Here is a 71,199-nt window from a genome sequence, read left to right on the forward strand (position 1 = left end):
TCTCTCCTCTGTAGCTGCTAAACCTGGCAGGGGTGGGAGGTCTGGGAAGGGCATGTGCTGGGGCAGAAAAGGTGCATGGGCTGCAGCCCCTGCAGAGCTCCAGCATATCCCCAGGCTGCAGGGGGGGCCTTGCTGAGGGGTAGGCAGCTGAGATGCTGGCAGTGGGGTGGGTCAGGTCAAGGTACTCCTTCGTTTCTTAGATTTTTGGCTTGCATCCATAATGTGGCATTCGGGTGCTTAAACTACTCTGTGGAGGCAGATACTGGAGCCTCTGCCTTTCTGTGTGTGATCAGCACAAGAACTTACCTGGGCTTTTTCCGTGTTGCTTCACTGGCACAGTGTGAAAGGGCTGCAGTGACCCTGGTTGCACCCTGGATGCAGAAGGAGCGTCTGGAGTAGGCTGAGGAGTCAAGAAATGTGCATGCTCCAGGGCTGGTTACAGGCTGGCTAGCTGTGCTTGCAGGCCTGCTAATGCCCAGCCATGGCTGAATGTGGGGCACGTGGTGAGGTCCTGTCCCACTCCTTGCACATATTACACACCTCTGCAGCTCTGTGCCGTGGCTACCTTCCTCACCTGTGACACCACAGGCTGCACGTGGCTGTCCAGCCTGCACTGTAGTACCTGGTCTAATGGGAGGTGTCCCTGCCCATGGCAGGGGGGTCGGAACTAAATTGTCTTTAAGGTCCCTTCCAACCCAACCCATTCTATGATTCTATCCCGTATGGTGCTGGGCATTGCTGCATGCCCAGTTCAGCCCCTGTGATGAGGCACTTGCTTCACTGACTGCTCACACTGCCAGAGCCACTGGGCCGTACACCTGGCCTCTGTTTTAGGGACCCAGATGCTGAGTGAGAGGTCTGTAGTAACCTGCAAAGGATGTTCAGCGGGCTGCTAAAAGAAAGGAAAGCTGGTGAGAAAAGGGGTGGAGTCCAGGGCTGTGTTGTCCATTTTGGCGCTGACTGTCCTTCACTCTGGTCCCCCATCCCCTTCTTCAGACAGCATCACGTGGAGATGGTGTGAAAGGCCCCATATCTGCAAAGACTAGGGAAAGCCTGGACGTGAATGAAAGGCATGGCTGAAAAGCTAACCAGCTTCAGGGGCACTGCACTGTTTCATGCCTCACTGAAGCAAGCAAGGGCACACCTCCATGGGGAGGGGGACAAAGTCCATCCCCTTGCCTGTGCTCTGAGCTGGCTGGATGTGACATAGCTCCAGTTCAGGGGAGACCTAGGTGCTTGAGAACCGTGACTGAGTTGTTATACACTGCTTTTCGGTGCCTGTGGTCTGCATGGTTTCCATTTCCATATGTTTACTGCTGGCATGAGCCATAAGTGAGCTTTCCTCTCTCCCTTTTGGTCTTCTATTTTTGAAATCAGCTGACCCAGAAAGCTGCAAGTACACATGGCAAAGTCCCCTCAGGTGCTTTCCCCACCAGGATTTCTTGAGAGTTCAGCTGACTGAGGATATGGTGGCAGGCTGATCGCTCTCAGGTCATTCTGGACTGGTTCACAGTGACCGTCTCGTCTCTTCTCCTGCCTCCCTGCTTGTCAGAGTCTCAGTCTAACCCTCGCAGAGAAACAGACACCCCTCTGTAACCAGACAGCCTGTCTTGCCTGCCTAGGATCAGGACCTTGCAACTCAGTACTTTGTGGACTTTCAGCATCTCCACTACTTCACGGGCAACAAACATGCAAGCAGTTCCCCAGGACATCATTCTGTAAAATATTCAGTGTCCCAGAAGGAGCCGGTTGTCTCCAGTATGTGTCATATCACTTAGGCTCAGCTTAGCCATATATCACTGCTTAGAGATGGATTTTGTCTGCTTACAAATGCAAGTGAATCTGGTTCATGGATAGAGCCAAGTTACAAAGAAAATACACAAATGTCATGCAGAATTAGGATTACCCTCAGCAGAAAGAAGTCCCTTCAGGTGCTCGGGATCTTGGCTAACTTGTGAGGCTGACTGGTCTGTGCCCTAAAGCAGAACTAAAATGCTGAGAGAGGTCCTAGAGCTTCATCTTTCCTCCCTTTGGTGTTAAAGGTGACGGAGGAGATACCAGGACTCTGGACACCGGCTCTGGGCAGCCAGCACTTTCTTTCTCCTAAAGGGCAATGGACAAGCCTTCTTGCCCCTTGCAAACCTTAGCTTCCTTGGCCGTTGTGATGGGAAAGCACAGAGAATTAAGTCGTTTTGTCTTCCTTCCTTCCTTCCCAAAGAGTCTTTATTTGTTGTTTCTACTTTACACCTTGCCTGGATGTTACTTCTGAATTCAGGTGTTAAAAGTGCAGCCTCCCTGTAACGGTACAAGCTACAGATTCAGAGATACGTATCATAGCAGGGGATCTGGCACAGCGTGCATCTTTCTTCCTCTGCTTGGAAAGAGCAGGTACAAATATTAGTCTGAGATGAAAGTGAATGTCTTCACTTCGTTAGGAACAGGGCACTGATAATGACTCTGCCTCACATGCTTGGCTAGCCTTGTGCCATGCCCTGGGAGGCTGCCAAACTTGCGTTCAGCTGATCCCTCGCTATCTGCAAGGGAAGGCAGAGCCAATGCCCACTCAACGGGACTTTGTCCTCCTGATGGCAGGCAGCTTATGAAACGTCAGCCTTTGCGTGTGCTGGCATGGCAGAAGGGATCTGGCCCTCACAATAGCGGCGTTCTCTGTGGACTCAGCTGGGAAAGGCAAGCGCAAAGTTAAACCTGCGCACAGGCAGGCTTAGACCGCTTTTCAGCAAGTTCTCATCAGTTATTGGCAGTACCTGAGGGTTGGATGAGCTTTCCACAGCATGAGTATATGAATGATGGTGCGTGCATGCACATATATATGTCTACACTTGCATGCATTTTCTGTATGAGGAGACTAAAAGCCACAGTCTTTAAGAGCTGTTAATAATCATCCACCACGTTTCTTATATTCTGTGTACGGGGGAGAGGGCAGCGGGGGAGGTCCAGTCCTGTCTTACAGAGGACCATACTATCTCGACACGGTGCCTCAGGCTGTTGCTATCACAGTACTCTGTGCGTTGCTGTCAGAGACCCTGTTTGCATGAAGAACATCTTTGGCAACGCAACTAAGACTTTCCTTTCCAGAGGTGCTTTCAAACTGTGAGAAAATCCTGCTCTGGCTTCTGTAGTCCTTTCAAAGGGCGGGTTTAGCTGTTGCGTTAGATGCCTTTGTGTTCGGATCTGCTGCTGGAAGCATCAGGTGCATTTTCTGAGCACGCGTTGGCCCTATGGCTGCTTATAAGTAAAGGTTAATGAGGAGGTGGGGCTTTAAAGAGTGTAGCCTTGTTCCTGCCAAGGTCTGAGCTGGGAGACTTACCTCTGAGCCTACTTTTCTGTAGTTGCTCTCAGAGGGAGCTCTGCCTGTGACCTGGGTGCTTGAGGCAGCGCTCTCTGGCTAGTAGGAAGGTAATTCACTGGCGTAGCTGTGGTTTCCAAAGCAATCTGCCCTTTTATTGGAAATCAAACTAGCTGACACAGGCAAGGGGAAATGTTTGTTCAGTTTGAGATCAGAGGCCCTTGTTTTGAAAGCTCAGTTTTATCCTCAGTCCTAACTTCTCTCCATACAGCATTAATCACTGGTCTGGGAACAGAGGATTTGAACTGTCTCCAGAGCTATACAAGCAGATTTTGGTGGCTCTCAGTAGGGCTCTGTAAATAAGTCCCAGCAGGCAACTGTGTAAGTAAACAGCTTCTTTGCGAGCACCAGTGCCTTTCTCCACAGGTTACTTAGTCTGGCGGAGGGTGCAACAGAAGGGCTGTGCTAGCTTTTTGCAGGGACAGCCTCAGCGCCACACACAACAGGCAGGGACAATCTGCAACCACCGACTGACAGTTTTACCAGCCGCTTTGCCGCAGCTTAGCAAGAGCAGGATTTGTATCAGGGAGCCAGGAAACCAGCTGTGTTGCAGAAACAGCTGTGCCATGACATCATCTTTGTCCCTTGGTGCGTTATGTGTTTCAACACAGGCTTTAATTACACAAGCGTGAACTCACCTTACCTACAGGGCCAGGTTTCTTACAAAGCACTTTGTGCCTGCTGGAGGAAAGGCATGGTTTTACGACAAATGGGTGAGGGATAAATTATTTTAATGCTTCATGATAGACTTCCAGAACAAGGCATTCTGGTGCAACTGAGAGTAATATATGCTCCGAGACCTTGTCAATGTTTTCTTGAATATTTCCCTTGGAAGAATGACCTTTTTTTTGACTATTTGCATAGAATATTTCAGAAATTCTTTGTGCGCATAGGCATGTGATTTAAAAATTAGAGAAAATGAATGCATTTGCCTTTTGAAGTGTTCATTTCCATTAAAAGGCTATTTTTCTATTAAGTAATACCTCTTGTGTTGTTTTTTTTTTTCCAGCTGGACAATATTGCCTAGGCTTTGAGAGCCTGATGCTATCAGGCAAGACTCAAATTACTGAGCCACCAAGGATATAAATAAATGCTGCTAAATGGTTTAGCTCAATGGCCTTTGCCCTTCCTGGGGGATGGAGCTCATCTTCCATCAATACGATTAGCAGAGGAGATTGTGTATTGATTAATTGTCCAGACTAATTTCTCATTAGCTGGCAGCAGCCTGTGATCCGTGACCTTTTCCACTGAAGTCAAAAAAGCACGTTTTACTCCCTAGGGGTTGGGTGCCCAAATCCCTCAAGCTCTGGAGGGTCTATGAAAACAGATTTGAAGGCTGTCTCACTGAGGGTAAACGACCCCCCCCAGCCTCCTCCAGGAGGCCTCTGGGGCAGAGCAGAAGCTGCCTGGCAGGCAGGTGGGAGGAGAATACCCTGCTACTCCCTTGTCTCTCTGGGGGAAAGCGTCCCTAACGCACAGACCTTTGCAGGAAAGGATGAAGTGCAGCTCGGCGTGCAGGTGTGCACTGCGGCGTGCACACAGCTCACGCGTTGGCTGGTGCATCGCTGAACAGGCTGCTTAATCACCCCGCCTGGGCATTGTCAGTAAATCGGCGTTTTCCTGCCGGGGCTGGAGCAGAGTCAGCTGGGCGTTGCTGCTTTCCCGAGGAGGAACTCAAAGTCCCATGGGCGAGAGAGTGCTGGCGCAGCTGGATGGGGCCCCAGCCTTTCCAGAGCACAACGTGTCCCCAGGCCTCTATCCTCCAGAGCTGCCTATTGTGTGTGCGGCTGGGGCTTCAGCACGAGTGTTAACCTGTTCTTGAGCTTCACAACAACACCCGGGCATTGCTGCCACACTTGGACGGATATTGCTTTATCCCAGCAGGGCTTGGCCCTGGGACAAGTGGGATAAGGAGGTGGCATTCGCAGGCTCTATTCCTGTTGCTGCCACGCCATGTGACCTTGAGCAAGGCCGATGGGAGGTGAGGGGAGATGGTCCCATGATGCTGCTGCCATCCTGTGCTATGGCAGTTTGCTTCTCAGCCCAGCAAGTGGGAGCATCTTGTCACTCATCCCGGACAATGCAGCTCTGTCTGGGATGGAAACTTAATGGAAGAAACACACGTGCTCCACCTGAGCAATGCTACCCAGCGGTGCTGTGCTGAACAGTGCGGTACACAGGAGAAAGAGGCAGGGGAGCTGTGGGAAGGACTGTGGTTCAGGGGTTAGCAGAGGGGAGCAGGAGGTATGACACTTGGACGAGGGTGCTGAAGATGTGTCCATCATTTCTGCTTCCACCTGAGTTAATTCATAGAATCATGGAATGGTTTAGGTTGAAAGGGACCTTAAAGATCATCTAGTTCCACCCCTCCTGCCATGGGCAGGGACACCTCCCACTACAACAGGTTGCTCAAAGCCCCATCCAGCCTGGCCTTGAACACCTCTAGGGATGGGGTATCTACAGCTTCTCTGGGCAACCTGTTCCAGTGCCTCACAGTGAAAAATTTCTTTCTCATATTTAATCTAAATCTTCCCTCTTCCAGTTTGAATCCATTCTCCCTCATCTTATCACTACATGCCCTTGCAAAAAGTCCCTGCCCAGCTTTCAAGATTGTCTAGGACCAGGAAGTCTAGGTAACATGGTCAGGTGGCGATACCTATAACAGAGACATATCATCCAAGTCCCCCATCCCTCTGGCAGCTCTTTCTGTCTCCATGATGTATGATGCATACAGTAGTAGCTGCCTACCTCCCGGGGATGTGAGATTCCCAGCTGAAACTTGTAACAGAAATTGCTGTCTTGAGGTAAAGGCAGTTACATATTCTGGCCTTCTACTGCTGCATCCCGCCCCTGCTGCTAGAAGTCAGCATGTCACTTTCGAGCTGGTGTCTGGGTAAGGCTAAATTAGGATTACAGTTTTTGTGCAGGTGAAATCTCACAGCCTTGTTTGGGAGTTCAGATTTTCAGTATAGAGACGGATGCACTCGGGTCATCCCTACTGTACCTTCTGAGCACACATCAGAGAGCTTATCAGGCACATTAGCAGGTTCTTCCCTGCTACTGCATCATTTGAAGTTCAAGAAAAAGTTTGTGGACTGGGAATAGGGAGGAAAAGCAACAAGGAGAAAGGAAATAGTAAACCCATGAAAAGAGGAGATAGGGATGGCTCATGGTCAAAGGCCAGGGAAGTGTGAGTCCAGGAATCTGCAAAGGAGGAGAGGCTGCAGGAAGAGCTGCAAATGGCAAGGGGAAGGGACAAAATGAAGCTGGACACCCCCAGGAGCATCAAGAAAGAGAGGTCTGTATGAATGGGGATACTTTAAGACAAATCATCACCCTGTTACAAAGGGGATCTGGTACTGAAAAGGAGCCTGATGGGAAGAGAGAATAATCCACTGATTCCTTCATGATGAGACAAATAAGGGAGCCAGATCCCCACTGAAATGGAAGAAGGGTGACTGCAGATACAGCTCAAGGCACTTTACATACCTCAGTGAAACATGTCCTAAGAGAAGAAGGACAAACGCATGGCCCAGACATTACACATGCTTTGGGAACTGCTGCCAGCAATGTGTTTTCTTTTGAAGGTGTCCACAGAAAGAGGGCTCTCCTTGTCAGCTTGAGTGTGCATGTGGAGGAACACAGCACGCTGGGAGTGAGACCCCCAGATGGGGTTTAGACTAAGACATGGGAAGGAGGACTTGGGATTTTGTGTGGGCTTTTTTGTTGGGACTTGTGTAGTTTCCATACAGGCTTTTGATGTGTAGTTGAAGGAAGAGCACAAATATTAAGATACAGCAGTGACTAAAGGAAGATATGAGAGCAGGAGTGTAATACTAATTTCAGTAGAAAGCTGATGCTCCATCCAAGATTATATAGCCAGTACATATGGGAAACTGGGAGAAACAATGGAAGTACCTGAATGCTAAGACAAGGAGCTCGTGAGCACTATACAGGTGAAGCCAGAACTAGGGTATGAAACTGTGTATGCCAGGGCAGGGTTTTTAGAGGCAGAATGGGCCACTGACATGGCTGGACCGCAGACACTGAAGGATTTATGCTGCTCAGAAGAGCAAAGAAAAGTGATGTGTGTGGTAATATTGTCTGTTCACGGTATTGTTGAGTGTGAAGAAACAAGAAGCAGCAGAGGCGATAATACGGAATCTGTTTGGGTTCAAATGACCTTGAAGAAAAACAACTGTAGTTCTACTGCAGTTATCCAAGGCTGCATCAGGATATTGAGGAAGGTCTCTAATATTTTTAGAAAGATATACAATACCCGGGCTTGTCATTACTACGGGTTTAACTTCTTATGTGGAGACTAATTGCTACTAGCATAGGCTGGGCCCAAGTATTCCTGGATGCACTGGCTGACATATTTCTTCACTAAAGGAGCAGCAAACTAATCAGAGCTGCTGTTGTGTTTGACCTGGTCTTGGTAACCAGTGAAACATTATAGAACAATGTGGCAGAAGATAACTTTTAACCTTGACTGGGCACAGACTGATTCTGTTTAAATTAAATGGAAGAGTAAATATCATGGGGCCACAGCTAAGACTTTCAGCCTCAAAACAGGAACGATCAGAGAAGCTATGGGACTGAAGTGATGAAGCAATTTGAGCTAAAAGTCACAAGTATTTGTATGTGGAAGACATTCATGCTCAGCACTGCAAAAGCCAACTTGCTTTACTGAGCAAGAGTGTGGAGGGAGACCATACAGAAAAGGTATAACTCCCTGGAGAAAAAATTTCCTCAGTGGAAGAAGGGAGTGGTCAGCAATGAAATCTACATTGCAGCGGTCACAAAGTTTAGGGAAAAAGACACGTCAGTCAGCAGAAATCAAGGTGAGATAGACCTGGCAGAGGAAGTCATGAGTTGCTGAAAGTTCTTTGTAAAGCTAAAAAGGACAAGGCAAGAGATCAGACCTCTATGAAGTGCAGCTAAGATCAAGGTATGCCTCAAAACCCAAAAGTTTTGCCTCACTTTGCAGGAAAGACAGTGTAGAAGAAGGGGATTACAAAATGATGGCCGAAAGTGCCTGGAAATAAAAACAATCTCATCAGAGGCCAAGGCAAAACTCGCAAAGTTTATTCAGATCAGAAGGTTCCCAGAGACACATCAAGTAGTAAATCCAATAGCATCGATGTTCAATCAACCTGTTCTACTGAAGGTTGAATGGGGACCACAAAGTTGCATAGTATCAACAATTTTACCTGAATTTAATTAAGGAACAAAAAAGGGCTGTGGTTACTTACAGACCCAGGGGCTTAGAATAACTTTTCTTTTTATCCTAGAACAAAGTAGGAATAATTAAAGAGTTTGGAGCGCATAGACAATGGGACAAAATTCAACATGGCTGTATGAAAGGTAAGGTGTTTTCAATTATTTTTATGTTTGGAGGGGAGAACAGATCACTTTAAAAACATCGGTTATGTGGTATATGAAATATATCCAGGTTTCACAGAAGGTGGTTGGAAAGTTGTGAAAGCAGGGGAGTACTGGGATATTCACACTTGAACTGAAAAGTGGGTAACAAATTGCTTAATGAAGAGACCCTGAAACACAAAGTAGTAGGGAATTTCTAATGAAATTCCTAAGGGACTAGTTTTGGCACCAGTTAATCTCGTATCTTCACTGATGACCTTGGAGAAAAAATATAGATGTTTGCTGAAGAGACAAAACAAGGAGGCATTGCTGGTACTGAGGAGGAGAAAAGTACCTTCCAGAAGAGCTGGAAAAGGAGAGAGAAAAACTTAACAAGTGCAAAGAATGGTACTAGAGTGATCTGGGTAAAAAGAGAGAGATGATGGTAGGAGTCTAGACAGTCTTTGCTTTTTTTAGCCTAGCAAAAGGAATGTTAAGAGGGCATATGATTGTGGCCTATTAATACATCAGATGGGTAAATCCCAGTGAAAGAGAACTGCTATTTCAGCTAAAAGACTGAAGAGTACTGGTATGAGAACATACATGCATCACCTACTTAAAATAGAGGCTAGATACTAAGAGGTCATTTTAGCCACAATAGCATAGAGGCTTCCTTCTAGCCACATGTCAACTGTTTTCGGATGTGTACCATAAAAAACAGCTCTGGAGACAAACTCTCTCTCTCCCTTGACTGATCTCAAATCAGTTTAAGCCCTTCCCCTTGCTCTGTTGTGGGAAACATTAGCTAAGCCATGCTGTAGGTAATTTGTAATTCCTGATGCAGAAGGTCAATCCCCACCAAATGTCATAGATTCAAGGGCACGTGGTTTTGCCCAGCTTCACATGAGTGTGAACTACAGTCCCTGGTCTCATTGCTCCTGGGATCTGGATGCATGGGTGGCTGCTATTAGCATAAAGCAGAAACTTCTTTGCTAACCTCCCCAAAATGCACACATTTGTCACAGCCTTTACCCTTGTGCACTCTCTGATAGAAATGGATATGTTACCACAGCTCCTCATGGGGATCAGGACAGTAGCCCACGAGGTAAGGGAAATAAAGACATATGGGTTAAGCAAGATGTCTTGCACCACAAAACGTCATTTATCTTCCCTGTTCATTTTTCTCCTGAACTTACCCTACGTTTATATGGAGTCATCTGGCCCATCCCTACCCTTAAAAATCAACAATCCAGGACCCAAACCCCAGAGGAGAGTCAGCTGTGTTCCTGGGCTGCCTATGGAGGCCTCAGGACAGAGGCAGGTCTGTCCTCATATGTGTACACCAGTGCCTGCTAGGCTTGCTGTAAATTGTGTTGCCTGGTATCAAACACAGCCTAAAGGGGAAAAAATTAGCTCCTGAGGAGCATAACGAGAGACAACACTAGTCATGAGCTCCTTCTTTTGACTAATGTGGTCAGTTCCACTTGTTTAACTTCCATTCAGAAATGATCATCTTTGGTCAAGGAAGGCCACTCCTTGTAGTTGCGCTGCCATGCACAAATGTGAACTGAAGACACAGCTTCCAAAGATAGATTTGGTATTGATTGACAGCAGGCATCTCCTAGTGGTGTGACCTGTGTGCAGACATGGTGACCAGCATGTGATGTCCCTGCTGAGGTCTTTTCATGCACCAAAAATATAGTGGGGGCTATGGCACCTATGTTGGCTCCTCCATATGCTGCTGTTTGCTGCTCACAGAGGTTAAAAAAATATTTCCCTGTTTTATGAAAGGGAGACACCGAGACACAAACTTCAAATCTAATGCACTATACTGCTTTTGTCAGATTCCCTTGGGAGACAACGGTACTTAGGATTTGTTGTAGAGCACTAGAAGATATCTGTCTCTGTCATTATCTCCATATACTGTTCTGCTTGTCCATGCAAGATCCTTATTTTGCAAGCAGTTTTCTGTGCACGTGCCTCCAAATGTGTGTTCTTGTATGTTAGGGCCTGTGTGCATCAGGGCATGGGCCCTATTTTGTGTCTCTGTGCAGGTTCATTCCTCTGTACCAAGAACGTGAGAAATGTAATGAAGGTGAAATCCTTATGCTGCCAAGTTAAAGGGCACTAGAAATGTGGCTGGAGTAATCCTGACACTCTGATAGCTCAGACTAGCGCTGTGCAGAGTGCGCAGCCTGGGAATACTGGGATGACATCAAATGGCCTTGCAGGTGCACTCTTCAGGTCTTCAGATAATTGCCCCACTGTGTGTGCTCTCCATTTACAACATGCAGATGCCGGGAGGGGAGACCTTCACTGCCTGGCAGTGGGGTGGCAGAGGTCCCACCAGTCAGAGGATGGCTGAATGTGGAAAACGTGTCTTCCAGCCAAGTCCCTTGTCTGTAAGAGCTCTGCCACCCACCACAATGCCCTGCAGGCTCTCTCTCTCTGCCAGACGCTGGGCACAGCCACTTGCCAAAGGTCACCAGCTACCTCTTCTTGGAAAAGCATGCACCACAGGCTGGGATTACACCAGCAGCAGTAACTTGCCCCTTCTCAGGTGCTGACAAAAGCTTCTGAAGTCTTTTCTTCCATGGGGGGGGGAGAAAGATGAATGCCAGCTAAGACTCACCAACACCACCTGCCTTTCCCCTGCACTCATCTGCCAGGAGAGGCGGGAGAGTGCCCAAGTGACAAGTGTAGGAGAGTGTAGGAGGCGCTGAGGGTAACCAGAGAGATGAACCAGAAAGCGATAGGAGCACCGTGCACACTCCTGGCATCCTGCGGACCTGTCGGCTCAGGCCTTGTGACCTGCCTGTGGTCGTGCTTAGTACCACCGGGCTCCCAGCAGCATGCAGCTCCACCAAGTGATAAGAAGATGAGCCTTTGCCTATGCCCTCCACAGAGGGCACCGGTGCACGAGAGGAGCACCTCCCAAGGGGTAGGGGTGGCAGAGGTCCTGGCGGGAGCTGGCCAAGGCATGCCACCCATAGCCAATACAGTCTTAAAACATGCACTGTGCCAACATGCCCATGAACAACTCGAGGGAGGTAAAGGAAAGAAGGGAGTCCTTTGTCACTTCTCCGGGAACAAAGGCCGATCTGTGAGACTGCGAGTAATACTGACCCAACCAGCATCAGCTGCCGTTGTTTCTTCCGTCACGCTGACAATGCACAGTTGCAGGGCTTCTTTCCGTGTGAGGAGAATGGGATTTAGTGATACCATAAGTTAGTCAAACAGCAGCCAAGATACCAATTCAAGTCCTGTTCAATGGATGCAGGGTTTGCTTTGTGTTGCTTTCCTCCCACTTCCTCTATTTTGCACTAAGACTCATTTCCTCTCTCTCTTTCTCTGTAGCACAAGCACCACAAACGTGCAACACGCTTTCACTCCTCTCGCTTCCATTTGCCTCCTATTTTGCAGGAAGCCGCTGTGCTTTTATACTGCTGGGGACATCAAATGTTTTTGCCAACACAGCCCTCAGGGAAGCAAATGATGTTAACCACTGAAATCAGCAGCGGTGTGCACCAGCACCATCATGTCCACCCAAACGTGTGGGACAGCGCACCTTGCTCTTTCAGGCTGCCTTTGCCGGGGTCTTGGGTAGACACTGGACCAGGGTCTTCCAGTAAGTTTCCTGTGGGCTTGGGACAGAGGCCACAGCTGGTTCCTGCTGGGGGCTGGTCTCTGGGCAGGGAACACAGGCAAAGAAGCAAGGCTGTGACATTGGATGCTGGATGTACGGACATTGAATGGGTCTTGAGCGACATAGCTTGGCTGACAGCTGACAAACCTGTGTTGTGGTTAGATAACCCCTGGAACAAGAGCCATCCTGGAGCCCCATGCGCAGCAGCTGGCCCAGGTGAGCTGTCCCTGCCCTCGCCACCCATCCGTCCTTGGCGAAAGGGTACCTTCCCCCATCTAATGGAAAAGGCAGTCCTGACCATGTGGCTCTTACTCGGCACTCACAGGGCACCACGCAGCTGGTGGGGTGAGGGAGAGGGGACCAGTTGCTGAGTCATCTGACTGCTGGTGTCCTTGCACCTTGTGGCACCTGTAACAGTGCAAACTTGGTGCCCAGGAGCAGCTACTGGGCTACGGCTTCCCTTTTCTCTTGAGCTGTGATCCAGGTGCAAAGACCACTCTCTGGTTTCCTTCTCCATCACAGATGTGCTTACCATCTGCATGGTCAGCAGGAAGGCATGCAGTCTGGCTAGATTTTGTCTCTGTCTGCAAGCCACTTGCTCAACTGCTCTCCGTTGCTACATATTCCTGTAAAATCAGGGCAGTTCTGGCTGACTATCTGAAGTGCTAGAGATTTGCCACAGATAGAGAGACCAGCTGGTATGTGTTCAGATTGAGCTGGGAAACCTCTCAAGGACCTCCCTGGTCCATCTTGTTCATGTATTCAAGGGTAAACCAGCATCCAGATCTAAGCCAGGAAAAAAATCTTTGTCTGGGTCAGATAGGGAAGAATTGTGGGGATATGATTTGCTCCTGTGGGATTTCACCTGGCAGATCTAGTCCTGCCATTGCAAGGAGCTGGGAACTGGCAGTCCTGTGGCTTCCAGGCTTTTGTATTGAAGTTTCCATCAGTTACAGGTGCTGGGAACCATTTCTTGGGACAAAAAAGGGAAAGAGTTTGCATGTAATAAAGAGAAAGGCACCTCCTTATTGACCACAGGCAGGCCCCTGTCCTGCAAATTGCTACCTGAATTATTGAGCAATCTCTGATGATCACACAGTGCCAGACACACAGAGAAAACATCAGTGCAGAAGGATGGGGCATTTAAAGCTCCACTGGAGTTCTGGGGCTGTAGGAAGCAGCAGAGCAAGGTCAAAGACTGTTTCACTCTGTGCCTGTACAAGGTGTGAGGAAATAAAAATGCCTCGAGAACTAGCGCTAGTTCTGACACTGGCTGGCTCTGATGCGCTTGATAGGTTTGGTAGTTTTAGGGGAGGAGAAAGGAAAAGAGTAGCACAGCCAACTCCATCAGAGGAGACCAGCCCATGGCTGGAAATGAAAACAAGGAGGACTGCTGGAGAGCCAGAGCTAACCCTGGCTATGCCAAGCAACACAGCGCATCCCCTCCGAAAGCGTGGCTACGGCTGGGCAAATAGAGTCCTGAAACTTTGTGGAGCTAAGAATCCACAGCACCACAAGTAAGGGAGTTAGGACCTGCAGAGCAAGGCGTGTGGGTCAGGGATGACTGCACACAGACCTGTGGGCCCTAGGCAAGCCATGCAAGCCAGGAAAGCATGATCATAGCTGGGTATAGCTGGTATCTGATGGGGTAATATGATAATGCTTGAGACTGGCTACAGCTCAGCGGGTCTGCGGTAGAGCAGCCTGCACAGGAGAGATTCAGACTGGTGGCTGCTGATACCTATTGTTACCAATATAATCGAGGAATGGACCAAATGGAAAATAATCATGCTTATTTTGAAAAAGACCCAAAGAAGGGCCTAAACTGGCTCAGAAACTTTCCACGGAGCTCATCTCCTGGATACCCTGCTATCACGTTTTCAAGAACACTTCTATTGGAAGGCACTGCGGAGCAAGTAGTAATGTGTGAGTATAGTGTCAGGTGTGTAAATATAGATACAGATGGTAGGGATATATGTATATCTGTGCATAAATGTGTATGTTTGTATATGTATGGATATATACACACACAGGCAACATACATATAATATACTTATTATATATATTATAATATATATTATATATGTTACAGCAGAACAATTAATGAAGAGCAGGTTTCTGCCTGCTGACATCGCCTGCAACAAAAACCTGAGGAGAAAGACCCTGCTGCCTGAGACATGGGGGATTTGAAGCAGTACAAAGAGACAAGGAAGATGAAACAACAAACACCCCCGAGGATCTGAAGTTAGGGAGCAGGAAAGTGCTACAGCAGAAAGAGATCCTCGAGCCCTGCAAGGGCTGTTAAATACCCAGCTGAGGAAAACATCTGCTCCTGGCGGCGATTGCTGATGTCCTGGAGGAACCCTGTAAGTCTGAACGATGGCAGTGGGTGCTGCAGCAGCTCTCAGGCATTGCTCTCCAGGCGAGTTGTTCTGGCTGTTTATAGTGATGGCCTGCACTAACCAACTCTGCTATTGTTCTCCCACATAGATCTGAAAGGAAGACATAGTACTGGGCATGATACCTGCCAGATATAGCCCTGACGACCCAGGCAGGCTGCGGTGTGAGTTGTGCTGCACAGAAAAAGGCAGATCTGCAAAATTCTTGCAAAGAGCCTGAGACCCTGAGCAGCCCCAGAGAGCTTAGCACCCCAGGGTGGGTAGCCCACTGCCCTCCCTCTGCCCAACCCCTGCAGGCTCCTTCCTCCCCCGAGGGCAGAGCAGTAGGTAGGTTGAAGGTGGCGCTGCCTGGCCAAAATTGACTTGCCCCTTGTTGCCTAATCTGTGACAACCCATTCCAGGGAGTCCTAAAAAAGCCTCAACCTGTCGTACGCACAGGTGGAGGGCAGAGCAGCACCTTGTTTGCGTTAACAGTACCATCACCTGTTACCCTAGGCAAGGGTGTGCTTTTGTCACCATTATCACTGGGGTGTGATCACTTACTGGAAAGCTTTCTTATCCCGGAGAACAGAATCTAAAGGGAAACAATTGGATTGCATTCCCCTGGCTTCAGCACACATAACTGAGCTCCCCAAATATTGCTTTAAGAGAGAACTGGACACAGAGCAGAACAAGGAGGGTGTCTCTCTTGCACGGCACGGTGACACCAAGCCCAGCTTCGGGTAGTTCAGCGTAAAGGAAGAGCAGCAGCAAAAGCATCCTTGAGATTCTGCCAAAATCCGCTCGGGAGGGAGCTTCAGGTGCCACTTCTGCTGGGAGGTCAGGCCAGTGTGTGCAAGGTCAGATTCCAGTCAGAGGCGGCTCCGTTGGCTGTGAGGTGATCCCTACATTAAATCTGAAATGGTGGGGGGCAGCTGGTGCACCTCCACCTTGGCCGGCACCACCAAGACTGCGGATACAGAGTCCTCATGGAAACTATAGGTCTGGGAGCATCCTCAAGCACAGGGATGGCTTTCCTCAGCAGGGAGGGTGGATGAGGGCATCCTCCTGTCATGGAGAGTCAGGGGGGTCTGGAGCAAGGCACAACCTCTCCCTGCTGCCATGCCAGTGCCTGATGGCAGCCCCCTGTTCCAGCTGTGCCCTCCTGCCCCAGCTCCGAGCCTGTGCGCTGGATGCACCGGCCCTGCAATTTAAAGTTGGCTTGACCAGTAAGAAACAGTTAAAGCGTGTGTCCAGTCTTAAAGAAAAGGGGGAGTGAGTCTGGGTTTTTTTTTCGTGGAAGAGGAGGCCAGAATGGACCAGGAGGGTGGAGGAAGGATCTGGTCTGAGGTTCCTCATCTTCGTGCAACTCAGAGTGGGTCAGAGTCATAAATGTCCAGGGCAGGAAAGAGGTTAAGTGAAGAAGGGTGGAAAAGGTAAAGCCACAAATACCCCCATATGAAGGCCAGGAAGGGAACATTCTGCTTAGCTGCCTAGGACAGAGGTTTATGATTTTTTTCCTATGCAGTTCAGCGGTGTTATCCACTGTGAAAAATCATTGGCCGTGAAGATATCTGATAAGAACTGAGCTGGCATCAGTTGGGAGAACAAAATGTCAAGAATGCATCAGGCTGCACCCCCACTTTTACCAGCAGGCAGGACATCGGGCTGGGAACAACGTGTTGCTAGCCCTTATCTCTAATTGTCCTGCCTGCCCAGCTTCTTTACTGCCTCCTAATGAGTGCAAATATGATGTTCTGAGATTTGATCTTCTCCTAAGAACCCCTTCTCCTCCTATATCTGACACCGTGTCCTGTGTTCCCCAATGCATAGCCTTGGCTGGTGGTGGGAAGTTTAAGGAGCTGGGAATGATGTGAGTACAGAGGAGTACCTCTTATTTGGATAGCTCTGCATTCCCAGGCCAAGGGTGACATAGTTTTCCCAACAGAGCAGCAAAAAGTTGCCATTTATAGCAAAATCTGTCTCCTCCCAAGCACTTTACAATGAAAGAAAGCAAAAATCCCCTTTCTCACTTTTTTGGCGAGAAAGGGGATGGGAGCAGTGGGGTGCTGAACAGCCTCAGCCACCACAGCTGTCCAGGGTGCACCAGGGATGTCCCACCGGCTGTCAGGAACAGCTTCAAGGGGAACCAGAGGCCCGAGGTACGACACAATGTACAGTTGCTTATGTGGCTGCTGGGGGGCTCAAGGGCTTTTTTTCTCCTGCCCATGCCACATCCCCTTCCATCAAATGTACCCCGCTGACCGTGCCCTCCCAGGAGCATGTGACTCCTGCTTCGCCTCTGAGGGACTGGAGTGTTGTGTTCCCACCATATTCAGTGAGTGCAGAGACTCATCCCATGGACACATGAAGAGCTGTTTGTCTAACAATAACACAAGACAGGGCATCTGAGGACGCTTTTGTCCCTCAGCAAGGTGCGACAAGCTTTGTTAGGGTTGGATCGCAGATGTTAGCCCAAAATTCAGAGAGGGACTGACCTCCCTTTTCATGCTCGAAGCTTGGTATGAGTGAAGCTGTGAAAGAAAAGGCTTTTCTGTACTCCTTCCTTTCCCTAGCTTGCCTCTAGCAGGGTGTCTTAACTCAATCCTGGTTCGGGAGTCTTTGTTCTCCCCATCCCTTGTGAGCCATCATACGGCCCCAAAAGGCAAATCCTCAGTGCTCCCTTGGACTGCTGGCAGTTCAGTTAATTTCCATGAAACCGTGGGCAAAATACCTACCTCTCCTCATGTTTCTGAGGATAGGGTGCAGTCCTTGTCCCTGGGGGCTACTGCTGGAGGGTATCCAGAGACAGCTCTCTGCTCTCCTTGAGGGCACGGCCAGGATGCTGAGCTACTGCCGGGGGCCGGGGCGGGGATGAATTTCCGCTGATACCCTGGGAGAAATAGCATTGCTGTGCTCTCCCTAGATACTGGGACAAGCCTATTCAAGCCTGAAAGGTGGTCAGGCAAAAGAGTATTTACGTAGCTGTATTTATACAGCTGTAGCTGTAAGACATCTGTGGTCATGTATTTAAACAACTAGATCTTGCCTGGGTGTTCAGGTGTTAATATTCCACTGATGTGTGATGAAGACAGGACCATTCTTAAGGATAATATGAACAGAAAAGTCCTCTTGTAGGTAGCATGGTTGTTACATACCATATGTGTGTGTTTCGGGGAGTTGGGTTCTGGTGTGTTGGCTGAGGGTCCAGCAACCATGTGCATGCAGCAGTGTGAGTGGAGAGCTTTGCGCGAGGGGCTAACTCAAGGATGAGGCACAGAGAGGAGGAAGAGATGCTTAGCGCTTCTTCCAAATTCGGTAGTAATTTGGGGTTTTCACACAACCTCGTTGATAAAATGAAACCATCTACATGATAAAGGCATGAAAAGAAACCCTGCTGACACCAGTGCAAGTTATTTGATGTCAGTAATGACACATGGGGGTTCAAAGACGTTGATGAGTTCAGACAGCTGATTACAAAAGCACACAAATCCATAATGTAAAAGAGGAAGGCTCAGACAAACTGTAGCTATCTGACTGCTTCCACAAGAGGTAGTGAGGATCCTGCCTTGATTGCTCTGTCTGTGACCAAAATAGATCTTCCTCAGCAGATCCTGAGGGTGCTCATCCCAGTATTAAGTTTTCTTTCCTGTCATACCTTCATATTTCCAGGTGATCACACTGTTTCCACCAGCTTGTGCTGGATGCCAGCAGTGCAGCTGAGCCGTTCCCGACCCCTGGTCTACAATAATGAGAAGATTTTGCTCAAAGCCTGCAAGTGGTATCTGTTGCTTTGGGAGCAATTCATCCAAGATGGTAATTTTTTCTCTGAGGAGGAGAAAGAAGGTCACTCAGAAATACTCTTCTCTCCAAGGAAAAACTCTCTTCATTTCTATTTTAATCTCTCTGAGGATGGATCGCCTCCTAAAAAAACTGGGAGAGAGCAGACAAGTAAGAGCGTGTGGGCAAGCATGTGTGAGAAAGAGGAGGCTGGGGACAACCATGTTTCAGACTGGCTGTCGTACTGATTTGCTTTTGGAAAGTATTTTTTTAAAGGGAAAAAAAATAGAAATGGGGAAAAAAAAATGCCTGGATGATTAGCTGTAGTTACAACTGAAGACAACAGGGGAAAACAGCCTAACCAGGAAAAAGAAAATCCAACCTCCTGCTGAGCCTCTTCGCCCCTCTTGTCTGCCCGTGGGCCCAGCCTGGGGCACTGGGACACCACCAAGCTGTGGGGAGACTCTTCCCAGCCAGTTCAGGTTGTAGCTTGACAATGCGGTAAACCTGACTGTAGGGCTCCTGACATCAGATCAAACACACCCCAGCCATGCCATACACAGGTCAGATGAGTATAAACTTGTTGGTTCAAAACATTTTGTAAATTTTTGAGACAATAATTCTTGTACAGCCAGGCTTCGTGCCTGTGCTACTCTGTCTTTTTTCTGGATCAGGTGCTGCCCGTCCTTCTGCACATGGGACGAAGCCATCATGAGCGCCATAGGGTGCTCTGGCTCTTTCGACAGAAATGCAGCCCTGTTATCCTGCCTCGGCCAGATCAGATTTATAGAGGTGCGTAATGCAGGCAGGCATCAGTTGGATGTAAATGATCAGATCTTCACCACCTAATACACATCACCAAATATATGCGTGGATAGACAGGTAGGTGTTGTACCAATGAAGGGTTTCGGGAGGTTATTTGAGAGCCAGCTTCACCAAGTGGCACCACAGCTTAGCTGGGTCAGTTTGTCTGCCCACAACCAGAAGTTCCTTTGGCCAGTGCTGTTGCTGAGAAGTTGCGTGGAGCTGCATCCTCCATAACAGTGCTTCTGTTGACTTCTTGGCCACTTCCCCATGGGACCCAGATATGTTTAGCTGTGAAACCTGAGAGTAGTATCCTATGTTGGCAGGTATGGAGACCAAGGTAAATAATCCTCAACAGAAACCACAGTTGTTAGCGAGAGAATGCGTGTTAGATTTCACAATTCACCTTGGGATTCATTCACCAAAGGCTGCTGAGCCCGTTAGCGCTGATGTCTATTTTTAACCCTGATTCCAGTCAGCTGTGGGTCCCAGTCCATGCACATGACACACTGTCAAAAATCCTTCTTTTATTCCCCCCCCCCCCCCTTAACATTTGCAAAACTACTGTGAATTTTTTTCTGCTGGTTTCTCAACCTCCTCTCTGCAGTAGTATGGGGAGGAGCTGCCTGTGGAGACGTTTCCCATTCCTTATGACCAGCCCTCACTTTCTGGATTGTTTCTGCACATCGGGGATCCAGTTTGGCAAATGCACTGGGCAGGGAGGTGCCGGCTGGGCAAGCCTCTGGGGGGTGACACTAACTTTCCCAGGCATGGGGACCGGAGTCTCGTGCTCCTTAGGAAGCACAGCTTTTTTCCAGCTATAGTAGGAAAATTCCGGCGGCATTTCACTGGAGAGGTTTTTCAGTATCTCCTTCCCGATCAGATCTCCCCTCCCGGCTGTTTGAACTGGCTGTTTGCCTGACAGCAGCACAAGCCTCCTGGAGGCAGAGGGAATTTTTTGTGTACCATGCAGGAAATTTGGGGCCTTTTAAAGTGAAAGGAAGCATAGTAATGCAAGATCCCATTGCTGCTGTTACTAAAGCTGGGCAAACTGGCCGTATTTGCTTTCCAACCTTCTGAAGAGTCAGAGGGCTCAGAGGTTCATGCAAGTGAAGATGTTACTGTGTTTGGGAAGCCAGATGAAAGAAGCAGGGAGACAGATGATCTCATGGAAGGAAAGGCGAGTGTGATGAGAGGGATTTATATCCCTCCCTATGGGAAGTAAAACTTTCCATAGATACAGACCCTCCACCAGCAAACCCCAGGGGCCCAGAGGGTCTTGGGATGGCATGTGGAGTGAGGGGGAGAGAGAAGGAGGAGGGCTCAAGAGAGGAGAGGAGAGGAGAGGAGAGGAGAGGAGAGGAGAGGAGAGGAGAGGAGAGGAGAGGAGAGGAGAGGAGAGGAGAGGAGAGGAGAGGAGAGGAGAGGAGAGGAGAGGAGAGGAGAGGAGAGGAGAGGAGGGAGAGGAGAGGAGAGGAGAGGAGAGGAGAGGAGAGGAGAGGAGAGGAGAGGGACAACAATATCTGAAGCAGGTAGGGTCTGGGCAAGCTTGCAGCAGGGACCTGTAGGAGAGCACAGAAGGGGCCCCAAGGATCAGTACTATTTGGGAGCTGATGGAAGGAGCGTGAAACTGTGAGCAGGAGCTATGGGAGGTCCCTGGGAGGTGTGTTCACAGCCAGGCTCCTGGGGAACCTGTCCAAAATGCTTTACTGAATATGTTTGTTTATACATTTCCACCTAATTGGGGTTAATCTGCTTCATGTTTTGGCTAATCGGCTGTTCAGAGGCCTAATAGGTTGGAGAGGGGGTGTTTTGCCTTCCTTGTGTTTTCAGGCCATGGAGAGCAACTGCTGTGGAGGGGCTCAGAGCTGCCTGCTGTTAGGTCTGGTGGAAAAGTGTTTTATCCCTTGAGGAACGGTGCTGGGGAGCAGGTCCCTGGGAGGAACTAGTGCCTTTCTTCTCCCTAATTAACGGGTCTCGTGAAAACAAAGGATTACTGGAGGGAAAAAAAAAAACACCTCAGCGAGAGCGTGGCACTAAGTGAGGTAACTGCTCTGTAGGGGTCTACGGAGGCTCCCAAACCCTGGTGGGCACCATTCCCAGCTGGGCCCATGCCCTGCCCTCGCCCTTCTCCCTCAGGGCCCCACCTTGAGCAAAAGAGATGCGTGGGTTGGGCACACGCCTCTGGTATCCCTCTGTCCCCTGTGACCTTTGTCTTCTGGGAGCCCTTCTGCGCCTGTCTGCTGAGGGGCTGTTGCTATTTCAGGTCCCTTTGCGGGCCGGGAGGGGGTGAGTCACAGGCACCTCATGCAAAATCTTCCTTGTTGCTTTAGGTTAAAGGAGACGCTGTTGCCACCCTCTGAGGGTGGAAGAAGTCAGGAGAATGAGCTCAGCTGTGTGGCAAGAGCCCATTGCGCTAAGGGGAAGCTGCTGTAAATGCTGCCCCTCCTGCCAGACCAGCGCGTAAAGTGCTTTTTGTGGGGGCTGTGGTGTAGCCATGGGACATGCCAGCAGTGGCTGCTCCACCACTTTGGCCTTCTTGAGCTCAAGGCTTGCCAAGTAGATATTTGCCTAATGCCTTTGTGCTTGCAAGGTTGAGGATGGGTCCGACCCATTCAGTGTGCCACATGAGGTAGTTTCCAAACTGGTTCGTAAAAATCCTTTTTTCCTCTAGAAAACCACTGCAATGCTCATCCCACAAATCTCTCGGAGTAGCAACATGTAGAGGGTCTCAGAAAGCTTTCAGGTCCTGGGTGGGAAACAAAAGGGAGCCCAGAGCCTTATTCAGAGCTGATAAGTTGCAAAAAAGGGGCAGAACAAAACCCAAGCTGCCTTCAGGGCTGCTTGCACATGCTCTCCCTCTCCCCATCATGGCAACAAAACCACAGGCAAAACAACGCCAGTGGTGCGATGACGCCCGTCCGACTGGCAACAGACACTCAAGGTCCGGCACTGTTTAATCACAGCAGACGCAACCTTCCTGTTATTCATAACCATCCTTGTGCCAGCTTATCCCCAGCAACCCCGGTTGTCCCACAGCCCGCGACTCAGCCCTGCCTCCCACCCAGTCAGGGGCTGCGGCAGGACCCAGCAGGGACCCTCCATGGGTTTGGCCACCTGCCCACGCATTGGCGGGGAGGGCGGGGGGGTCTGAATACTCTTGCAAAAAGGGCTGCCCTCAGGGCCTCACTCACCCGGCCTGGGGAAGGAGCCTCTTGCCGAAGCCAAGGTCAAGGAGAGTGGAGCAGCTCCAGCTTTCCCCCCTGTTCTGTTTGTGCAAGGTGCCTGCTGCTCACGCTTGGCCTGGCTGCCAAGCCCCACGGGGCAGCCATTAAACCTCCACGTCTGGCACCACTGTAGCAAATTCAGGTGGTTTCCAGTTGGGCTTTTTTACCTCCCTTCTGCTGGCAAAGGCAGAGCGTGCCACTGCCACAGATATGGCCGGCCCCACATGCCTCTCCTCTGCGTGCCGTGGGGTGGCCAAGCTGCCTTGCCAAAACAAGCGAGGGCTGCGAGGCTCGAGCCAGGCTTTGCAGGTGACAGCCTCAGCCTGCAGGCATGGCGGTGGTGGGGGATGGCACGCAGCCACTTTGTCAGGGGCATATGGGAGGGTAGTGACCAGGCGGGTGCTGAGTGTCAGGGGCCACCGAGTCAGAGCCCTATGTCACCATCCTCCCTCTGCGTGGTGTGACCAAGTGCAGTGGAAATACCCTCTAGCTGGGAGGCCATGCTGTGCTGCGTTCTGGCAAAGGCCAGCTGGCATTGTGTCCTCTGGTGCTTTGAGTCCAGCAGCAGGGGTGGAGGCAGAGAACAGCTTGGTGCAGCCATGACCATGGGCCAAGTGGTGGGAATGGTGCAGCCACAGCATCGCGCTCTCACCCCTGCAGGCCAGAAGGGCCAAAGGGCCCTGGACAGCTTCGCTGACTCACTGTTCTTGCTCTCAGCATCTGGATTTCAAGCCAACAGCAAACACAATGCGCAGGTGCTCTCCAAGCTGTGCCCAGTCCCCTGTGGAGGAGCCAGGGCTCGTCACCTTCGTGATCATAAGTCTAGCTGATGGTCCACTCCTCCTGCTCTGGCTGGGACCAGGCTCTGGCCGGGACCAGGCTCTGGCCGGACTTACAGCTCTCCACACCTGCCTGAAAGGAGGTTGTAGTGAGGTGGGGGTCGGTCTCTTCTCCCAAGTAACAAGTGATAGGACAAGAGGAAATGGCCTCAAGTTGTGCCAGGGGAGGTTTAGATCAGATACTAGGAAAAATTTCTTCACTGAAAGGATTGTCGAGCTTTGGAACAGGCTGCCCAGGGAAGTGGTTGAGTCGCCATCCCTGGAAGTATTTAACAGACAGGTAGATGTGGTGTTTAGCAACATGGTTTAGTAGTAACTTGGAAGTGCTAGATTAATGGTTGGACTTGATGATTTTAAAGCTCTTTTCCAACCATAATTATTCTATGACCCATCCCATCTGCAGTAGCCTCAACATCATGGCAGCAGCTGTGCAGTCCCCATGCAGTTGATGCTGACTCTATAAAGATGAGCAGAACGGAGCAAATACGGTTACCACGGCAGTCTCGGCACTGGGAAAACTGCTGAAATGAACTTGGGTTCAAATAGTTATTCCACTTCTGCACATGACAGGAAGGAAGTGTTTTGCCTGGCCTTGTTCACACAGTTTCGTGACCTCCCAGGACCAGCTCTCCAAAGTGGTATGAGGGTCACTCATTACAAAAACCTGCAATTGTTTCATGCCAAACCTTATACTCCACATTTGGTGACATTTAATAATTTTAGTCTCTAATGACTACATATTGCTTAGCTTGTAAACATCGACAAAAGTCTAGGGCCAATACAAAACATCTTGTGTTGCCTTCACCAGCACCCCAACCCTTGTTACCTTCTCCGTTCCCCAAGCATCAGAGCCCCATTTACCCCAGTCACAGCTCCCACAATCATAGAATCATAGAATCGCTAAAGTTGGAAGGGACCTTTAAGATCATCAAGCACAACCATTAACCTACCCTGACAAAAACCACTTCTAAACCATGTCACAAAGTGCCACATCTACCCTTTTTTTAAACACCTCCAGGGATGGTGAATCCGCCACCTCCCTGGGCAGCCTATTCCAATGTTTAATAACCCTTTCAGTGAAAAAATGTTTCCTAATATCCAATCTAAACATCCCCTGACATAACTTGAACCCATTTCCTCTCATCCTATCACTTGTCACCAGGGAGGTCAGCCCCCACCGCTCTACAACCTCCTTTCAGGTACTTGTAGAGGGTGATAAGATCTTCCCTCAGCCTTCTCTTCTCCAGGCTAAACAATCCCAGTTCCCTCAGTCCTTCCTCATAAGATTTGTCCTTCAGACCGCTCACCAGCTTTGTAGCCCTTCTCTGGACACGCTCCAGCACCTCAATGTCCTTCTTGTAGTGAGGGGCCCAAAACTGAACACAGTACTCGAGGTGGGGCCTCACCAGTGCCAAGTACAGGGGGATGATCACTTCCGTAGTCCTGCTCACCACACCATTCCTGATACAGGCTAGGATGCTGTTGGCCTTCTTGGCCACCTGGGCACACTGCCGGCTCATATTCAACCAGCTGTCCACCGGCACCCCCAGGTCCTTTTCTGCTGGGCAGCTTTCAAGCCACTCTGCCCCAATCCTGTAGTGCTGCATGGGGTTGGTGGGACACAAGTGCAGGACCCAGCACTTGGCTTTTTTGAACCTCATACCATTGGCCTCAGCCCATAGGTCCAGCCTGTCCAGATCTGTCTGCAGAGCCATCCTACCCTCAAGCAGATCAACACACCCGCCTAGCTCAGCGTCATCTGCAAACTTACTGAGGGTGCACTCGATCCCCTCATCCAGGTCATTGATAAAGATATTGAAGAGAACCGGCCCCAGCACCGAGCCGTGGGGGACACCACTTATGACTGGACACCAACTGGATTTAACTCCATTCACCACCACTCTCTGGGCACAGCCATCCAGCCAGTTTTTTTACTCAGTGAAGAGTACACCTGTCCAGACCATGAGCAGCCAGTTTCTCCAGGAGAATGCTGTGGGAAACGGTGCCAAAAGCTTTGCAAAAATCCAGGTAGATAACATCCACAGTCCCTTCCTTATTCAGGCAAGGATGTTAAAGCAGATGCAGTGACGTGAAGCTTTCCTTTAACGTGAACCAGTGCTTGCTCCAGGCTTTGCTTCAGAAGAATTTTCAGGAGACCACAACTAGACTGGTGAGTGACAACACAAAATGCAAGAGATGCTCCTGGACTGGTATGAGATGTCCAGGTGAGATATTACTCCAGATCAGCAAGCATAGCCAAGAAGTGCTCCTGCAGGACCTGGCTGGAAAGGAGCCTCAGCTACGCTACAGCATGATGACAGACAGCCTAGCAAGGACCTGTGTGAACCCACAGGGCACAGGTTCAGCTCTGGTGCAGGTGCTCAAAAGGTGGGGGATGTCCATTTTCCATTAGCTCAACAAGGCTATCAGCAACCTTACTACACCTTAAAAGTGACTACATTTTGAGGAGGCAGCTGAACCTTCAAGGATCCTCCTCACCTACATCTTTTATTCTAGCGAAGCCCACTGCTAAAGCTGTTTAAAGTTGAAATGCCAGGGGGAAGAAGTTTTTTAGACTGCATCAGACAAGCAATGCTGATTTTGCAACTTCATTGCAGTGGGACTCTGAGGAAGGCCCAGGCACTGATCAAAAAGTTCAAGCACATGTCATGCCTGGGTGGAACAAGTGTCATTTCTGCATCACTGCTCTATCATCATCATATCCAGTAAAATTCATCCCACTTTCTTCCTTCCTCCTTTAGTGCAACTCATGTCTCCTTCACAGCTAGGATTTCAGAAGTGAGCCCTACAAGCATTGAACAGTAAATCAGAACATATGGAAAATGACTAGATAGTCAAGAGGGAAGCAACATGACCAACTGCAGCCCACAGAGCCAACAGAGTCCAGGCAACAGTGATGCTTTCCTCAAAAGTAGATGATGTATGACCCTGTACCCACGATCAGCCTCTGCTTGCGCTCACTGATACTGGCTTGTGCCTGCCATGAAGGGAGAAGTGCCATGCTGGAACAGGTGTGTGCACACAAAGGACACTAGGAAACACTATCCCTTGCTTGGCAAAGCAAGCAGGAAAATCAGTGTCAGAATTTTGAGAACGAGGATGTTTAGATCCAAGTGCCATTCAGTGGAAGCCTGTTCTCATTCTAAACCCAGCAAGCAAAGCAGGCTAAGCAGACATCCAGCCACCGGCTCCTCTCTCCACTCAATGCTACCTTTGCAGAAAGTAGCCAAGATGCATAGTAAGAGGCCAGCAAGCTTCCTGAGCTTGAAAGCATTTTGTCATGTTAGGCACTGAGCTACAGTGGGATGCACCAGGGCTTTTAAAAACTGCATATGCTGTTGTCTCCAGGTCAAGCAGCTCTCCTTCACTGCTACAAAAATGGGAAGCCAGGGGTTAACTTCCACTGCCTGCTGAGGGTGTGGTGGGTTACCCTGAACCAGGTTTTTGCCTTGAGAAAAACATCCACTGAAGACTATGTGGGGGCATCCTCTTATAATCCATCTTTATTTGTAAAAATCCACATATAAAATCTTCGGTTTCCTTTTACAATAACAAAAAGGCACATAAAACTACTCAAACTCTCATCCCCATGGACTGATGGTCGGACACTCCCCCACCCCAACCTCCCCCTTGCTTTCTCCTCCAGTCCATGTTTCTTCACGTTTCCTTCAGTTTCAGCTCACTCCTGCCCAGGCACAGTTCTGCACTTGCAAAGATGAAGTACGCACACAGGGGAGATGGTGGAGAGGTGGCGTGGGCTGTGCGTGGAATGTTGTACAGGCGCTTTTTAGTAGTAGGTCTCTTTTTCCACCCAACCTAAAGGAAAGGAGGGAGAAAGAGTTAGTCTAAAGGCAGACCAAGTATAAGGTTCAGAGCGCTCCTTCTAGGCTCTCAAAACTTGCACTGTAGCACGTGAGCTAGTAAGTGACCCAACACAATGGAAAAATCTTGCCAAATTGTTAATGTGCTTCAGCTTTCAGGCCCTGTTCCAGCTTTCTAGAACTACCCAAGCTTTAATCAGTTTTTTCCATCTACTCCAGTGCATTGGTACTTTCATATACTGAGGGAGAATGTAGGGAGAGGGACAGAGAAAGGCCTTAATTTGGACTAACAGCACCATTAATGTTGAGGAAGGGAAAACACAGCAAAATACACCCCGCCTGCATAGTGCTTGGCACTGGGTGTCCCTGAACATTGTCAAAGCTTCTACAGAGCCTGGCAGCATGAAGAAGTGGGGAAAAAACTACACAGATTAGCAGCATATTCTTACCACCAGGGTTGCGTCTGATAATGAGCTTTCTGACTTCATCATACAGGAATATCAGGAGGGAGTATGGGAAAGCGCAGAACCACCAGGTTGGCCTGTTTGGGAGAGGAGACAGTGAGAACACAGGCAGCAGCAATGCTCTCTGCCTAGCAGAGCTCTGACTTGATGGCACAGAAGAGTGCAGGAAGGCTGGTGTGTCCCAGCTTGCCAGTGCGCCAGTTCCCACAAGGCTGTGGTTCAGCTGAGAATCCTCCAAGTCAAGAATTACCACCAATTTTTCTGCTGCAATAGGTTAATCCACTTTTGGATATTAATTCCAACACAAGGTGTGTCACAGCACCTTTGTTCATCTCTGTACCAGTACCTCCCCACCTATTAATCTAGCAATATTTCCTCCAAGTACACATAACCTTTGTGCCCATAGCCTTGCTCACTTGAACTGTATTGGTTTCCCTTATGATTTACACATGCTAACATCTAGCTGTGGTAGGCACTGGGCAGATGCTAGCTTTCTTGTTAGGAAATGCTCACACTTCGGCACCAAACTCCAGAGTATACTTCTGAATGGAACACAAGATGTACCAGGATTTTTTTTTTGCCATGAAAAATTCCATAGCACTTAAGCTAGAGGACTGTTCAAAGTCTGAGACTAAACTCTGCCACAAAGTGTTGCAATCCTGTTGGGCAATGCTTAAGATGTTGGCACTCTCCCAACTGTTAGGAAAGTTCTCATGCACCAACTGGTGACCTGCACCTACGTAGCATCTTCCAAAATAGTAAAGTCTTTTGAAAGGTAGAAAAAGGCATAAGATGTCCTCACCAGTGCTTTAGTAAAGAGGAGACACCTGGCCTGTTTTAGAGTAATTCAACTGGTTTTCTTTGGAGATGCAGTCCCCCATCTATAAAAATATTCCATGCAAGTAAATACAAGAGTGGCTGCACTACAGCACACTGATACAACGGAAGTTGTGCTGCTAATTTTTAGTGGGGCACTGAACTGCAGGCTCCCTGTGAGCATTCCCACAAGCAGTAAAGCAAAGCAAACCCCCAGTATGCCACACTACAGCAAAGGATCACTTGCCCCCTCTAGCCTGATCTCTAAGTTAAGACTAAGTTTCATGCTCCACAAGCCCACAACTACTTTTACCCATCTTCCCACCCAAGCACTACTGCTCTGTGGTACAACCTGCTGCACAAAAAGCATGATGCAACTTACTTAAGAGGGTACATCCTTAGAGCAACATCCATCCCAGGGCAGTAAGAGAGGAAGGCAGCCAAAGCAGTCTCCTCAAAGAGACCAAATATTAAGATCTTGTTCCTAGTAGAAACAGGAAAGCAGTCAGGGACAAAGTGCTTTCACAGACAACATCCTAAAAACCACCTAGTTGCCACATGGTAGTGAATGGAAACATACATTCTGGTCTATCCCAGAAGTCCATCAGGTGAGGATTATTGGGCCATCCAAACTGATGGCACAGTTGTGAACTGGATTATCTGTCTTGAGACATAAAAGACCCTCGTGACAACTAAGTCAACCAGCAATTGCTTTCATCAAAAATTCAGAATGAGGCTGGGTTTCATGCCACCAGATCTTCTGAGATATCAACTGCTCTGCTGCTGCACAAGGCCATGTGCTGGAGTATGTCACTGTCCTTTGAGGTGGGCTGGCTCCCGCAGATAATGCCAGCAGAAGTCATCATTTCACTTTGTCTCAGCCTGAAAACCATAGCAGGTACTACAAGAGAACACCCAGTCCCTCTTTTACCCACTACCAAGGCACTAGACTGTTCAAGACTTATGCCAAGATGCCCAGACACTGCTGGGACAAAGAACTAGAATGCCATGTGCTGGATAATACATGGAGTCCAATTCTAAACACTCCATGGACAGCCTGACTTACTTCATTCCCTGCTGGAAGACAGAGTTTCTTCGGGTCTTACAAATGATCAAGTCTGCCCACTGCACAACCACAATGCTGACAAAGAAGGCTGTATGGCAAGTGAACTCCACTATTTTCCTCTGTTCGTAGGTCTAGGAAACAGACAAAGCAGAGAGCATTCATTCAGACATGCTGCCTTTGCTCTCTGGTGCTCACATCAAGTTCAGCAGGCATTAGGATTCTGGCTGGCAGCATCTACGCTGCACTTCAAAACTTACCCATTGCTGCCCATAGCTGTCTTCCACATCATTAACCCATCGGTCATCCCACTGAACTCTGATCCCTAGCAAGCCAGAAGGCCAGAACCCATTCTCTGCCATGATTACAAAATAGGTGAAGAAACCTCCAAGGGCCTGGATCATACCTAAACAGGTAAGAAAGGACGACAAAACTGATGAAGCTACTGTGCAGTGCAATTATAATTGAAAGCAGTCTGCAGGAGACCATAACCACCTAAAAAAAATACTACTTGTAGGGCTCAAGTCTCCCAAGTTCACACTAACATCAAACTCAGCTGCAACGTTTTTGCTGAGCAGCTTCCACTCCCAACTTTGTACAGTTACTTCTGTTCTGCCCTGTGCTGTGATGGCATGGCATCAAGGACACAAGATAAAACTCCCTTTGTATTCTCATTAAGCCTTATCGACCCCCAACCCTTGCAAAATACAGTCAAGAAGGTTCCCAAGGTCTGCTGCAATTAAGCATGAGCTCCCATCCTGTGAACTGGGAACATCTCTGTAGCCGCCTTTAATCAAGGCTCCTAATACTGTGTGCTTAGGGATACGCTGGAGAGAATCCTTTACTTCTAATTAAACTAACAATGGGATCTATGTTCTTGCTGAACGAGTCTGAACCAGAGGAGAGCTGGTTGTCAGCCAGTTCCTTTACAACGCTATGCAATTAAACAAAATTACTGTGAAAGCGATTCAATGGATCAAACTGCACAAGCCACTGCTATGTGCCATGGGGGCAGAATCACGGCAAATTCTTAACAGCCTGAAGTTCTCGTTTAGACACCCCAAACCTCAACCCTACCAACATAAGCAGAACAGTCATTGACTCAGGATGGTGTATAACTCCCGCTACCACCAAGTTCAAATCAGTGCCAGAGAAAACAGACCAGCTTACCAATCTGCCCATAGGCCATGCTGATCAACCGTTCATTCACCAGCTTGTCTGTTTTGGGATTTCTGGGCTGCCTCTTCATGATGTCACTCTCTGCTTGCTCATATGCCAGGGAGATAGCAGGGACCTTTGGAGGTTGCAGAACTGCTGTTAGAACCATTTCAGTTTCCCACTGTATATAGCCTTCCCTGCCCCATGTTTTCAACCTGAGGAACAGCACTGCCCAAAAGCCCTAGCTGTAGTATCTGGGAACAACCTTATCCCCACCCCCAGTTTGTCCTTGCATGGAACTGAAGGATCCGCAGACTCAGAGAAACACATAACAGGGAGTGTGGATTAAGGAATTATCAAAACAGCCACTTATTTTAAATCAGAATACTAGTGAAAACTGTATTTAAGCATTTTCCTTCCACCTGTCCTTTCTTTAGGGTACCTAAGAACACCCATATTTCTTCTTGAGACAAAAACAAGATATTCACCATGTCAGTGCCCAAGTCAATGCAGAGGATAGTGACTGTTCCCAGTGGAAGGGGTATGTTTGCAACGATGAAGATCAGGAACGGTGTGATTTCAGGAATGTTACTGGTCAAGGTGTAAGCAATAGACTTCTTTAGGTTATCAAAGATCAGACGCCCTGGGGCAAGGAAGAAAGAACAACAGAACTCTCACTTATCAGCAGAAGGCAGCCAAGTAGCTCATAGGCAGCTTCAGTGGTAACTCCAAAAGGCAAAATGCTAGTGCAACAAATTGAAGAGTTCTCTTGCATGTAAAAGTGAGACTGTGTGCTCCATGCATGGCATCACCTATACAAAGTAGTATTTTTGGTCCCATTAATCAGGGTTCACTGCATACAGCAGTAGGATACTAAGCTCTGGTTTCTGAGGACCGAGAGCCCCTGGAGCACCTCCTGTTCTGCTTCTGTTTGAGAGCTATTGCTCTATCAGGGAGGAAACTGTGTCAGACTCAGCTGGCAAAGATGATGCAGGGTCAGTGTTAGGCAAAAGGACAAAGTAGCTTTTGTTACTCAGCTGCTTCCTACCCATCCCAAGGGCCATGCTGGTCCCATGGAAAGAGATAAGACTTTGAATGGAGGAGGAAAGTGCCACTGTCCTTGAAAACACTTTTCAAGGAGACAAGCTCAAATAAAGGTCAGCCCTCCAGATGCCTCTATTTCAGATGGAATCAGTAAGTAAAATCACTGAAGCATGCTCTTTGCCACCACTGCACATAAGTTATAAACTCACCTTCTTCAACCCCAGTGACAATAGAGGCAAAGTTATCATCCAGCAGAATCATGTCAGCTGCCTGCTTGGAGACATCTGAGCCAGCAATACCCATAGCAACACCAATGTCAGCCTTCTTCAAAGCTGGCGAATCATTCACACCATCACCTGTGACTGCTACAATAGCACCCTAGTCACAAAGAGAGGGATAGAAAGACTGAAATCATCATGTAAGATGCTATGGGCAGAAAAGCTTTCTCCCATCTTTCATGACAAAGCATAGAAAGCTATTTCCCTTTGCTGTAAAGAGACCCGAGTTTGTCCTTGTCCTCTCCTCACCCCTTTCCTCGTTCTGATCAGGCTTATCAGAGAACCATGCTGCTCTCTCCAAAAGAGGTGTTGGACAATATATAAACACGTTGAATCCTCCTCTCCCAAGCACCTCCAGAGCATTTAGGAATTAAGTGTGTTAATAACCATCCTAGGATCAGAAGAAAGCCTCAGTACAAACCAAAGATGTTTTTCTGCAAGACTCTTATATTTATGTATTGTAGAGCAGCCTGACATCAGCAGCTGAAGGCTGCTGACAGGCTGAGATCTAGTCTGGCCCTTTACCTGAGGGCACTGAGAAGACTAAGCCCTGCCACTTCAGAAGGCAGCAGTGATTGGTAGTTTATATAATATGTCTGGGGACTTCTCCAACATGAAATCCTTTGACTCGCTCTCTTTACCTGTCGCTGACAGCCTTCCACAATTATAAGCTTCTGCTGAGGAGATGTCCTGGCAAAGACAATTTCTGTATGATGCATCAGGATGTCATCCAGCTGCTCACTAGTCATGTCCTTCAAATCTGAGCCATGAACTACACAAGCTTTGGCATCCCTGCAACCAAGAGACAATATAATGTTTTACTTCACAAGTTAAACTAAGTTTCTCATTAGTTGTATTTGCCCCATAAAGCTATGGCTCTTCAGTGCTCTAGGGAAAGACCAACTCCTGCTGTGACTAAATACTAATCCAGGCAGCCTTCACACAGAACATCACAAAAGATGCTGTAGTCTTCTGCAGGCAATCCTTTTTGCAACAGACTGATGATTTCCACGTGGCTCTTCAGAGAGCTCACGCTATGTTGGTTCAGACTCTTACACTCTTCAGCAACAAAAGCATGCAATGTTATATTTAGAGTGGTTTGGTACCCTGCATGCTACAGCAAAATACCACCTCTCTAACCCAGCATACCATCCCTTATAGGTCTAGGAGACTATCCACGCAGCTCATTACATCACCCAGTTTAGACAGGGAAATTCCTTCCCCACCCTTAAAGCCAGCTGCTGACCTGCTCAGTCACACAGCCCAGTTATCCCCAGTCTGCATTGCTAGGTTGTGAAATTACCCTCAAAGAAAAAAAAAAAGACAAGAAGAATTCAGCCACAATACTTGTCTTCACCAAGCAATTCATTCCACAGGGTGTCTCTATTCGCAGTTCATAAGCTACATGGCTACCCTCCAGCCCAAACACAGGCTGGGTCAAGCTAAGCAATGCAGACAGCCCAGCCGTTCTGCAAACAGCCCATGTACGCCAAAGCACATTTTCTGAGGATGCCTCAGTTCTGCACTAGGCTATAAAGGCAAACATTAACCTCTAAGAGGAAGGAATTCTATTTTCCCATTTATTCTGCTTGTAGCCACCGAGTACTGTCAATGGCTTTACCCAACCCAAGTCCTGCTCCCTTTGCCCATCCACAAGCAGACCCAGAAAATAATTTGAGAGCAAGAGGGGCAGAACAGGGCTTTGAGTAATCAAGTTTATAGGTGGCATTTCAGCTCTTTTCTCTTAACAGTATAAAACAGTTAAACAGAGCTTACTTTTGGTAGCCCATTCAGTCTGGATTGTGACTAACAAAGCGTTTTCTTTTTACCAGAGTTTTCCCATGAGCCTGTAAGTTATCTTATTAAATAAGCTTGACTAAGTATGTTTGGGGGCAAAACTATACCTGCCTCTATTTAAAGGTCTGGAATCACAGGAGTAGATGGTTTCAGGCTCTCCAGCAGTATTGCTCAAAACAGCTACCTCCTTTCCCCATGCCACTTTAGATACTTTTTCCTGCCCCCTACATTGGCCAGTATACGGTGCTTGTGCAGTGACATGAAACAGGTGGGGCAAATGCTCAGCTCGGGGGGAAAAAGTTGCCCCCCAAAAGACTCCACCCAGCCAGCTGTTTCTTTCCCCCCAACCTGGGGACAGACCATCAGAACAGGCAGCTATGGGGCAGAGAAAGGACAGAAGAAACTGCCTGAGTTTTCTGTATAGAGCTTACTCCTAACTCGTTCCCACACACAAGAGACATGCACATTCAAGTAAGCCTTATGCATTCCTCCATAACTCATGATACACACTGAGGAGCCACAGCAAGCTGAGTTAATCAGATGCCAAGCTTTTCGTGTATAGAGAGAGATGCTGAGAGATTATCCAAGGTAAGGAGAGAGGCAAATGCTTAATTATTTGCACAGTTTCAGGCTTCCCCACCAGTCAGTACCTAGGGTTGACCTGGCTGACAGGAATGTTGAGTCGAGCAGCAATATCTTCTACTGTTTCATTGCCCTCAGAGATGATGCCGACACCCTTGGCAATAGCTTTAGCTGTGATCGGATGGTCTCCAGTAACCATGATAACCTGAAACACAAACAGACTACCGTAAGAGCCTTGCCTGTACTGCAGAGCAACACTGCCCAAGAGGCAGGGTCCCGTGAGACGGAAAAGGCCACGTGGCTTTTGTTCTGCTAGCAAGCCCTGGCACACAGCAAGCCTGAGGTAACAGATTACTGCCTGTACCAGTATGCAAGGGATTGAGGTGGATGGAAGACAAAGAAAATTGTTAATCCTGATTCAACAGATCCAGTTCTGTTTCCAGTCTGTGCTTCACTCTTTCATCTCTGTCAGTACTGTGGGACATGCAGAACACACCTCAGCCAAATCACATGCTCAGTGACACCACACCATCAGTGCCTGCCAGCACCCTAGCAGTTTGGAATAACTCATTTTTCAGTCCATTAACACAGAAACAGTTGTATTTAACTCAGAAATGAAGCCTGAAGTAGTACTAGTTAAATCCTGATCAATACTTCACTCACATTACCGCAAACGCAGAGTAAGGGAAGCCCTTTATAGCCAGAGGTACAGAGCAAAGGCATTTTGAACCCAGGAATAAACTACCTTGATCCCAGCGCTTCTACATTTGCCAACAGCATCTGGCACAGCAGCACGAGGAGGGTCAATCATAGACATCAGTCCTACAAAGCAGAGTTTGTCTACAGGGAAGTTCACATCGTCTGTATCAAACTGGAAGCCTTCAGGGAACTGATCATCAGGCAGAGCCAAGTGACAGAATCCTGTAACACATCAAAACCATGTTTACTCTGTTCCTACATATCACAAGGCAGAGACAGCGAACGCTTATTGCTTCTGCAAACAGCTACGCAAGAATAACAGTGCAGCATCAGAAGTTTGGCCAGTGCTATTGAGGCAGGAGTCACGCTCATATTCTGATAACTAATAGTGTTGCTAGGTGCCCAGACACAGCTTGGTTCACATGCAGTGGAGCAAGTCTAATACCATGTGGTCCCATGGAGACTGAAGGTCCCAAATGCTTTGCTTTGTTTTGATTTAGGCAACCCAACTACTGGGCAAGACAAGACCCTTGCAGGTTGCTTTTTAGATTAAAGGCTAAAGGCAGGACTGTTCCTACATGAATTGCTGAAGTGACCTTGACTCAACACTATGGTTATACTGCAGGAATAGAGTACAACCCTCCACTTAATCCATGGGGACTCCGCATGAGTGACAAACCTTTTCCAATATATTAAGGCTGCTTTTCCTTACCTAACACTCTCTCCCCAAGGCCTCCCAACTCAAGGTAGGCATTCTGAAAAGCATCTTTCATTTCCTCATCCAGTGGTTGCTCTTTGCCATGAATAAGAATGGTGCTGCAGCGATCCAAGATCCTCTCTGGAGCTCCCTTCATCACCAGCAAGTAACGGGATTCTGATGTATTTGCATTTTTGTGGATAGACAGCTAGGGTGGAAGACATGAAACTGTTTTCAGACATGTACTGTGAAGGTCATGAGTAATCACCAGTCAAGTGTTTTGTGACTACAATAGCTCACGACAGTTTGTGATATTCTGCTCTAGTTTTCATTTACCTGCACTTTAAAGATATTCACAAACTAAGGAATCACTACGTATTCCTTAACATTAATATATAACCAAAGACATTGCAATGGCCTTTTTTGTATCCAAATTCTACCTGCTCAGGTCATTTCCCAGCAGCTCATTTCTATTCCCAAATTTTAGTTCTTCCATTCTCCATGCACTACTGCTGCACAGGCAGGAAGCATGTCTGGTCTTTCTCGCCAGCTGACACCTTAGTGTCAAGGCAACTCCAGCAGCTTTTACACAGAGTAACTAAGTATGGTCTGTTAATTTAAATTTACAGTCTTGAGCCGTCTACAAGAAAGTAATGGTTAGACAAGATTTTGGTACCAAAACAAGTCGCACACTGTGTGCAAATTTACATAAGCTCTTCACACAGCAGCTCTCCCTCAAGAGGGCATGTGCTTACCTGGTACTTGTTAGTAGAGTTAAATGGTATTTCCACCACTTTGGGATATCTTTCTCTCATCTCCTTGACAGAACCACAGCACAATTCAATGCATTTCAGAAGTGCAGACTCAGAGGCGTCTCCCGCCACTGCTCTCTGAGGAAAGAGACAACTATTAAAGCATACATCCGAGTAGACTCACCACAGAAAATCAGACATTTAAAAAAAAAAAAAAAAAGCATATTTATCTCAGTGCAGTCTCAGCTTCTACATAACATGACATAAGAGCAAAGAATAAATAATTCTATTATCTAGTACTGACAAATACTGCATTTCAGAATGTCAGGTCTCCTAGCCTGAGAGTGCTGCGGTCTTCTGGTGCCAAAGTCAAAAAGCCCTTTTAAAGGGCAGAGAAAGTCAGAGAAAGAGAGGCTGGAGCGTAAATTTTGAGAAGAACTGCTTTAAGTTGCTTGCCATGAAGAACAGTAAACGTGAGATGAAGACTGATGACACACACACAGAGACACTTGTACGTGCTCTCCCACCCCAACTTAAGATCAGCTTATCAAGCCTCTGGCAGAGAAGATTTAATCTGTCTGTGCCTCCTCCCCTGTAAGGTTAGCACTGGTAGATTGTAGATGGGGGTTCTCAGCCCTGGAGATCTTTGTGTGCTCAATGTCCTGCTTGAGATTCCTTTGCTGCAATTTAAACCAATTATTTCTTGCCCTTCTGGTCTCTGTCCATGAGGATTTTTTTTTATTTTTATACTGCTTTTTGGTATCTAAAGATCTTTTAAAACTCCTCCCTCCCAAGTCTTCCTTAAATGGAAAGAACTCCAGCTCTTCATCTTGGTTCTAAAAGCATGACCTGAAGTTACAGTCAGAGAAGTGCTAGGGAAAAATACTTTGTTCTATCATTGCTATTACCGCAGCACCAGAACACCCTTGGGAAGAAGTTTACTAAGCAACATGACTAATATTTGACAGATTATAAGCACTGTACAGTTAATTTCAGCCCTGATTGGGTCACAGTTCAGAAGCAGGAATCTGAATTGATGTTATGCCAGCACTCGCACCAGCCCCGAACCAGAAAAAGCTTAAAAAGCAAAGACTTGCCAGTGAGAGCAGACTGGCTAAAGGCAGTCTCCCACAACTGCTACTCCCCCAGCTCTAGTGTCTACTTCTCCCAGCTCCCAGAACCAGGTGTTTGTAGCTTTTAAGCATACAAATGCCGGAGACAGTGATTCTTGGAACAGTCAGACATTGGGAAATCCCTAGGAAAGCTTTCTGATCTTTCCAAGCCCTGTCTGAAGTATCTGATTTTCCAAACAGACTGTAAATGCTAGTGGATGGCAGGGAATCTGCAGTGGGAAATGTGTCTTCCCAGTCCCATCTCCTCTGCCTGTAGCACATCTCCTGTAAGAGTGCTAGACTGCAGAGAAGATTGAGTGGCAGATACCTCTACTTTGCAGTTACAGGATGTAATCTCACTACCATTATGGGAAGGCAGCAGTGAGGAACAGGAAAAACACTTCTTTTAGGAACTCACCTTAAGAATTGGTACATTGTCCTGGTTGGCCTGAAACACAGCACGGTTGCAGAGACCTGCAACTCTGGACAAAGCAGTCCAAGTAGCTGAGCTCTTGTCAAAGGAAGCACCTGAAAGCAGAGGAAGAATGTCAAAGTCTCCCCTCCCCCGGCAAAAAGTCACATAAGTCCAAAATCCCACAGGCTTAACAGCAAGAAGCCTTTACCTCAGAAATAGAAAACACTTAGAGCCTGTTAGCACACTACATCTTTCCTCCTCCCTTCCCAGATACTTGATGAGCAGCTGATTATTTTAAGACCAGAGGGTGAAATAGTGCAAGAAAACACCTCTGCTTTCAAGATTCCAATAACAGCTGCATCCAGCAGCAAGGCTGACAAAGCCAAGGAATTCCAGACAGATAACATTCCTTCAGAGGGGCTCGAGTAGGGATGTTGGGTTCCACCTCCAGGTTGTCTTACTTTATCCATCACCCAGGAACTGGATGAAATAGCTCCCAAAGGAACAATACTTATATAAAGACAGGTACTGCTACTTCCATGCTACTTCCATGCTAGCTCTTAAGCTGGCTTCAAGGTAGATCAACTGAATAGACAGTTAACTGATAAGCTAACGTACTTTCCATGAAGTGAAATCGTCTAGGTTTATTTCTACTGCAGCCAAGCCAACCATTGCCAGGTCAAAATAATTGCTTCCAAGTAACGCTTTATTTATAGCTTGTTACTTTGCACTAGTGTTAGAGACCAAGAACAGTAAAGCAGCTTTTTGAAGTGGTTCAGACAAGCACAATGTTTTGGAGTGGTTGGGGATGTGGTACCCTGCTCCCCTGGAAAAAGTTTATGCTAATAATATGTTGCAAGAACAGCATTTCACAAGGTAGATGACAGCTAGGAAACTCCCAAATTTGATAGTACTAAACGTTTCTGGAGAGATAAGCACCGCTCTCAACTGCGCAGCACTCAGATTTCAGATTCTTATCAATATCTAGAAGAAACTTCCTGCTGAAGTGTCTTACAGTCACTTCATTCGCTGCTACCGCTCTGCAAACACAACCAGGACGTTCTGGGAAAACCCCTGTTTAAGGGCAGCCATTAGTTCAACATGAGAAATTTCCGTCTCTGTCCACTCTCAAGTAATTTATTATCAGAGTTAACACCTCCGCTGTCCACGCTTTCAGCGGACTTAAGATGGGGCAATTTCATCAGGTACATTTTGGCAAAAGTAATCAGGTACTCTGAAGTACAGAACAGCAAATACTTCTACATACAGGATGGACATAAGGGACTGAACATTCAAGAGACTCAAATGCCAATGGAGTAATTCTGAGCAAAAGCAGCCTATATGGAATTTACTGATTAATCAGACCTGTGGTACAGTGCAAAGCTTTCTACGCATCACCCAAAGTCTTTTAATGCTCACTGTAGATCATATGCTAGAAGTCCTTGAACTGTGGGCTACACTTGGACTGGAGAGCTAAAAACATGGGTTCCTAGAAGTACAGGAAGCCTCAGAAAAAGCCATTTTTTAAGGAGATGCCTCAAGCACAAAAAGATGGTCTTACCACTCTGGTTCTCTGTAGTATCAGCCTCATGAATCTGATTGTCAAACCACATGTGTGCAACTGTCATGCGATTCTGTGTCAGAGTGCCTGTTTTGTCAGAACAGATAGTGGATGTGGATCCCAGGGTTTCCACAGCTTCCAGGTTCTTCACCAAGCAGTTCTTACGAGCCATACGCTTGGCTGTTAGTGTCAGACATACCTGGAGACAAGCAAGATGATGACAGGTTAGATGCACTTGTGCACTGATACACTGCTACACGATTCACTGTGGGCATGGAACGACAAACAGCTTACATGCCTTGCAGTGATTCCCTAACTCCATGCTCATCCTGACAGTGCAAAATAAACCACTACATTTAAGGCCAGCTGCTAGATTTAAATGACACATTTTCTTCATCACAAAACCTCCAGAAAAGGACTCTAAAGGCTTCAGTCTCCTGTTTCTCAGTGCATTAGGAAGGAAATACCATGCCTCAAACTAACATTTTAGTTAAAGTTGCAGTTCCCCAATCATAGGGACTCTCAAAATAGGTGGAGGCAGGCCACATGTGAGAAGGCCTCAAATAGCTCTGGTGATAGGGCAGCAACTTACTGGTGTAGGAAGTGAGCAGCCCTGGCTACCCTTTCTCGCCAGAGGCTCTTATCTGGTTCCAGCTCCCAACTGTTAATTTGCCAGCTCAGTTGCTGCTCTGCTTCTTAAGGCTGCATGGACACCTCTAGCCCTGTCCACCACCACCACCTACACAGCTGAGCACACCTAGATACTCCCACTGTTTCTTTGGGAAACCAAACTTACAAGAATCTCTTCCAGGTCCCAGATCCAAAGCTGGGACAAGAGTGAAGCTTGCTGGATGCTCTGCCAGCCCTTCAGGGCCGGAAGGGTTGCTGAGCACGTGGGTGTAGAAACCCTGAACAGTTTTAACAGGAAGGCCCCTTTCTTGCCACAGAAAAAGGCAAGACTAGTCCAGAACTCCTAGTCTTGCACACTTCAATTCTAAATTGCCAAGCCTCTGAGCAGGTCTAGCTTAGGAACCCATCTTCAATAGAAAAATAAGTGCAGAACTTGACATTGATTTGGGCAACTAGTCTGACTACACTGAATTTATAAAATCTAGCCCTACACACTCACCACACAGAATAGCTTCCATTACTTTAATGTTTACCTCTGCATGCTGAGCATGAAGCACTCCACGTCCTTAAGAACCATATACACAACTCATTCCATTTTTTTTCCAACTTCACTCACCGTGACCGTTGCAAGCAGCCCCTCGGGGACATTGGCAACAATGATCCCAATGAGGAAGATTACAGCCTCCAGCCACGTGTACTCAAGGATGAGTGAAAGGATGAAGAAGGTGACACCCAGGAACACAGCCACTCCAGTGATGAGGTGGATAAAGTGCTCAATCTCCGTGGCAATTGGAGTTTTTCCCCCTTCCAGTCCAGAAGCCAGACTCGCAATACGGCCCATCACAGTGCGATCCCCAGTGCTAATGACAATGCCGCGGGCAGTGCCTAGAAGAGAGACAGGTTTTAGAAAACAAGAACACTTCTCAAAACACACTAAACAGTTTGCTGACCCTGTCCTAGAGTTCAGCAAGCTTTCCCCAAGATAATGCAGGTAGGCATTCCAATAGCAGTCTCCCATCCACTGCAACTTTTTTTTTTCTCCTCTCTTTAGCAGCATGAGAAATAAATGGAGATATGTGCTGCACAGGATTCCTGTGTGACTGGCCAAGCTGTATTACCCTCTCCTTTCTACCCCAGGGAATCAAGTGCCAATTGCATAGGGAACTAGAGGAAGCCACCTTCAAGAAGTAAACAGTGTCCTCTTCCCTCCTTTAAGGGGAGGCCCATTTTCTCTCCCCAAGGCTCTTGAGAAAAATCAAGAATATCCCTCAGTATTGCATGGCTGGGTTTTTTTTGAGGGGGAAGAAAGAACAGGGGCCAGTTTGCTGCTCAGAGTCTGTCAGCAGAGGACACAATAGGAGTCAGGCAGAATTCTCCACCATCACTGAACAGTTACAAACCTGTGGGTATGGAAGATGCTCTGGGCTTCAGCACAAAGAGTAACTACCACCATACTCTGAGTTGCAACACAAAATTCTGCCAGAGATGTTTGAAATTCCTGCTTTCTGCAGCAGCTGTATTTCTTGCAGTTCTGCCTAAGCATCTTGGTTCACGTTATGTTATCTGCACTTTAACACTGCTGTACAGAGTGCATCCTCAGCAAGTTTGCTGATGACACAAAACTGGGAGGCACAGCTGATACACCAGAAGGCTGTGCTGCCATCCAGCAAAACCTGGACATACTAAGAGCATCAGGGAGAGAGGAACATAATGAAGTTCAACAAGGGCAAGTGTAGGCCCTGCACCTGGGGAGAAATAAACCCATGCACCAGTAGAGGTTAGAGGTTGACCTGCTGGAAAGCAGATCTGCAGAGAGGGACCTGGGAGTCCTGGTGGACAAGCAGCTGACCGTGAGCTGGCTATGTGCCCTTGTGGCCAAGAAGGCAAATGGTATCCTGGGGTGCATTAAAAAGAGCATGGCCAGCAGGTCAAGGGAGGTCATCCTCCCTCTCTACTCAGTCCTGGTGAGGCCACATCTGGAGTACTGTGTCCAGTTCTGGTCTCTCCAGTTCAAGATAGACAAGGAACTACTGGAGAGAGTCCAGTGGAGGGCTATGAAGATGATCCAAGGGACTGGAGCACCTCTCTTATGAGGAAAGGCTGAGACCTGGGTCTGTTTAGCCTGCAGAAGACTAAGAGGGTATCTCATCAATGCTTATAAATCTCTAAAGGGCAGGTGTCAAGAGAATGAGGCCAGACTCTTTTCAGTGGTGCCCAGCAACAGGAGAAGGGGCAACGGGCACAAACTGGAATACAGGAAATTCCATCTCTACATAAGGAAAAACTGCTTTATTTTGAGGGTGACAGAGCACTGCAACAGGCTGCTCAGGGAGGTTGTGGAGTCACCTTCTCTGGGGGTATTCAAAACTTGCTTTGATATGTTCCTGTCCAACCCGCTCTAGGTGAACTTGCTTTGGCAGAGAGGGTTGGACTAGATGATCTCTGATCATCTCAGATGATCTTCCAACCCCTACCATTCTGTAATAAGGCAGTCATGCTCAAAGACACACCACATAACTGCTCCTCTCGTAGGAGTAGGAAAGAAAAAAAAAAACCCACTTAGTGCTATGGAGTCTTCTTTACCCATTGTACAGTATTGCAGTTGGAAGGGGCAAAGCCTTTGCTGGGAACTTTCAGCCTGCTCTTGCATGGCAGAAGTAGGCTACCAACTAATATACTGAACTCACATAGCGTTTGTGTTGCTTACCTACGCAGTTCAGGACCTAGCATTGTTAATGCTTTAGGGAAGTAGGAAAGTCACATACCTTCCACACAGTTGGTGGAAAAGAAGGCAATGTTCCTGGTCTCCAGAGGGTTCTCATTGGAGAAGTCTGGAGACCTGGTCTGAGGTTCCGATTCACCAGTAAGTGAGGAGTTATCCACCTACATGAAAGAGAGTACTTTGTCATAGACAAACAGGCAGATGACTTCAGCAATGAAAGCAGACAAAACACTAGGCACTCCCCACCCTTCACTTTCACCACCACCCATTCACAGCATAGAAGACATTCTTTGAAACCAGATTAATTAATTATCCTTCATAATGAAGTTTTCAGACAGCCTGTCACTACTGTACCTTGCAACCATGTGCAGATATGATCCGAAGGTCAGCTGGAATTCTGTCTCCTCCTTTAACCTCCACTAGATCTCCAACTACAACACCTTCAGCATTTATACTCATCTTCTCACCATTTCTGACTACAAGAGCTTGCTGAAAAACAGTAAAGAAACAACCTGTGTCAAAAGCAACTTTTAGTGTGGTTAAGAGATCTGAGTATCTTGAAATGGTTGTGCTACAGTTCTACATTTCTACTTGTACCAAGATGTTTATCCCCGATACATATGTTATTTAAGAAAAATAGCCATTTTTGTTTTCTTGATATTAAAGTACCTTGTTGCCAAGGTGACAGTAAGATGGTTAGGTATAATACAGACCCTAATCGTGAAGAAATACGAGTTTCAGTGCTTATCACACCAGTTACTGAACTCCCTAGACTATCAAGAAAGTGTCCCGTGAAATGTTAATAAACTGGTGGAACTCACAGGGTGCCAGGAACTGCCCTGGACTATTAGCATAGTTACTTGAAGCATAAAGAGGAAGGAGTCTCATAGATCCCTCAATATTAAGAGCTAGTAACCCACACTAACAACTTGGCACAATAGACATCTTATCTGCTAAAGGCCAATACATACTATCAATAGCCAAGACATTTGCAGTTGAAGCCTGTGTTTAAAACAGTTAATAACCTTGAGCAAGCTACAGCTTGGCAGATCTCAAGGAAATGAAGTATTCCATACCTGAGGCACCATGTTCTTGAAGGACTCCATGATCTTAGAACTTTTTGCTTCTTGGTAATAAGAGAAACAGCCAGTAATGATAACCACAGCTGCCAACACAACACCCAGGTACAGCTACAAGGAGCAGAGAAAGTGAGTCAGAGGATGATCTGCCTGGAAGTTTTCCAGTTTGTCCAGATAAATTGCTTGGTATTTAAGTGCCCCATTAACAAAGCACAGAAGTACCTGCAGACTCTGTACATTTTGTACCCAAAGGCCATCCACACATTAGTGTTGTTAATACAACATGAGGAAGTCAGCTGTTCATTTCATTACATGGAAGCACTCCAAGATGTGTTAAGCTCACCCACTGAATTTCCCGTGCTTATGGGAAAAGCTTCTGGGCTGTATGCTTAGAGGAAGTTAATTTGCTTTGAGCCAAACGGGCTGCTCAGCCTGCCTTTGAGGTAAAACAGACATTTTTACTTACATTATCATTGTTGGGCTCCTCCCCCATGACACTTTGTATGCCGTAAGCCAGAAAACATAGAATAGCACCAATCCACAACAGGAGCGAGAATCCTCCAAAGAGCTGCCGACAGAACTTGACCCATTCAGGAGTGGTGGGTGGGGGTGTGAGGGTATTTGGGCCATCACGAGCCAAAATCTCAGCTGCACGTGCAGAAGTCAGACCCTAGAAGAGAGGTTCCTTTCATAGGCATTGTGGCAAGACTGACTCGGGAAGGTGGCTCTGAATTTGTTCATCTTATGCTCAAAAAGGTGGGCAGAGTCCCACCACAGGAATAAGGAGATGCCAACAGGTAATGGAGATCTCCACACCTGCAACAGAAGTGCAGGATGTGAAAGCTGAATGCCAAAACAGGGGCTACAGGACACTGGATGCTACTTCAGGAGCCTGCAGGCCACGGGGCTACAAACACTGAAGAAGGGCACAAGAAGGCTACAGCAGCAGACTTTGAGCTCTGAGGAACAGCCCAGTGAAATCCATCAGTGCAATCTATCAAATTATGGAACAAGTGAAAGCTGGGGGCCATAAAGATGATGACACTTTGGACTGGCCTTCCAGGAAGTTCAGCTTTCAGAAGCCAAGGTCTTTGACAGAAATACGCAAATCTCTGTGCTGTTACAGAGTAAGAGCAGACTTGTTGCTATATGCAATCATGCAAAAAACGCATTAAGCAAACAAGATCAAAGGTGCAAAACTACTGCAGTGGTTCTGCACTGGACTTTGAGGCTAGCTAGGACATTTGCAGACCTTTTACTATAAAAGGGTAAAATTTTACCTGCTACTAGCTATCATTAAGTCCTAGGCATGCGCTATCTCACTAGACTACATCTGCAATATAACAAACATTTGCCTTTACTAAAAGCTCCTCAGGAAAAAAAAAAATAAATCCAAGAATCAACTTGACCTTGGAACAATTCAGAGGCAGATAACAGTGACTTTGTTAGAAACTAAGTCACTGAAGTATTGCAGCCAGGCTGTACAGTGGGAGGACGAAGAGAAGTATTTGTGAGCTCAACAACTCTCCCAAAGCCTGGGAAAGTTAACTGGAAGAGGGGAGATTAAACAAAAAAAAAAAAAAAGGAAAAAAAAAACCCAGACCACCCAGATATCCCTTTGTGAAGGCTGTTTCTTTTCAGACCATAGCAAGGAGGGAGGGAAAACAAAGTCTACCTACCCGACTTAAGTCTGTTCCATATTTACGATGCAGTTCATCAAGGCTCAGCTTATGGTCATCCTGAAAGACAAAAAAAAATGTTAGGGGGTCAAGAGATCACAGTCCCTGCAGGCTGATCAGCAAGAGCTCAGCAACTCCACCTCCCACCCCAGGTTTTCTAACTGTAAATGTTCGGTAAGACAGCAAGACTCTAGCTCATCTTATCTGTCAAGAGAATCTCGATCTCATTCCTAAACTCTAAGTGGTCTCCTCTTTAGCATTCTTAAGTGGTGGTTTTTTTTTTCAGGTGGGGGGTGGCAAAGGAGGAGGGGGAAGGAAAGGAGTTGGGAAGAAAGGTAGGAACGTACAGAAGATTAACCCTCTAATTTCACACATTTCTAAGCAATGCTGCTAGCTTAAGCAGTGTTTCTTCCCCCAGTGAGGGGAGGGAGCAGATATTTTAATACAGCACTGCTACTGAACACAAAATCTCATCTTGGAGCAAGCTTTAGTATCCCCTCTCCCTAACAGAGGGGGCCAAAACCATGAGAGCTCAGACTCAAATCCACAGCACAGAAATAAAACCTGTATCAATATCAAGGAGAGCAGATCTAAGCTAGATAGTGTGCTTAGACAGATGTACAGCATCATACAGCATTCACAGATGGGGATGGGAGACACTCCCCACAGCCTCAAACATGATTAGAAGAATAATACTACTGAGGTCAGTCTGAGCAGAGGCCAGTAGTAAATGGAGCTGCACAGATTCAACTGGAATGAAAACAGCAGTCTCACTCACATAACAGCACAATAAAGCCTGCAATGCTGCTATCCAGACAGCGCTTGCCCTGGTGAGGAAATGCAGCTACACTGTGCTATGGGTAATGCAGGCAAGCAGAGACTTGGTTTCTGTGTCAAGTGTCTTTTGAGAAGTGATATTTTCAGGGCTACTGTGTGATCACCTTGATGCTGAAACACTTGCAGCATGTCTGGCTTGGAAACAGAGGGGACCAGAAGGGAGATCAGCACCTTCAGTCACACCATACTGTCAGCACACCAGCTCTTTCAATCATATGAAGCACAGGGCTTCCAGGGCAGTGAATATTCATAAAGCTGCTTTTCTCATGCCCTACACTCTTACCATTGAGACTTCCTTTTTAAGCTCGTCCATGTCCCTCTCCTTCTTGCCCTTTTTCTTCTTTGCGCCATGCTCTGATGTAGCAGTAGGCTCATACTTGTCTCTTCCAGCCTGCAAAAGACAACACAGTACTGTAAGAAACCCCTTACGGTCAACATTTACAGCAGTAGACACGAACTATGCACATGAGGCTGCCAGGCAGACAAAATGATTACAGTTTATTAAAGCTATATTACTTCAATAAATAAATAAAAAAAAGAGCTAGTGAGTAGACAAGTCCGCTAAACAGCATCCCTGATACACAGATTACAGCCAGACATCATGCAAGTCTAGCTAGGAGGAAAGCAAGCTACATTCTGTTCAGTCAGTCTCAATGTGTGAGCCCTAGCTCAAGCTGGAAAGTGATGAAGAGCACAAGTAACCAATTCCTGAGTGCATACGTATTCTCCCTCCAAGGCACTAACTCCTCCTCCCCCCTCTCAGTCTTCCACGTCCTCTGGCAAGAAGCAGCCTATCAACTGAAGATAAATAAGGTGGTATCTCTAACTGGTTGAAGCTGGGGGATAAGCTCCAACACTTTCATTCTCAGTTTGGCACTCTAGCTGGCTGGTTATGCAACAGAAATCTGCTTTCAATTTACAGCAGTTTGACCAGCAAGAATGGTATACAAAGCAGTAGTACACTTTCGCAGATTCAATCTGTGCTCAGTCCTGCTTACACTTCACAGAGCAGATGATTTGCTTAAAGCCTCTTTATTCAGATGGATTTTCATTCACTTTCATTATGGTTAATTCTACGTGAAATCATGCCGAGATTTAGATCTTGTCATGATGGGGTAAACAACCATCTAAGGACAAAGAAATGATATAGCACGCAAACAACACTTGAAAGACCAAGAAGAAACTACAAAAGAGTTACAGGCAGAAATAATCATGTACTGCAAGAAGTTTGGACACCCTGTAAGGTACCAAAACCAGGCACAAGTACAGCCTCACAGTGCAGTTCCTCCATTAAATACTCCATACATTTCCAGACTTGCACAAGCCTCCAATGGCAACTTTTCCCTCCCTTCCCTTCCGCGTGGGACCTATTACAACCCTGCCAAGTTTTATGCAATGACATTTTCACCCAATAAGATCCCTGAGAAGTATTTTGAGATGAAACAGCAGCTAGTGGCACCAGAGTCAAACCGTTAACAAGATTAAGAAAAGGTTTCAAAGGCATCGCCTTGCTTGATCTTTGCATAAGCACCTCAAATCACAAACTGGATTCCTGAGAGCAATCTGGACACAAACTATTGTTAGGAACAAAGAACTGTCTTGTTGAGCAGCAAGCACAGGAAATTTTTATTATTTACTCCAAGAGAAGTAAAAACCAAAACCAAAAGTGAAACTACACAGAAAAAAAAGGAAAAAAATCATGACTTTTAGAAAGAACCTGTAAGTCACATCTAGACAAGGATTTTTGTTGTCCTGAGGAAGCTCTGTACACACCACTCTGCAGCCATAGTCATACATTTCACATGCACAGAAGCCCCCTCTTGCCCTGTTCAGTAAAGGCAGACTTTGCATCCCCCATATCCTTGTATGCAGCTACAGAGCTATGCAATGGAAACAGTTTTTAGTAAGTGGCGCAGAGCTGAGCTGTTTGCCTCCTCTCCCTGGACACCAAACTACAGACTGTCAGCATTCCTGACATTCTCTTCCCTACACCTAGACTCCCATTTCATTTCTTAAAAAAGCAAAAGCCACAGAACTTAAACAAGAACGGTCCTAGCATTCCAGCATGACAAGAATTTGCTACAGGGCAATTCACAAAAAGTCACCGTGAAGTAAGTGTCTCTCTCCTTCAGTCTCTAAAGGAAACAACTTTGATTTCTGCTAGAGCTCTAGCAGACAAGTCCAAACACGGTCCTGCACAAAACACATGCTTCCTGACCGCTGCTTGAGATGAGAAATTATTTCTAACGAAAGTGAAGGGGTTGGTGCCTTGACTAGCAGTTCACCACCTTCAGTTTCACCCCTTCTCCCCTAGGGCCCCCTGAAAAGCTTGGCAAGTTCTTGCGGGTGATCTAAAAACCTCCTGGTTCTTTGAAAATTCTGTGAGAAGTACAGCTACTCAGCTTACTGGAGGCAGTGGTGAACAGCCCAAGAACATAAGAGCGTTTCGCTCTTTCAGCTGCAGAGACAACCTACAAGTGGAGAAACATGAAAAGGCTCACTGCCCTTGTTCAAGCAGGATTTGCTTTAAAAAAAAAAAAAAACAGAAAACAAAAACAACAACAAAAAAAAAAAAACACCAACAAAACAACCTGAACAAAACCTCCAGCGATCAGCTGAAGCCAGGACAAAAAGCAAATAGAGTTACTCATTACTTTAAGCACCCAAGTATTTGGGTCTTAATGGAGTCCATCTTGGTGAGAAGCTGAGTTCCTCACCTCAAAAAAAAAAAAAAAAAAAGCACTATACCTTCCCTTCTGTTGCTTTACTATTGCATCCCACCCTTACAGAAAAGGTGGGTCAGTAGCATTGGTTTTGGCTCTTGCTATAGGTTGACTGCATGCACAGTGAACTTCCTGCTCCATCATTCAAATCTGAACTTGACACTGAGATCAAAGTCCTGCCCTTGATCTGTGCCTTCAAGGGCTTTGCCTCTCTTCTGCCAAGATGAGCCCAATCTGTTCAACAAAAGCTTGTGCTGGCTGGGCTGCCAGGGGACAAGGGGTTCATCCCACCCCTCAGCACTGTTGGGAGTTCCCTGCTCTCCCCCCTCCTTTTCCTGCCGTACAATGAGAAGGCAGCCTACGGTACTCCAGATCCACATCTTATCGAGAATTAATCACATGGCCTCAACACAATAGAAGGTCTGTCTCATCAGAAATGTCACCCCTGTTACTTGACTTTGCCTAGGAATTCTGACTCATCAAAACTGCCACAGAAAAAACAACACAGCCTTTTTTTTTCCCCCCATGCAAGATTTCTTTTTTTTCTCCCTATTGGCTTAAGCACAACATTTGTACACACCAGTGTAAGAAGTTTTATACAGCCCCCAGAAAAGCCTATTGTCTTTCAGATACCGCTTATGCTTTTCCGGCCTGGACTAATTGAGCCATTCATGGCTGATGTTCTCAACACAAGCCATGATTGACCAGGAAACAGGAGGGGTGCAAATCAGCAGACAAGCTCAGAAGTACCCTATTCTAACATCACCTAATCCAACAAGAAATGTCAAGTAAGAGCCAAAATAAATTACGCAGTCTCTGGAGGCCTGGTCTGTTCTAGTACTTATGTCATTATAATCAACTGTGCAGAGAAAACAGAAAAGTTACTGTCCTGCTGCCTCATGAGACAGTCTTCAGTAAATACATTAACCAGATGAGTCATGATAAGGACTATGCCTATTGGACTGGAAACACTGCTCCATGACCCTACGTAATCTCAGCAAGGGATGCAAATGCCTTCCCTGGATCCTTCTTACTCCTTCCCAAGAGCTCTGTTCAATCTCCTATCTTTAATCCAAAGTCTAATCAACTGCATCAATTGAACAGACTCAGCATCTAGGACAGTACAAAGCAGTTTATATTCAACAGCTAGTAATTGCTCATTGTGAGCAGACTGCTACTTCCCAAATTATGGAAGGACAAGCTCTCCCGCCACAACAAGGGACCTAAACTTTGCAAGGACTTTCATCTTCAGGGTCAAAACTGGGCCACCCACACACCTTAAGTCTTCTCTGGACATTAGGACAAACACCTCTACTCCTCATGGAGCTGCTGCAGAGGTGGCTTTCCAAACACCACTGCTGCACAGCCCTTCCTGTTTTTTCAGTGCTATGCCAACTACATACAGAGGGTCATCTTCCACACTTCTTTGCCTGGAATATTAGTACACCTTTACCATCAACCCAGAAATCTGTAGTAGTTGTCAAACACACGAAGATCACTGGACTGGACACAGTTCTCCCTTAGAGGAGCTGGTAACTTCAGCTACCCCTTGAAAAGGCCTAGGCAAAGCGAGACCTTCCGCAATTTTCAGCGGGTCAGGATCCCCCTGAGCTGTGGGATCGCAACCCACAGGTACAGACCACTTGCCAGAGACCCTTCACCCTGGGTTTTCTTTGGCAAAAGGAGTATCCTCTAGCCACAGTAATAAAAAGTGGGACTGAAAGAGATGGGGGAGGGAGAAGAGTAAGATATTAAAGATTTCTTAATTGCACCAGATAAGGATTGCTTTGATTTGCATAATTTTCTCCTTGATTGTTCCATTATGCAACAAGCCTTCCTCATTTCTGACGGGAAACAAACACTTAACTGGAGTTCAGGCATTAGCCCTGACCTCCAGAAGCAACTCAAAGTACACACTAACAACTGTGCACTACACCGGTGCAGACAGGGAGACACAGTGAAACACACTGCTGCCTGCAGACAGCTTCCAGGCAGCTCTGAACAGAAATGAAATCCTGTCTGCTTTCTTCCACTACACACACCCCCTTGGATAATCTGCTTTTTGGGCTGAACAACTTACTCAGGCAGCTCATGACCCTCCCCTCATCCTGTTACCATTTAAAGTAAAACAGACACTCTGCTCAGCTTCTCCTTACAGCTGCAGAGACAAGAAACTTGTTCTCTCACACTTATGCTCCTACTTTCTTTTCCATCCCATGCTCTCATGGGAAAGAGGTTTCCTTTTGGGGCACCCTAACTCCAGGCAGTCATATGCTGCACAGTGTTGCAACCACATAATGCCTTTTTCACAGCCTTGCTCCCTCACATCCCCATTTTTTCAGGGGGTCCCCAATTACCCGCATGGGTTCTCACCATTAAATAAACAAATCTTGTGACTTGCTACTAGAAAGCCTGAGGCAGCTGTACACTGTTGAATTATCCCTTGTGTTGGCGCTTCAGTTTCAAGCCAATTGCTTTATTATCCATGCAACCTATGAAATCCGAAATGGAAGCGAGACAACTAAAGCCTTCTATATTAGAAAGCGTTTACACCTCCCGTTAGCCCAGCCAAGGCAGCCTAATCACTCAAAGCCTTCTGCACCACAGTCATACATACAACTCTAAGGCTTCTTTGATGATTTAACGCATCCAGAAGACAGCAACACCACCAAATCCCCCCTCAATGTTTTATCTCTTAGATGACCTCTTATTGTCCACCGGACTGCAAAACATTGCACTGGGCTGCCACACATCAAAAGGACTTCACTGAGGGGAAAAAAAAAAACCACACCACAAGGAAAACAACACAAAAAATCCACCCCACGCACCCCTCAACCCCCTTTTCTAAGTAACTGTCTGTTCAGCCATGTTCTTGCAGCTCCTCTACTACTCATGCAGTTATGTCAACATTGCCACCGTTGTACCGCACGGGTGAGGACAACGCAAAGTCAAGTCAATGTTTGAACAGCGCTGGGGAAGCACAGAACACCTGTAGGCAGGGACAACACTGCCACCTCTGCGCCTCAAGGACCCATGCCGTCACGCTCTCCTCAAGAAGAGGAGAGATTTGGGAATTTTCCAGGAATAAGCCTAAAAGAAGAGTAAATAAAAGCCTACACGCTTCCAACTATACAAGATAAACACAGGGAAGTATTTGAAGGGGGTAAAAAAAAAAAAAAACAAACAAAAAACAAAACAAAACCAAACCCAAACAACAAAACCCAGAAACTGGTCTTTACTTTTTTTAACATAAAATAAAATCACAGCAGCCCAAGAGGTTGTGTTTCTGCTCCACACATGGGCGTTTGACCGCAACACTCAACTCCAAGAAGTCTTCACCCCTGTTTTCAAGAGCCTTCACGGACACTTTTCTTCAGTTAAAAGATATGATCTGAACTAAGGACTTCTCCTTGTGGGCTCTACAGCAGAAACAACGCTGGTACACGGCAAAACCGCCGCAAGGGCCTCCTGGCAGGCTTTTATCGCCCAAATTAAGAGGACAGACACCATAGAGTCGGGGGTGACCCACCCCCCCCCTTTCCACCACCAACTCCCACCGCGCCCTCCCTCCTACCAACAGGCAAATTCGCCCTAATAAGCCTTAATAATCCTAACAACCCCCATCCCTCCCCCCCCGGGCCCTCGTGTCTCAAGAAGTCTAAAGTACTCGTACGAGGCAGGGGAGCAGCCACGCTCCGCAGCTCCGCTCCAAAAGGGCATCAGATAACGCCAGCCCCGGGGGCTGCGGGCCCCACACGCCCGGAGGCGGGAGGGAGGCCCCTCTTCGGGGCGGAGGGGAGGGGGGGAAGGAAGCCTCAGCCTCAAGGGGGGAAGGTTTTGGGCCACCCCCGCCCGGGCTCACTAGCACTGGGCGTCCCCGCTCCGCGGCCATGTCTGCGGCCGGCCACGCGTGGAGAAGCGGCCGGTGCCTCGCTCCGCCGTGGCCCGGTCTGCCGCCGTCCCGTGTGGGACGTGTGCGTCCGCCCCCCCACTTCGCCCCAGCCCGTTACTTCCTCTCCCGGCGGCGGAGGCCGGGGCACGTTGCTCGGGGGCAGGCGGCACCGGCGCCGCCCTCCAACGACCGTTACCGCCCGCCCCGGCCCCGCCGCCCTCACACACACACACACACACACACACACACACACACACACACGACGTGGCCGCTCCAGCCCGGCACAGACAAAGCGCCCGCCCGCCCCAGCCGCAGGGGGAAAAAGGGGGGCGGCGGACCGGGCACCGTCCGGCTCCTTGAATTTCCCACTCCCGGCCGCACGCCCACGCCCCGGCCATGCGCTCCGCCCCGGCGCTCACCCCCTTGCCCATGGTGCCGGGCGGCTGCGGTGCGGGTCAGGCGGCCGCGGGTGAGGAGCGGGGCTCAGCGGCGCCACGTGTCCCGGACGGCGGCAGGTGCGGAACAATAGCAGCGCCCCGACCGCCGCTCGCCGCCGCCTTCTTCTTCTTCCTCCCCCTCTTCTTCCTCCTCCTCCTCCTTCCTCCGCGGCTCCTCTCCTTCGCCTCGCTTCCCCCCTCCTCCTCTTCCTCCTCCTCCTTCTCAGGCCCCCGTCCGGCTCGCTCCTCTCTGTCGCCGCAGCCGCCTGCAGCTCCGAGAGCCGCCGGCTTCCCGCCGCATAAAGAGCCCTCGCCGCTCCGCCCCGCCCCGGCCCGGCCCAGCCCGGCCCGCCGCCCCGCCCCTCCCCTCCCAGGCGGCGGGCAGGCGGGGACGGGACGGGACGGGACCTGGGGCGGGCAAGGCGAGGGGGGGGAGGCGGCTGTGGGCGGTAGCGGTGCCCGGCGGGCCCGGCCGCCGGTGCACCGTGGGGCTCACCTCGGCTGCCCCAGGCATGCCGCTCCTCGCTTGGGTGGGGGGAGGCGGGTCGGGCTGCGGGGGCTCCTTCGGCGACGGGGAGAGCTCCGCCCGCCCTCCCCAGGGGTGAGGCCGCCGGGGGGCGCCGCGCCTGGCCGGGCCCCAGAGCCGCCGCCATGCTGTGCCGGGCCGCGCCTCCCCTCCCGCTGCCTCCCCCGAGCGAGGGGCGGGGGGCGTCAGCCCTGCCGTCGTGGCCGCCTGAAGAGCCGCGGGGCCCCGTGGGTTCCCCGCGGGTCTTGTCGGCACTAAGCTCCCCCCGTCTCCCCCAGGACCTCCGGAGGGGCCTTTACAGCCAAACCTGAGCCTGTGCCACGGCGTGGGGGGTTGCACTGGGGGGCTGTGAGGGGCAGGCCTGGGCTGTGGGAGTCATCGGTGGGCGGTGAGGGACATCTGTAGGCTGTGAGGAGCGTCGGGTGGGCTGTGAGAGACATCAGGTGGGCTGTGAGGGACATCGGTGGGCCGTGAGGGGCATCTGTGGGCCATGAGGGGCAGGCATGGGTGGCATGGTGCCCGTGGTGCTTCAAACCTTCCGCTGCTAAAGCGCGCCCCATACACTGGGAGATGTGCATATACTTGCTAGAAACTGCTTTAAAGCGTGGCGGTCGCCACACTGGGTGATCAAAGACCGGGTGAAGAGTTGCAGGGCATCTTTCTCTGCCCTCTACTGCTCAGGGAGCCTGGCTGGTGGACCATCGTCCTTCCCTTGCGCTTCAACGTCAGGGAAAGATGGACGCAGAAGTGGTGACTCTGCATTTGATCACTTTGCTTTTTACTTCAGTCTAGATGCTCTGGCAAAGAAAATCAGCTCCTGCTCTTTTTCATTCCTGACGGCTTAGAAGAACCTCCTGGACCCTGTATGAACTTAGAAATGAGAAAGTGTTTCAGTAGCCTCATCCCCACAGGAGGCTTCACTTGCTGAGGGCCCCAAAAATTAGCTGTGGTGGCGCTAGGAACGTTCTTGCTCCACAAGAACACGCTTCCCTGGTAAGCAGGGGTTGAAACTCCCCTCAGTGGGAGAAGAGAACTAAATTCAGGCCTTAAACATCCTGCACAAGAGTCTGCTCATCAAACTGTCACAGACCTATGTATGTAAGGGGAAGGGATGCCACAACAACCATTACAGTCATTTAAAAGGTGTCAAACCGGGACAGAGGCACCATACCATTGGTGGAGTGTGGTCCTGTCACTGTGCTCTAAGACCTGTTTTTAGAGCTTTGGATGAAGCTGGCTCCTGTGGACATGCAGGATGCTTCGTGTTTGCTACTCCAGCTGGACTGACAAATGACTCAACTTGCTTAGTACTGAGGTGTTACTGGGACAGAACGTAGCAAACTTTTAAATAAAAAACATCAGTGAGATCAGATGCAATTTTAGATGGCAGGCCAGCATTTCAGAGACACTTTTTTAGTCTTCTGTATAAGCTCCATTTTATGCTTCTGATGGTCTTTATTGGATCTGGCAGTGTGTTGACGCACTTGGGAGACTGAAACTTTCAGTTTACCTAGAAAATACATGGCACCTGGGCAGCCATCTCCCTTCCAAGCTGCACCGTCTTGACCCTGAGGCAGTGCTCTCATTTAGCTCCCATTACTCATCTTTGAGGTTTTCTTTTAAGACTTCCCATGAAAGGCCTGGCTCTTGCCAGCGGGTGGGGAGAAGGGGGTAGGCATTAGGAACTGGCTAGAAATTTCAGAGCCTGAAATGACCTATTCTTTTCATTTTTACTCCTTAACAGCATTTCACTTCTTAAGAGCAATCCACTGTACCAAACTGAGTTTTTTTTGAATGTGGCAGTTAAGCACCATCAATGGGACACTAAAAGGAGACCTCCAGACAACTTCTGAACCTTGTTTCCCCTTGAAGTGCCACTTAACCAGTGTAGTTGATTTGGCACACTATCAATTTGACCCATCTTTTGCTTTGTGATAGTTGACACCTTGCCATTTCTTCATGACATGAAACTGTAGCGTGCGACTGTGGTGCTGTGAACTCAGACCTAGTCTCTCTTTCAGCAGAAAAATGCATCTCGGTTCTGTTACTGGCAGTGATTTGAACAGAGAGCAAATCCATACGGGTCAAAGGAAATGTTATTATGTCAAAACAGGCAGGGAGGGTAGAGTACTTGTGTTCTCCTGTAATAGGTATCAGAGAGATTAGCTTAAGAAAAATCAGGAGCACTCTGTTTTCAGTATCTACAAGCAATTACAAGCTCTTTTTGATACCTTGGCAGGGCAACTGAGGGAAGCACAGATAACATACAGGGAACTTCACTCCTGCCAGTGGGTCAGATCCAGATCAGGTTTTAATACCTGAAAATTCCTGCCCTTTGGCTTGTGTGTCCCCATGCCAGGAGTAGTCATGAATCGTTATTTTGCAGCTTTGCAGCAATACATCATTTTTCCCTTCAGACTGCTCACTGTTTGTGGTGCGGTTGTGGGCTGCTGAACAGCAGTTGAATTCCAGGAGTAGGTAGCATGGGACGCCAAGAAAAGAGAAAGGTGGGCTTAGGTAGGCAGTGCAGGGCGTTATATGAGTGTGTGCTGCTGTGGATATCACACAGCCCTTCTGCAGCGTTTTTTACTTGGAGAAGCTGACAGTGTTTTATGGCAGGGGGTTTTATTATGGCCTTTGTAGGGATGGGAAAACCGAGTCACAGAGAGGGAAGGCAGGCACACAGAAAAACTATAGCAGGTTCTAGTTAAGAGTCCAAGGGTCTGAAAGCCCTTTGCTCTTGCTGCTAGATACAACAGCTTCGGCTTAGGCATATTCCTGCTTCCAGTAACAGACTGCGTGTGGCTCGACACAGAGAAGCAAATCTTTATCCCTTTGCAACTGCCACAGCCTAGGGCCAGCATTTGCTGAGAAAACTAGGATCCCAGCAGTGGATACTACCCAGAATAGGAAAGAATGTTTTTTTCTGAAAGAAAAAAAACTGTTTTTTCTTTCTGTGACTTCTTCTGCCTTCACCAGAGTTTTGCATGTGTTGCAACAAGAGCCACGCTTTGGCCTTCACCTTGGAAACCTCAGCCACTTCTTCAGTGGCAATTAATATGTACACACCAGGGCAGTTTGCCTGTGGACAGTACAGTGCCCTTCACAGCAGAGGCCCCCACTTACTCAGCAAAACAAAGGATGGAGCTGGGCCCAAATAAGCTATTTTCTGCCATCCACTTGTACCTTATCTCAAGAGTCTCCAGAGGATGGGGTTACCTACAGCAGACTAAAGCAGGCAACTGGAGCGGCAGCAGTGCAGATAAAGTGGGTTGCGCTCCACCATGAGGTCTCTATCAGTGTGGTTCAGAAAGGCGGTCAAAAGGGATTCATGCTTTTTGAAGGGTAATTCCCTCAAGAGGGGACCCAGAGAAGACAAGGTGATTGTATGTAACTGTATTTCTATCGACCTTCTGGCTGTAATTGTAGGTCTCACACCCCCTGTTGGCTTGTCCCCTGCCTTTAATGAGATCACTTTAAGAGATAAGGCTGTGGGTCCATTAAATGGGGGGTGGAAACAATATCTAACTCTGGGGTGAGCAAAGATCAAGATCCACTACACCCGGTCAGGCTTGGCTAAGCTTCTTCCTGTGCTTTTTTCCTCCCACTGGCTGAGGGATACAAACGTTTTGCATTTTTTGACAGTATTTTGCATTTTTCTGAAGCCTCTCAAGTCAGTCATTCAAATATTGTTGCAAAAACATGGCAAAGACTTCACAAAGGCCCTGTGAAAATTAGGGCTCCAGTCTTTGCCACTGCACATAAATGGCATTACCTTCCTTCAGAGCAATGGCGTTGCAGGCTGCAGGGGCAAAGGGCAGAAATATGCAGCATTCCCATCATTTTGAGTGCCTCAGTGTTATGCCTGTACAAAATTCCTGGGCACTTGGGACTCTGTAGGTGGGAACTTCGGCTGCTCAGCCTTTCTCAATAGTAAGCTCAAAGTGCCTCAGCCCAAGAACTTAAAAACTGTGGATTTTTTGTGTTTTACCAGTGAGGAGGTGGAGGCTTACTAGAGTTATGTAGTGAATCAGATTCATGTGTGGGATTTAGGAGAGTGTGGTTCCTGTCCGACTGCTAGGAGATGGGTTTTTTACTGTTGGTGCACAAATCCCCAAAGGCTACTTGGAGGGGGGGGTGCTATGAGAGCACGAAAAGCAAAGCCATCACCAACAAACTGAAATACACTGTTCAAGGATTTGCACGTCTTCGGGAAAAATGTTGAACTCTTGCTCTGGACAAAGCTGTAACATGCATTGAAGTGACACTTCTTTTTTAAAGGCCATAATCATAATCTACTGTTCCATTTTTAGTTACCGACGCTGTTTTTAATTCACCCTTCTTTGCCAGTGAGTTATCTGGGAGATAAAGCAGCTTTGAAATCCCTAGACTCCCTGGAACCATAGTGTATATCTGTGTGTGCACTTTGCCATTCCTGAGCAGATAAACTGAGTGCCATGTAACTTACGCCTTCTCTGCAAATTGTTTGAGCGCTAGTAGCTGCATGGGAATTTATTTAAAAGAGCTTATGGTTGAGCCAAAAATGTCTGCATGTACTCTTTATTTTCCCTTTCCTTTTCCTCCCATTTGCACCTGCCTGTATTCCATGGCAGGGAGGTGATTGCATCTAAGTATGTATACAAGCCGGTGAAAAATGCCAGATTTCTTTTTTTTTAATCCATACTTCCACTGTTTTTTACCCAGCTGAGAGGGCAAATGGGTGTATTATTGATAAGTAAAAGGGAATTGGAGATTGTTGCTCTAAGGTGGAGAAGGAGAGAGAATAACATATATGTCGCTACATTAGAAACAGCTCTGTTTGACATTTTACATTGCTACAGATATGTTTTTTAACATATAAAAGGTATTGATAGCTTTTCATTAAAATTTTGCATCAGGAAAAGATGTTGTCAAAGAGAAACACCCTGAAGTCAGGATGTGCCAAAGTCCAATCTCTGCCCTTTCCACCTGCCTGCAAGCGCTGTGGTGCAGCCTTCAGTTACAACGCACTGCTGCATTCAGCATTTCAGGTGAAACGCTGCACAGTGAATGAGAGGGAGCCAGCTTTAATAGACCAAAGTTTATCTTCACCTGCCATAATGCTTCATTTCCCAAGATTAATGTTCTCTGAGTTCGAGAGCCCTTTTTAGCAGGACGGCCGGAGGTGTTAGAGAGAGGAGAGCAGGCTGACGGGGACACTCGCTGGCTGCAACCTCAGAGATGGAGGCCAGCATGCAGCTCAGCACCCTGCCTCTTGACCCACGGCCAAGTAAGGGTGGTGGCAGGATCTTGAGACCTGTCTAGTGGTGCTCCACCGTGTTGATCATACCTTCTAATGTCTGATCTGGCCTACAGGAGGCCATGCCTCACTTCCCCATATGTTATGCAACCAACAGAGGTACCAAAGCTGGGCGTTCCTGGTAGGAAAAGAGAGGATATGGCTGAAACTTGTTGATCTGAAATAGCCCCAATGTGCTGAGTTTCTAGACAAGCTACATAAGCTGTCAAATTGACAGGGCACTGGGGGAGGACTGAGAATATTCTTCCCAGCATGACGAGGATGGATTTTCTGGAGGTGGCTGCTTCTGTTCCCGTACAAATGATTACTTTAATACAATAAAAAATGAACAATATGAGTTTGGGCACCTACAGCCTTAAATAGCCATGTCTTTAATTTTCATTTAAGTCTGCATCCATCAATAAAATATTTGATATTGTTCACTAGACAACTGAGTTCTGCACAAGATGTTCAATCTGGCCCTGGTTCATCAAAACACTTAAGTGCTTTGCTGAATCAGGGACTTGCTTCTCATTAGAGGAGAGAGCATGGTGCAACCTTACCTCACTGTGTGGGCTCTCTTGGCAAGTGCTGCGCACAGTAATAGGTTATGGATTAGGACCCTGCTCTCAAGGCCCAGACTCTCACTCTGGGTCTTCCACCAGACACATTTTTCAACTGGTAGTTATTAAACTGGCAAGGGAGGGCTCGAGCTTTGGGAAGGAGCTAGCTGTTGGTTAGAAGTGGTACTGATTTGTTGGGAGGTTTTTTTTTTTTTTTCCCCTGAATCAGGGAAATTCTTCTATACAGCCTCAGGATTATAGAGAAGAGGTTGAAAGTATTGGGCTCTGAAATGGAATCAGTCATTGTGCAGGCTCACTTCTGGGATAATCCAGCCCCCATGAAGATTTTTGAAAAATGCAACAAAACCAGGTATTGTGTTAAAGTAAGTGCTGCAGGGTGGACATTTTAGTAGTTCCACTATGCAATTGTCTAAAAAGCAGCATGTGGTAAGGAGGAAACCAAAACGAAACAAAGCCATATTTCCCAGGTACATGAGAAGGATGTCTCACTAAGAAAGGGTGTAATCTCATCATTCAGGAGTCTGGGGCTGTGCCTGGGTGTCCCAAAACACCTGTCAGCACTAGCAGGGCAAAAGCTTTGCCTCATTGCCATAATACCTTGTCCCTTCCGCCTGCTGCCCTGGCACTTGCCAGCCCTCCCAGCAGCTGTGCTGGCCCAAGTGCTGTGGACAAACACTGTGAAGCACGTTGAAGAACCGATCCCACTTGTAATTTTTTTTTTTTCCTTGGAGACTTTTGTTCGTGGATCTGCTCTCCCAACAGGTCCACACAAACAGCAGTGTCAGCATTGCCATAAATTGTCATTGCCACCACAGCATGGGATCCAGGAGCCCCCAGTTTTGCTGGTAATCAAGTAGAGTTCCTATACGGATCTCATAGCCTATAATGCCCAAATCCTTGCAGCTCTTCAGAAAAGCATCCTGCCTACCTGGAAATGGAAATACTCTTGTCTCCGTGAGACACTTGTCTCCCTGTAGGGCCTCAAGTAAGATGCCCCTGGGGTCCTGCAGAAGTGACAGAGCTGGGGAAGGGGCTAGGAAACACCCCAATCTCACTCCAGTCTGGATTTGGGACTGTCTGAGTATGGTCCAAATCCCTGACACTCAGAAGTACTCCTGACTCCTGGAGTTTACATGCAGAGAAATTGCTTGTCATTGTAGCTGAGATGCACAAGACGACTAGGAAAGAGCAAGGATGTCAGCTGTACCAGCTGCGGCCAGCCAACCTGGTGGCCTGAAGGTCCAGGCTCACAGTAGTTCTCCTAAACCGTGTTTATAGAGGGAGTTTTGTACGCTGGGAACCATGAAGCACATACACGATTGGTGTTTATACACGGGGCTATTTCAGGACAATGTAACTGCTGGGAAAAAGGATGATTAAAAAAAGGTTTTGAAACAGACAGGATAGCTCCATAAAATCCTCCACTGCCTGAGACAGAAAGCCAGCAAAAATAACCTTCACCAACAAATGCAATTCATTCCAGCTCTTGCGGCAGGGAAATAAAACAAGAGAACTGCCAGAACAGTGGGTTGCAGTTCATGGCGGAGTGCATCAGCATCATTATAGCCTTGAGATGAGCAGTTACCCGTAGCAAGAAATGCACATTCAGCAACAAAATTATTCTATGTAGATGGGCAATAGCCCAAGGATGTGTTGTATTCCCAGAGTATTTACTGCCCAGAGCAACTCAAACAGGCACGCGCAAGCAAAGCGCTGACCAGCTGTAGATTTTTGCTTTAAGTTTATGAGTCCTCCTTATCTGCAATGCAATTTTGATTCATTAAAACACACTGTTTGCAGAATGTCTTTCTCTTCGAGGATTTTAAAACCTACGTGTTTGCATTGATCTCTTCTGGGGCAAAAGAAAAGAGCTGCTTATCAACACTCTGTAATATTACCCAATGGAAAAAAGTAAGGAAATTAATTACAAGAAGAGGATTGATGAGAGAGACACAACTCAGATAACAGGCAGAGTTGACAAGGTTGCTGGCTTTTGCAAAAATGTAATTTTAAAAATTTTGTGACTATGTGTTCAGAACCCAAACGAGAGCCTAAAAAGCAGCCTTGACTACCAGTAATTGAGATCTTGAGAAGGGTTCCTTTGCATGGTGGAGAGGTATAGCATCTCTTTAAAGGCAAATACTTAGAAATTCATTCTGTCCTTTGTTACAAGAGCACAGCTTAAACCCCTCTCCTTCACTGGTTTACTTGGGGTTTCTGTTGTCCCCAAGGACAAGTGCTAGCCCAGAGATTTTTCCAGCACAGTTTCACACAAACACGTGCATATATGTTTGCTTCCTTTTTAAAATAAGCTGGGGATGGCTGCTTACTGCAATGGGAAGGACAAGATTTACTTCCCCTACAGTTTCAGAAAGAACCTCCATAAACCTGCAGTTTCATGTTTACTGTGGATGAAGTTTGTTAGACCTGGGAAAATTAGAGTGAAGTCCTAGCAAGTGTTGTCTGTATTGCTGCTTACTCTGTGTAAAGACTAGAGGACACAGAGGCTCTCATACTTTCATCCGTTTCAGCACGCATTGCAATGAAAGGGTTTGAATGGGCACGGGCGTGCAATATACCCACATGGGCACATCTGGACACTGCCAGCCTCCAACCCCTGCACAACCGTATGCTGAGCATAGCCACTGTGACAGCAGACCACAGCAGACCACAGCTCATCATCTTTCCAGAAGTTAGTGCAGAGCAGTGGTGGCTCAGACTCAAACCAGGGAAGGACCCGTGTAGTCTCCTCCAGGCATGCAAGTCACACGGTCCTTGTTGGCAGGCAGAGCCAGCTGCCGAGGAGAAGCTCTGGGGAGGATGCTGCTCCATTTCTTCCTCCACCTTCTCTTACCCCAGGGCTCTGCAGGCTGAGGGGATTTACAGCCCTGCTGTGAGGTGGCCAAAAGGCTGTTATCTGTCCAGATGTGCTTCTGAGTTATAACTTTTGGGCTGCCCCAGGCACTCCCTTGTACCAGCAAGGCACCTCTGAGGGGAACAGGGTGGCAGGTCCTTTCTTCCCAATGGGGGACGCCCATCTCCACCCCATCGTACCAGGCAGGCTATCATGCAGCTGTCACGCTCTCGGGCAGTGCTTCTGGCTGCCCTAGATAAAAGAGCTGCACATTGGCCAGAGGCTGTGATCAGCTCTGTCTGAGGGATTACACCAGATTAAGAAAAAGTGGTCCTGGGTTTAATCAAATTAGCAAATGTCTGAAGTCCGAGCTGGCAGCCGAGAGCAGTGCAGACCGTGCACGTGGGAACAAGTTATTGCTGGGGAAGATCACGTGGATTTATAATGCATTAATTCCTTTGGCTGCCCGAGGCAATGCCTGCTGAGGGGAGGATGCTGTCCATTTGCCATGATTAACAAGGTGCCCGTGGTACACCCTTCTGAGAGCTCACTTGTGCTCTCATAGCCACTTTGATACACTTGCATTAGCCACTTGTGGATTTACCCAGCTGGCAAACTGTATCTCCAAGTGTAGTCCCACGCTAAGAGCCTCATCGTGCCATTATCTACATTGTACAGGAGGGAGAAAGAAAGACAGCACAGAGGGGCCAGGGTGGGATTCGTGTTGTTTCCATACTCACTAGAGAGCACCTCTCCAAAGAGCAATATGTTCTACTGACATCCACCACTGAACTGAGGGTGAGGTGAGTCACGGTGGAAGACCCCATGTTTCTCCACTCACTGTGGCCCTGTTCAAAGACCTAAGCTTTTGAATAAGCTAAAGTTAGGGGCAGTGAATTGCACCAAAACTTGTCTTGCCTGAGCTTCTTGGAAATTTCATGGCAGAGCTAAGATCTGCCCATATTCTGCTTGGAAGCCCAGTTCCAGGTTCACCTGAAAGCCCAGCCTCTGCTTAGGTGGATAACAGCTCTTCACCAGTGCACTAATGGTTCTTTCCAATGTCTTGGCTGGTTTGGGGCAAGTGCAGCTGTACTTTCATGCAACACATACTTGTACCAGGGTTGTAATGAAATTTGAGCAGTGTTTGAAATTGTGATAAATCTGCTGACTTGTGGCTTGGGTTTTTCCCGATGAAGAGCAAGGTGCCTACTGCTGTGCTTTGCTCCAGGCGCTCTTCTGTTGCCCTCTTTGTTCTTTCCCATAGGCTGCTGAAAAAGCAGTGCTCCCTGGGGCCATAGCATTAACATCTAGCACTCCAAGAGGCAATTACAGGGGAGATGGTAGACCAGGGGAGCAGCTTGGAGGAACAGCATGTCCCAGGAGAATGTGCTTTGCTCCTCCAATGACATTATTCTGTACAGTGCTCAGGTATTTGCCAAGTACATGCAGTACAGTGGCCCAGCTCCCTATCCCCCAGTGTGGTTTTTTTTTAATGATTATACAGTATTTAGATACGTTTAGACCTTGGCTTGCCAACACATAGTTATTGTCTGCACGGGCATGTCCTCAAGAAACAATGCAGAGAGCCCATTATGGTTAGTGATAGACCTGAGCTGTATAATTGAGATCCACCCTTAAGCCTCAAGATGTTCTGATGTAATGCTCAAATCCAGCAGATTGCTCTATCGCAGATAAAAGCAAAAAAAACACCAGACCCAGCATTTCCAAAGCTGAATCTTCCCAGTTCTAAAAAGCCTGAGGATTTTATTTTGGCTTGAGGGCTCAGTGTCAGAGTTCAGATCTTGCTCCTGTGCATTAGTGTTCAGGAGGACTGCTGGATGTGCTGGCTTGTTTCAAGCCTGGTCTCTAGTTACACTGAAAGTGTTTAGTGGGGAGAGGCTAATAATGAGCTGAGTGCATACCTGGAAAAATTAATTTTAAGGCAGGCCTGTAAAAGTCTTTTTTTTGTGCCAGAATAGCAATATTGTTAAGGAACATCTTCCCCGCCCCCGCCCTTTTTTTTGGCAGAGAAGTCGAAATTTCCATAATGGCAAAAACCTTAGTGCAAATGCTGTTGAATCCACTTACAAGTTTTTTGCCAATATATAGTCATTTTTGTTTCACTTATCGAAATGAGCTAAACCAACAGAACTCTCTTGTGACAGCCAAAGTGGTACTCCCACGAGGAATGTTTTCTGGGGTAACTCTTCTGGAATACTTACACCTGGAAATTTTAAGAATAAGACCTCACTGAAGTAAAGATGTATAAATAAATATATATAGATATATGTTGCAGAGAGCTAGTGAGGAGGAAAACATAGAATCATAGAATGGTTTAGGTTGGAAAGGACCTTGAAGATCATCGAGTTCCACCCCACCTGCCGTGGGCAGGGACACCTCCCACTAGACCAGGTTGCTCAAAGCCCCATCCAGCCTGGCCCTGAACACCTCCAGGGATGGGGCCTCAACAACCTCTCTGGGCAACCTGTTCCAGTGCCTTACCACCCTTAAAGTGAAAAATTTCGCCCTAATATTTAATCTAAACCTGCTCTCTTCCAGTTTAAAGCCATTCTCCCTCATCCTATCATTACATGCCCTAGTAAAAAGTCCTTCCCCAGCTCTCCTGTACTGCCTGAGTCATCTCCAGTCTATCCCAATGGACAGGTGAGAAAGGTGTGCCTTGCTTCCAGTTGCTACATAAACAGTGGGAGCTTCCTCTTTGTTGTTTATGCTCCGCTGAGTAGGAAGACAGCAGTAACAAACACCACCAGCCTTGTCTTCGTTCTTAGCAGCTTATTACCCTCACAGCGTGCACACAAGCCTCTCCAAGGGCATTGCCAAACTCACCAGACGGCCTCCCCAAGGTATGTTCTGAAGAGCTAATGCACATCACGCCCATGCAATCCTCTTTTCCTGCATCTCCAGGCAAGGGCACGCACCACCTATAAAAGCATGCAAATCATTCCCTAAGTACTGTACCAACGTAAAAGAAAGTATTTCCTTGCCCTGAGGAAGTCACCAGCAATGGAGAGATGGAAAAGACTGGGGAAGAAGTGGAGGGGGTTGGCTGTTCTCTAACTGAAATAACAGGGGTCTGGAGCTGGAACAAGCTGGGTGATGGGGAAGCCAAAACCACTGTGCTGGCCAGCAGGACTGGGCGGTAGGGCAGAGTGGTCTTCTCTTGGCTCACTGCACCCCGAGCTGATCAGCTGTGCTGGCCCTTGTCTGGGCTCAGGGTGCTGCTGATCCGGCAGGACCAGCGTGGCTCAGGTGCCGTGCCTGGCCAGGACCAGCCACCCAGCATGAGCGAGCCTGGCTCTCTTGGCCATCGCAGGGGACTTCATCTGGGCAAGAGACAGCTGGCCTTGGCCAAGGCTGCCAGCTTGGAGCTAAGAGAAATATGTGCCTTCTGGGGCCTGACTTAGTGCTTGGGGCACTGGCAGAAACACGTCATTTCAGCTGACTGACCAAAGGAGCTGCTGCAGTGGGCACGGAGGGGACTGCTTGCAAGCGGTTGGCACTCAGCTGCTGGCCTTTACAGGCTGGAGCTATTGCAGAAAGCGCTTCTTGAATTTCACAGGTATTTTTAAGTCTTGCTTAACAGCTTGAAGAGATATCCTTTTCCTCTTCCTTCATTTTTGGGGCAACGTTTCCCAGGTATAATTCCAAACCCAAAACACAGGCTTCTTGATGCAAGCTGAGTATATTGAGCAAGACCGTATTGAGCGTTACTAAATTGGAGCACTACCATCTTCTCCCGGAGAACCACAGCAGAGGAAATAGAAGGTTTTGCAAACCTAATCAGCTAGTCCTACGGGAAGTCATGAGACCAGCTCCTCTCAAGCCAAAGCACTGAATGGTTAAACAACAAATTGAGATGTTGATTAATAGGAAAAAAAGCCTTTTAAATCTATATTGGCCAATGCAGTTCAAAAGGGAGGTTTATTGTTGTAAGTGTATACACTATAAATAAGGGGGTTGTTAGATGTTCTGAGAGTTGCGCAACGAACTGTTTCATGCGATCTTTCCATAAATGGTTTTAGCATGAGTGTGGTGGGTGATTCTCTGAGGTACTGGATTTCATGAATATGCTGAGGCTTTTGGGAGCGCTTCCCCTCTAAGCAAGATGGATCTGTCATGTTGGGTTTTCTGCCTCTCCCAGGTGACAAGAGAACAGACAGGGTGATAAAAGGGCACAACCCACTGAGAAGTAGGAGGAAAAAAATAGAAAAGAAAAAAAAAATCAGCGTATTGTTCGGGTAAAAGAGGAGGGGAGATTTGTTTACTGCTCTTTCAAAGAGGGAGTCTGCTCTGCATTTCAGTTTTGGAAATACTTTTTGTCCTTGTTGCCAACACAGGCAGCAGTGTATTGGGAGCTGGCTAGATTCTGGCACCACTTCCCGAGTCCCCTGTAGCAAAACACAGATGTCTTCATGATCCGTGGCCATCAAGCAATCCTGAAATCAGCTTCTAAGGTGGTGAGAAATAATCAGAGCACAAGAAGCATTGGTGTGTGATCAGAGATGAGGGCTCCACGTAGGGTCCCATGAGGCAGCTGTGGCAAGCTGGAGGGCAGTAGAAAGATGTCAGCTTCCCTTCTTCACCTGAAAGTCTTCAGGACTGCAGAGGGACCTGAGCATATCTGGTGCTCCACCTTGTGCTGTTAACTTTTTAAATTTCCACTCTCCTGTTGTGCCATATGGAGCCTCATTTCCTCTTCTCAGGAACAGTGATTGCAAAAGGTCTCTCACAGATGCAAGGCATTAGCAAATGTAATGGTCAGAGAAGGCTGAGGTGGAAAACAACCGTGCAAGTGGATGCAGGTTACACCTTTGGTCCCTTCTGGCAAGTAGTGCTTGAGCCTCTGTAGATGCAGGATTTTTTTTTGTTTGTTTGATGTGGTTGGGGCAGGAAAGCCAAGCTCCTTGCTGTCAGTCCACCCAAGTAAATGTGTATGAACTGGGTCATTGCCACTATAAAAGGGAATGCCTTGAAGGAAGATTGTAGCGTAATAAAAAAAGGTAATCAAAGTACTGCACCTAATTCTGTGCTTAGCACTGTGTAGTTGAGATGTTACTCATTCTTACTAGACCTTTACACCAGTCTGGCTGGGAGACTAGTTTTCTACACTAAAGCAGAAAGAGAAAGAAAAGTTTGATCTGAAGGGTAGGGTTTAGAGCTGAACCATGAAGAAGATCAAATTGTAAGCTTCACTGCACAGGCATCACCCCGCTTCTAGCCATACTTGAGTGTAAAACACCATGTCCTAATTGGTGAGGAATCACCATGGAGCCTAGGAAACTCCAGCTACAACCTAAATGGAAAACTGGAGTTCCCCACTGGGCCATGCACTTGTACCTTGTACACAAGGTGCCCCCATGCTTTCTCCTGCAGCAGTACAGTGGAGATCTCTGGCTCTTATCACCTAGTCCCACACAGCTGAATGAAGGGGATGCTGACTGAATGCATACACCAAAAGCCGCCTTTTTCCAAGGAAAAAGGCCACGGGCCGTACCCAATTGTCTCACCGATTAGCTCACGCTGATCTAACCCACCCGTTGCTCTGAGACAGGATCAAGGATACCTACCCCACCCTGCCTGAACTGTGGAGCCTTGTAAGAACTGCTGGGTGGTAGCACAGCCGCAGAGGCTGTGGGTACTCATTGGAGGGCTAACAACCCTTAAAAACTTGAAAATATTTCCCCATTGCCTGCCATAAATCATCCTTATTGTAAATCAAGCCAGGCCTGCCTTGCCTCCGTGGACATGGAGGATAACACATCGCAACTTTTACGAAAGAGCAGGTTTTTTGGTCTCTCCCCAGTTATTATGTCCAGAGGAAAACACGCCAGACTCTATCACATGTTCCTTAGAGGTGGTGTTTACTGATCCCTCTGCCCAGCTTGCTGCTTTCTCTTAAAGTTTTTGCTCATCTCTCCAAGTCTTTAACCTGATATAATGCAAACTTTGTCTGAATTCTGACCCCAATGTAAAATTCCCTGTGTCCTGAAGTGAACAATTTCCCTGGCAAGGGAATAAAACCAAAACTGAAATGTGGGTCCCATCTGTCTATGACGATATTTGTCCTTGGGTCATAACCTCATAGGGTCTTTTTTAAGAAGACTGAACCAAAATCCTGCCTTCAGCCATCTCCAAACTCTGGGTAAGCTTACACTAGAAATGAGCACATGGGCCCATAAGTGGAGCCTGACCCACATTAATTCCTGAACAAAACATTAATAATGCAGGAGAATTAGAAACCTGGGACACTTGATTTACCGAAAAGGGCATGCCCATGGATTGAGTTGCAGGTCTTAGCACCGAGGCTTGCACGACCCCTCTGTGGCCGCAGAGGTGGAGGAGCCTTTGCAGGTGGCTTTCCTTCTCCCTCTCTCACAAGCGTGGGCAGCAGAAGGCACGGTGTGCATTACGGATCTGGGTTTCAGCACACCTACCTGTGGTAACCAGAGAAGCCATGGCAAAGCCACGAGGATGGCAAGCTGAAATCGATCCAAGAAACGTGTATTCCATCAGCTATCCTGTTCCAAATCCCACCGAGAGGACGTCAGTACAGCAGTATCGGAGGTTGCTGAAGAACAGGCCTTTCACTTTTTATGAATATAAAAGTAAAAATAAATGCAAACTCAACAAGTTTATAGCTTATGTGTCCCTGTCCCAGGCACTGAGAATCTGAGAGAGCACAGGTAGGAAAGCCATGGCAAGAGAGCTGAATCTCATGAGTATCAGCTTGACCTCTGAAATCTCACATCCAGGAGGAAGACCGACACATCTGGAGTGCCAGGTGATGCACCGAGCAGGCCATTCCTGTCCAGCCAACAGCCTGGGTCTCTGCACGGGAGCTCTGCCTGGCATGACTGCGTCTGTGCATTCCCCTCTCGGGAAGGGGAGGAAGGAGTTAACAGTCTTACAGCTGCCTGCTACAGCCTGGAGGCACCATACCTGCCCAGGCAGAGAGGAGGGGTGGATTGATGGGCCCTCGGGCTGCTGTGTACATAGGGAAAGGGAGGGTTGTGGGATGATGTCCTGGTGCTCTCCAGGAGTGTGAAGCAGTGCTGATGCATCTGCATTTTGTACCAGTGCAGCAAAGCCACCCCAGGTCCCCAGGCAAAGCTTACCCAGGCTGGGCTGGTAATGCTCAGAGAAAGCATACCTGCAAATCACTGTGCTCGCAGGAGGTCTGTGTGTCCTTCCAGCCTCTACTGAGCTGGCAAGGGGCATGGAGCCACCAGCAACACTTGCAGCCCCTGCACCTGCCCCAGGAGCTGTGGCACCTGGTGCTTCGCCCATCAGCATCAGCACCTACCTGTGTCCTCAGAGGGCTTTTGGTCAACCTGCCATGTCCCCAGGTGCTCAGGGCTCGCCTCCCTCCTCTGGAGCTGGGGATGCCTCAAACCTTGTACAGGGGGTGTGAAATCCACATCTCTGGCATTCATCTGCTTCTCCCACCATGCTACATGGCTGGCAGGAGACATGCTCCCAGTGCTGGGGCTGATCTCAAATTCCCAACGCCTCTCAGATGTGTCCTGTTAATCAGAAAAAGGCACGGTGCTCAGGAAGAGTTTGCTGCCAGGGCTGCCCTGGTGCTGCCAGAGCCCATCCCACGTGTGACCTTGCCTGGAGAGGGGAAGGTGGACCCTGATCAGCGATCTGACCCGGGGTGATGGGACGGGGGGCTGCCCCTCATGCTTGCTGTTGTTTGGACTTCACTGAGGGACTGCTCTGTGTGTAAAAACCAGCGCTGGCAGAACTGCCCTGAAAGCTGTGGTTTTCCAATTGAAGGTTGCAGGGGCTATGTCCTCTCAAACCATGCCTCTTGTCCCCTTCACAACACGTTACAGCAACGAGATGAGAAACAGATAAGGTTGCCACTCCTAAGGTCCTTCACCTGGATTGCCTGGAAAGCAATACCTAGGTGACAACTCCTGCTGCTGAGACAGGATTTTTCCATCTGACTCCTGCTGGACTTGCTCCCATTCTCCCCTGCTTTACCTGCCCTCTGGCTCTTCAAGTGGCAAGAGTTAATGTCCTTAGTCTCCCTAAGTTGGGCAAATATCCAGCTGAGCATGGAGGGGGAGAAAGGACAAGGGATCCTTAGCAGCCTCAGAGTAATGTATGAGAAATCATGGGCTGTATCCATCGCTCAGCTCCACCACAGTGACTTGGACAGGATCGACACTGTTTCCCCACTTGTAAAAGAGAGATAATGAGTCTTCCCAAATCTGTTGCCGGGAGAAAGTTTGTTATTGCTCATT

At 47.9% G+C, this 71,199-nt stretch overlaps 1 protein-coding gene across 2 annotated transcripts; it reads right to left on the reverse strand.

Moving 5' to 3' along the window:
* Positions 1-26,903: 26,903 nt before the first annotated feature.
* Positions 26,904-53,937, reverse strand: ATP1A1 (ATPase Na+/K+ transporting subunit alpha 1). Of its 2 annotated transcripts, XM_082498796.1 has the most exons (24): positions 53,667-53,937; positions 46,916-47,023; positions 45,796-45,855; positions 44,583-44,786; positions 44,114-44,227; positions 43,392-43,526; positions 43,155-43,198; positions 43,081-43,115; positions 40,932-41,200; positions 39,686-39,884; positions 38,128-38,237; positions 36,601-36,735; positions 35,861-36,053; positions 35,195-35,370; positions 34,518-34,654; positions 32,712-32,862; positions 32,002-32,170; positions 31,237-31,391; positions 30,761-30,884; positions 29,851-29,996; positions 29,594-29,724; positions 28,910-29,011; positions 27,697-27,788; positions 26,904-27,242 (listed from the first exon to the last, which is right to left on the reverse strand). In XM_082498796.1, exons 1-24 carry the CDS (start codon positions 53,676-53,678, stop codon positions 27,214-27,216), a joined length of 3,030 nt encoding a protein of 1,009 aa, XP_082354922.1. In that variant the 5' UTR covers positions 53,679-53,937; the 3' UTR covers positions 26,904-27,213. The 2 variants fall into 2 exon arrangements, with proteins under 2 accessions (XP_082354922.1, XP_082354921.1); XM_082498795.1 differs by having other exon boundaries at positions 43,081-43,198.
* Between the last annotated feature and the right edge of the window lie 17,262 nt (positions 53,938-71,199).

Source organism: Vanellus vanellus, assembly GCF_965231255.1.
Source record: "Vanellus vanellus genome assembly, chromosome: 1".
Taxonomy (NCBI): domain Eukaryota; kingdom Metazoa; phylum Chordata; class Aves; order Charadriiformes; family Charadriidae; genus Vanellus; species Vanellus vanellus.

What these genes read in the sequence shown, in the direction of transcription:
- ATP1A1 (XM_082498795.1), bottom strand. An exon ending in ACTCTACTAACAAGTACCAG is followed by an intron (nt 36,054 to 36,600) that starts GTAAGCACATGC and finishes CTTCCACCCTAG; the next exon opens with CTGTCTATCCACAAAAATGC. An exon ending in CCTTGGGGAGAGAGTGTTAG is followed by an intron (nt 35,371 to 35,860) that starts GTAAGGAAAAGC and finishes GATGTGTTACAG; the next exon opens with GATTCTGTCACTTGGCTCTG.